The sequence below is a fragment of the Panicum virgatum genome, chromosome 2N (genome assembly GCF_016808335.1).
Source record: "Panicum virgatum strain AP13 chromosome 2N, P.virgatum_v5, whole genome shotgun sequence".
NCBI classification, from domain to species: domain Eukaryota; kingdom Viridiplantae; phylum Streptophyta; class Magnoliopsida; order Poales; family Poaceae; genus Panicum; species Panicum virgatum.
In genome coordinates, this window is record NC_053146.1 from 59,675,907 (window position 1) to 59,739,884 (window position 63,978).

The 63,978-nt window shown below is 47.4% G+C and overlaps 2 protein-coding genes and 1 long non-coding RNA gene across 3 annotated transcripts; all 3 read left to right on the plus strand.

Annotated features, from left to right (window-relative positions):
- The first annotated feature begins 11,640 nt into the window (after nt 1–11,640).
- On the plus strand, nt 11,641–13,023 carry LOC120661472 (L-ascorbate oxidase homolog). Its single transcript, XM_039940354.1, has 2 exons — nt 11,641–12,333; nt 12,453–13,023. Exons 1-2 carry the CDS (start codon nt 12,181–12,183, stop codon nt 12,732–12,734), a joined length of 435 nt encoding a protein of 144 aa, XP_039796288.1. The 5' UTR covers nt 11,641–12,180; the 3' UTR covers nt 12,735–13,023.
- Nucleotides 13,024–27,216: 14,193 nt separating this feature from the next.
- Nucleotides 27,217–28,777, plus strand: LOC120661473. The gene is made up of 3 exons (XR_005669912.1): nt 27,217–28,288; nt 28,364–28,484; nt 28,564–28,777. It is a non-coding gene; the product is annotated as an uncharacterized LOC120661473 (long non-coding RNA).
- A 26,152-nt stretch (nt 28,778–54,929) lies between these two features.
- LOC120661471 (L-ascorbate oxidase homolog) lies at nt 54,930–56,331 on the plus strand. Its single transcript, XM_039940353.1, has 3 exons — nt 54,930–55,170; nt 55,311–55,413; nt 55,560–56,331. Exons 1-3 carry the CDS (start codon nt 54,940–54,942, stop codon nt 55,895–55,897), a joined length of 672 nt encoding a protein of 223 aa, XP_039796287.1. The 5' UTR covers nt 54,930–54,939; the 3' UTR covers nt 55,898–56,331.
- The last annotated feature ends 7,647 nt before the right edge of the window (nt 56,332–63,978 follow it).

The following is a 63,978-nucleotide window of genomic DNA, read 5'->3' on the forward strand; positions in this document are numbered from 1 at the left end:
ACTAATTAGGTCATTTTGGTTCGGGAGTAACTTACCGATGGGGCAGGAGGGGTGGTGAGCTTCAATGGTGCCCAGGCTACGAGGCTTGGTCTGCGTACCCCTCGAAGTGGGTACCATCGTTGCAGAGCCTGATTCCTTAGCGGTTACACCTTACCAACGTGTCCTTTGTAACGGCCTCGTAGTGAGTTTGCTAGTCATCTCACCTAAGGAAGTGTGATGAACAACTAGCATAGCTCACGACTTGTGGGTAAAGATGTGCAACCTCTGCAGAGTGTAAAACTGGTATACTAGCTGTGCTCACGGTCATGAGCGGCCCAGATCCTCCTTTTGATTAGTGGGGTTATCTCCTTCCGACGAGGGGGGTGCCTCTCGGGGTTTTGGTATGGTTGTGGTTTGGTTCTCAGTAGTTCATGGTTAATATTGATTAATTACTATGTAACTGGGTTTATGGTAATTCATCAACTTGTAGTAAATAGCTTTAATAAAATTTTGCCAAGATTAAAAGCTAATGCAGTTGAGTCAGCCGACCTTAGAGCCTCATAGTTTGTGTTATACTTGTTGAGTACAAGTGGTGTACTCACTCTTGCCTACTCTACTCTATTTCCTCTTGGGATACTCTACTACTGCTCAGTTCCTGCCGACGCGAGCGAGTTCACCCGGAGCTACCAGGAGTACGAGGACTTCTAGGCGTTTGTCTCCCAGTCGACGTCCCTGTGGCGCCCTGCTTCCGAGAGCTTCTCGTATATGTTCTTACGCTTCCACATACTCTGTACCAGACATTTTGTCATTAATGTAATAAATAATATTCGTACTCACTTTATTATATCTTTTTACGTGATATGTGCTGTGATATACTGTTCATTCTGTTGTATATACGTGTGACTTGATCCTGGCACGTATATGATTGCTCGGTTTATATCCTTTTATAAACCCGGTGTTACAGAGTGGTATCAAAGCCGTATCGACTATAGGACGAAAGCCTAGATAGAACTGGTCGAGTTTTAAGTCTCCTTCTCTCTCAGCTTTGTTTGCTGAAACAATTCTGCTATTATATTCCTTGAAATTCCAAGATTTTTTTTTGTCTTGCCTTGAATCTTCTCTATAGAATTAGTTTCCGTAGATCTCTGGCCTGAAGAAAGTCGTTTGACCATCATAGGTGTAAGCTAGATGACCCTTTATAATAATACAATAGCACATTCTGCGACGCATTGTGTTAGTCGAGTTGCGTGATAAACTCGACTAAAGTATGAACTTTTGAATGCTTGTTATTATGCTACATGTTTGATTTGGATTTTTGGTTGATTGCATAGTTTAGCCGTTGAACTTGTTCAAATGGAAATCAGTTTTAAGTTAAAGTTAATTAATTAATAAGGCTGAGTTAGATCGTTGGGGGTAAAACCATCCACTCTATCCTCTCTACCTTATCTTGCCTTGGGTTTCTTCAGTCTTGCTTGTTGAGAAGAAGGATAGCACGAAGAGGATGTGATATCCAGGGATTCACCGACAAGGATGTCACCGACGTGGACATCTGCTCCCAACTCGCCGACATCTGCGAGTCCGCGGATCTCGACGAGAAAAGAGTTCAACCCGAACTCGACTCGAACAACCCGGGAAACGTGACAACTCAAAACCGAACTCTTGGTTTGGTCAAGTTCGACACAAATTCTGATTCTAAAAAGGCTCACTTTTCCAAAACTCTTGGAAAATACCTAGCTCATCACAAGACGATCAAACACCCTAAGATCAAAAACTCAGAACTACTCGACAGAGTGGATCAATTTTCACGATCAATAGAGGGCTGCATCAAACTTGCAGAAACAGCTCTCAACCCATCTTCGCCATAGCAGAACCCTAAAGTACTAAACCCACCGTAGAAGAGGTCGGGTGATATGCTCTCAGGGATCGATCGGGTAAATTCGAAGCTTGCCGACTGCATTAAGGTGGCTGAAAGCACTCTGCAAAACAAAGAGTAGAAAATGGGAGGAGGAATCTACGGGGCAGCTGGTGAGACAAACCCCCGGCTTGTTCGGATGGGACCGTCTATCTCCAGGATACCTCAGAGCCCTGCACTAAAACCTGCTCACACTCGGACTTCGAAACTAGTCGAGTCCAAATTCGATCAGGACTTTGATCGCTTCATGAACGGTCTCGAGAACTTTGAACCATTCGACAATCTCGAAGAATGGTCAGACAACATCGAGTTGTTCATGGACGCTATGGCCAGCCCACCCAAACACGCCCACGCTCTTTGGGAACCGGCCAAGCTTAAAAAGGGAAAAGCCAAGGCTCTAGAACAATCCAGCAACTCAATCTATGACAAACCCTGGATTAAGGAGCCTGAGAGGCTAACTCCTGCTCAATCATGGCTACACTGGATGAACGAGAACGCCCTCCATATAGAGATGGGCATACCGCTTATCGCTCACCCAAAGCATACATACTAAAAAATTGGTGGGTTAACCGACTCCGAATCCAAGTACTCTTCCGATCCGGAGGAACAGCCGGATGACCTAATCCAGCACAGTAAACAAGTCGAGTCCAACTCGGCTAAGAATCTCAAGTCCGATCAGGACTCCCTCCCTAACTTGATTATATATGCAACGCCGCAAGAACGGACGGTGCATCTCAGGAAGGCACAAGATCCCAACGCCTCCTGCTCACAGCCAGCGGATCTGCCCTACCAACAGAGCACTCCTCTAGATCCATCTTCAAGCAAAGAAAGACCAGGAAGTTCAAGACCTCTACTGTGAAATCCTCATGGTTCGCATCTCCGAAGAAACTGAGGGTGATCCCACGGAGCGTCTCAACCTCGACGACTACAATTCTGATGATTTCGACAAGTACCTTTCTGACAACATGGAAATTACTCCTCCTACAATCACAGAAGCCCAAGCTACCACCAATGAGGGTCTACCTGATACTCCTCCTCCTCCTCCAGCGGTGACCGTCACCGTCCAACTGGACAAGCAAAATTCAATAGAAGACCTCTACGAACGTCATCGCCAGCTCAACCAGAAGAGGGCGTTCATGCATCAGCGCCTTGCTAACACCCTATAAGAACAACAAGGCGACAACTATGACTACTCCAACTGCGACCTCCGCAGTGTGATCAATGTTGGGTGTGATGCGCGCAACATCATCATCTCAAGGAGAAAGGAACGGCAGGAAGTTGAGGCGTACAACCCTTCTTCCAACTACCGCATCCCGCCAAAGGCTTCCACATCTTTCAAGAAGCACAAGCCGGCAACCATTAGTGCCCGTCCTCAGGGTAAACCACGCACCCAGCATCAAGGTGAATAATCTCAGAGCGGAAATAGGATCAACAAAGTACTGCTACGCAAGTGCTTCATCCACCCAAAGAGCTCTCACACGATCTTCTAGTGTGACTCACTCCGCAAGGCCCTTGGAGGACCTCTCCTGAAGGAGACCCTACCAATAACCTAGTCGACCTCTGCATCAACTAGTTCTACCTCGAATTTAGTCGACCATCACATCGACTAAGTTCCTTCTTCGAATAAGTTTTATTCAGTAATGTAAACCATTGCTCACGTCCAACGAGCAAGGGGTAGGTCTAAAAAGTCAGAGTCTGTCACTCTACAGTTATCGTAATTTTGACAAATCCAAATAAAGTTGATTTCTCATATATCGACTATTTGGCTCTCGCTCACACAACCAATACCCCATCTCGAAATCCTTGCTCAGCTTTAGAGCAACTATCGAGTAGTTCTTATGGTTCATACTCGAGTGCTTTTGGGGCATTTACGTCTTGGGCAACCCGACGGGGTTCGTACCTAACAGTTCTATCCTAAAAGACACTCTAGTCCTCTAGAAGGACAACCTACTTGCCCTGCCCGAGTAGGTCTTGGATACTCTTTCGGCACTTTCATCTTGGGAAACCCGACGGGATTAGTACCTAATAGACTTTCCTTAAGAGTTACTCCAGTCCTTGATTAAAAGGACACCTTACTCGTCTTGCTCGAGTAAGTTTTGGATATCCCTTCGACATTTACGTCTTGGGCAACCCGACGGGGTTCGTACCTAACAGTTCTGTCTTACGGATTACTCCAGTCCTTGGTCAAAAGGACACCTTACTCGCTCTGCTCGACTAAGTTTTGGATATCCCTTCAACATTTACGTCTTGGGCAACCCGACGGGGTTCTTACCTAACAGTTCTGTCTTACGGATTACTCCAGTCCTTTGTTAAAAGGACACCTTACTCGCCCTGCTCGAGTAAGTTTTGGATATCCCTTCGACATTTACGTCTTGGGCAACCCGACGGAGTTCGTACCTAACAGTTCTGTCTTACGGATTACTCCAGTCATTGGGTAAAAGACACCCTACTCGCTGGCTCGAGTAGGTCTTGGATACTCTTTCGGCATCTTCATCTTGGACAACTCGACGGGGTTAGTACCTAACAGACTTGCCTTAGAGCTACTCCAGTCCTCAAGAAATACATCTTACTCGCTCTGCTCGAGTAAGTTTGGGATGTTTCTAGAATATTCACATCTTGGTCAAACTCGACGGAGTTCAATCCTAACAATCCTATTGTAGAAATCAATCCAGTCTATTAATAAGACATACTACTCGATACGATCGTGTAGTTTGGGATATTCCCGCAAACAGTTGCATACTATCTGGGTAACCAAACAAGGTCTATCCTAACTGGTCAACCACGTAAACCCTTCAAGGAGTATAGATACGTTCTTGATACTCTAAAATAAGTCGACACAAGTTTCCCGCTTGCTTAGGTTACTATGGGAATCTTCGATACAGAATTTTTTTGCCTCGAGTACTTGACGGGTACTACTCGCTTGCTCGAGATACAAAGAGAATTCCTGTTCTCCCTTAGTACTCTGAGTAGTTGTCGAGAGCTGCCTGTATTTTTATCTATCAAGAAACTTCTTATACCACCTAAATACTCAATAAGAGTTCTTCCCCCATTTGGACAACAAAGTCCGTATTAGCTGTGTGCTAATTGAAAATTTTCCTCCAAAAAAAGAAATCTACTCTAAGCTACGGCTTCTTTCACCTTCTAAGTGCTATTCCCACTTGGTTAATCCTGAGGGATTCAATCCTAACCGGTTAGCACCACGGATTCATTCCAGAATCATAAAAACTCGACCCTAATCGAGAATGCCTTGCCTATTAAGGCACCTACGAATACAATTCCTTGTATCTGCTTTTATGACTGAGTGGGCCCGATGCTGCCTACACTCAGGACCCTCGAGTACAACTACTCGACACATCAAAGGATTCCATAATCCAAATACTAAACGAGTACTTAACTTTACAACAAATATCCAGTATTTGTTTCACAGTACTACCGGCCTACACAAGAAAAGATCAAGGAGACTCAGCCCTGCTCAAGGACTCTACTATCTGATCAACCACCCTGGAAGTTTCCGCCAAATACTAACAGGACTGATCCTCCGTACAGTCAGCTTTGGCTTCTCGTCCAAGGGCGTCCAGACGAGTGGTTGGCCAATAAGACTTTACCAGCCCAAGCATGTGACCTACGTACTGACGGGTAATGTGGGAGACAAACCTCTCGAAGGCTCCAGGCACCCTGCGAAGCCTCCCTGCCAGCGTGAGCGGTTCATCTCCATCCCTAACTGGGATATCCATGGCTTCGGCTACCTCCAGGGCAGCATCCTTGACTTCTCTCAGCTCCTCGAGCTCTCGGTGCATCGAATCTCGTGACTCCGACAAGGTCTTGAGCTGCTGGAGAGTCGATGCCACCTCCCGATCAGAGTCCTCCATGATCTTCTTGAGCTTCTCTATTTCATTTGCGTTGCGGTACATAAGTATCTTTAGATCTAGTACCAAGCTTTTCTGAATCTCCAAAGATTTGGCACAAGCTGTGTACTCGATTAAAAAGAAGAAAAACTTATAAACACTAAGCAGACCTACTAGTCGAATGCATATCAAGTGCTAAAGACTAACCTTTCTTAGATTGGGAGAGCTTCTTCAGCTTTCCCTCAAGAGCAGTCTTCTCAGACGAGAGCGTCTTAACCCTCTCTTTCAGGGCATTCAGCTCTGCCTCATCTTGGGACTGGCCAGCCTTCCGTCCCAATGCTTCCTGCAAAAACAAAAAGAGCAGTATACCACTCGATCTACTACAAAAAAGTACTCGAGGTATTTGACTACTTACTTCCAGCAGCTTGAAAGCAAGCTCCACCTTCTCTCGTGGCAAGACACTTCCCGATATGACCTGGGAAGTACTTGCCAGCACCTCAGCTACGGCCCTTTTTGGCACTTCTTCAATTCTTCCTACAGTATTCCCTGTGACTTGGGAATCTACAGGAAGAACATGCTACTTAATCACACTAAGGGCAAATAAAAGGATATCTTTCTACAAGGCACTACAAGCTTACATGCAGGGGTCTCTGCAGGCTGTTTATCATCGCCTCCCTCAGAAAGCTTCTTGCCTTCTCCTTCTCCTAGAAGCCTGCAGCTTCCGCCATCTTCTGGGATTTCCTCATTGGCCCTCTCAGGATCGAGCAGTGGAGAATCCAGAAGCATAGCGTTGGCCATCACCTCCGCATCATGAGCACTCATCTCAGGAGTACTTGGGGGCTTCCCCAGCCCCAGCTGAGAAGCCGAGTGGCTCTCAGCCCCCACGTCCTCTCCCAGGACCGCATCTCTGCAAAGACAAAGTAGTTACAAACTACTAGATTCAAAACAGATCCTACACATACAAGTTCTAAAGAACTTACGTAGGAGCTCTTATTAGGGCAAACCCCTTGATGCCAAATTTGCGGGCAGGCTTTGTGATCACGGCCAGCTTACCCGCATCAACGGTCTTATCCATATCGGAACTACTCGCTGAAGGAGTAGCTCCGATCCCACTTGATGGGTCCACTATGGTGGAGGAGACAGTTTGTCCCACCGCAATATCATCCCCAGATGATGAGGTCCGTGGCATCTTAGCCACCGGACTTGGAAAAGCAAAAACACAAATCAAAACTTGCAAATCGACAACTAGAAAGTACTCGATTGCAAAATCACTAGCTACTTACCTATCGCTAGTAGTGTGGGAGGAGCTGCTACGCTTCCTCGCCACTGACCGAGTACTCCTTAGGCGCTCGGTCTGGGCATCAGCATTTGGTGTGGGGCTGTGCTCCCCATCACTCCTTTCCCCAGACGCTGCCTCATCTGCACAATCAAGTCTGGACATCAGTCCTGTTTATATGAAACCTCATATGACCATATTAAGATTTGATTAACACATCGAGGAAATTGGAAGAACAAAAGGGCGAATAAATGTCTGGTAGCGAAGGACTACTCTTAAAGCGACCCACGTCCTCCTACAGAAAGCAAATCCTATCACATTTACACTATGGTAAAGTACTCGATTTCTACGTATCGACTACTCTTATTAAGTACCTGCTTCGGCGGATTCGCAGTAGAAAATGTACCAGGAACAACTGGGATTTTCTTTACATTCTTCAGAAGTCGTTGTACTCGACTAAAAATTACATCATCCGAGATCTCTTCCTTCGAGTATCTTGACGGATCAGTTGTTCCCTGATACTGGAATCCAAGCGATTCCCGAGCCTACAATGGTTGGATCCTTCTCTTCATCCAGTCAAATACGAACGCCTCTCCAGTTAACAAGTTTTGTCTCAAGATGGCAATCCGCTCGAGTAGTTTAGAGATCTGACTCTCGTCGACTGGTTTTTTATTCCACTCGAGCCATTGGATTGGAGGGCCGGGAGTAATGGATGGAAAACTTCTCGACTGGTTCTCGACATAGAACCACTTGGGTTTTCATTCGATTACTTTATTACTAAGGTTATAAGGGATATACACTCTATCCTTTCTTTGCCTAAGTTGGAGACCCGCACCCCCTACTACATCTAAGACGAATCTGTCGGGCTGCGTTTTCAAATGAAAAAGAAAGCGAAAGAGTTCGAAATGGGGCTCGATACCCAGAAAAACTTCGCATAAATGCACAAAGATGGAAATATGAACAAAGGAATTTGGGGTCAGATGATGCAATTGGATCCTATAATAGCGCAGGAGTCCAGAAAAAAAAGAAGAGCAAGGAAACCCCAATCCTTGTTCCAAGTATGAGGTAAAAGCAATGAATTCCCCCGTATTTTCATACGGATGATCTTTCCCCAAGGCAGGATGCCATTGGATAATAGATCTGGGAACCAAAAGACCCTGCGACACCAAAGAATCTAAGTCAGATTGAGAACACATACTTGTGTTCCAACCCTCATCACAGGTTGGCTCTGCAGCCACACCCTTCCCCTTGGTCGCTCTCTTGGGGGCCATCCGTAAATCTACTGATCGCTTCAGGGCATACAATGGTGGAAACCCTAGGGCAGAAGTGGGGAACAAAAGGAAACAAAAGCTTTGGATCTGGGAGCTTGAGAGCGAAGACAGATCTAAAACAAGTGGCGGCCGGTGGGGTAAAAGATAAGTTACCATTTCATTTTATAATGGTGGTGGCAACATGGTAAAAACACCCAACAGGCCAACATGCAGTTGCAAATTGCGGATAAAATGGGATTTTCTGAGACATTCATTTCTCCAAAAGATTACATTCTGGAAAAAGAAAACACTCACATCCCTAGTCAACTACTCGACTTTCCTTTCCATACCTGAGATTACATTCCAGAATAAGGAAAAGTACTTGACTCAATACAACTACTCGATATTACAACTCGTGTACTTCTTTCTACTTTTACAAACGACTCGGGCTTGCATGCATAACGCCTGGATCTCTTGAGAGCTTCTAGTCAACGCCTGCTGCAGCTAGATCGGCCCGAGGCCGTGACAAAGTACAAACTTGTTATTCCCATCTAGGGAATAATGATACTCGTATTCTGGGAGAAAAGTTTCAAGAGTATGGAGGAAGACTATAGTAATCACCTCACAAGTCCTCTTATAACATCTTCTGGAGAAACTTCTCCTTCTCCCAGAATACGTTGTGGCAAGATTAAGCTTCCCCGCCAGAGATGTCAGTTCTTGGGCACCCAGAAACAGGCAACCCTAAAAATGTGACACAACAAGACTCAACCCAGCAAACCCAAATCTGCCTCATTGGAAGATACAAGGATATGATGTCCAGCATGGATCCAATGAGAACATTGGGGATTTAGGAGGAGGCAGCAGAGACTTCTCTTGTCACTCACAAGTTCTCTTCTAGCATCTTTTGTTGGTAAGAACTACACAAATCTCAGGAGGGCGAGAGCAAGAACACCAAGGAAAAGCCATGGTTGCTGCACTTCGGTGCTTCTGCTAAGGGCCTCTCCCCTGCCTTTTATAGCCACAAGGGGGCTTACTAAGGAGAACCCGTGAATCAATAGTGCACATTTCACGGACACATTCATGGCAGCATTCACGGATGCAGTCAAAGTTGTAATAATACAGATTCTCCAAACAGTAACATCCCATGTGAGTACTGAATAAAGAGCCGTACATCCCGGGTTTTATTTCTGAAGTTATTTCGGGTGCAATCGGTGTGGCGGATCCAATTATATTATTTGTCTGGGATTTTACCCGAAAAAAGAGGTTTTTTCGGATTCCGGATATAATGAATCCCGCAAATAATCTGAAGGATAAAATCTGATGCCATGACTTAAATCCTTAATTCCAAATCTACGCTCGGGGGCTACTCGCAGCAAAAGGAATTTTGATTTAAGGCTCGGGGGCTGCTGGATATAGGCATCAGAGATTTATTTTTCAATTTTTTTAGAAAATAGACTGAAGTGGCCCTCAGCCTGATTCTGCGATTCAACCTAAGGCTCGGGGGCTACTCCATATGGAGCGCGAGTACTTCGCGCACCATATATGATCAAGATTTCGAGGCTTGAGCGCCTCACAGCCTCGAAGCAAACGGAAGTACTTGAAGGACTACTCGACGTATCTGAAGGAAGGACCAGAAGCAACCAGAAGGATGTTCTGACTACTTGAAGTACTCGAAGACGCCCAGCCAAGTACTCGACGCCTGCAGGACTAGGCTACGAAGAGTTCGGGGGCTTGTCAGACCCGGGATAGCGGGACTGCTTATAGACATAGAATGTTCTAGAGTAAGGGATAACTTATGGATGTACCTTACCTCTTTTGTAATTACCTGAATAGGTGTAGAACTAGCTGCAGTACAAAGAAAACTATCTGATTTTGTTGTAGTAGGACTCCAACTGTACTCGGCTAGTACTTTCCATGTAACTCTGTCCCCCCGGATATATAAGGGCGGGCAGGGACCCCCTCCAAACGATCATCAACACCTAAGGCAATACAAACCACACAGGACGTAGAGTATTACTTAAACTCGCGGCCCGAACCTGTCTAAATCTTTGTGTTCCTTGTAGCATCGAGTTCTAGAGCAGTCGATCCCTACCCACAAACCCTACTGCTAAGGGTATCCCTGAGCAGACTTGGCGATAAACACCGACACCGCCCGCCGAGCTTGCCGCGCCGCGCCCTCCGAGCTCTGCCCGCCGCCATCGCGCGCGCTCGCTCGCTGCCGCTGCCGCGTGCGCCCGCGCGCCGCCGCCGCCGCACGCTTGCTCCCGCCCCTGCCTCGCACCTGTCGTCGAAGCAGGCCGGAAGGCAGAGATGACCACCGCCGCCGGATGGGGCCCCGCCCGAGGCATGATGGGCCGGCACGACGGCGCCCTACGGGGCCGGTGGTGCGGCGACGCCCGCTCGCGAGCCGGCCGGAGGGAGGGAGTCCGCGGGCTCGCCGGCCGCACCGCGTCGCGCAGTCCGCCACGCGCCGGGGCCCCTGATCCGGCCGCTGCGCCGGGGACAGCCGGGCTTGAGGCCGCCGGAGGGAGGGAGTGGCGCGCCGGCCATAAGACGAGCGCCGCCGCGAGGCCCTGCGGATCCTCTGCTCCTCCCCAGCTCTAGCCCTTGGATCCAAACACGACCTATGTTTATTACTAGCGAGGAATGGCCAAAAGGCCGAAAACTAAAAAGAATGAGGCTGTTTTTCGTCAAGTGAGCAACAGACAGTGAGTCGCGTGGGTTTCCATTTATATTAAAAATATGGCTACAATAAACTAAAAGAAGTGCCTATACGTATGTTACCTTAAGAGCTTCAAATATAGCGATACCTCGATATAAAAAGATTTTTTAACGGCTTCCATTTTTTATCACTCATCAAACATGAAGATACTTAGAAGCGAGCACTTTTATTACCTTATATTGTGAAAGACATGCATAACCGCTTATATTTTTCACATCAACTAAGCTGGCACGAAATAAATCCTAACCTATTAATCATCCAATCACGTAGCAATTTTGTTAATTATCTGTACTATGCTAGGCTAACAATAAAATCCATCTTGATCCCCTTCATCAACATATAGTACTACTAAATTCAAACGAGCAAGTGGAATGCTAATGATTTTGCTCCTGGTCACATGGATTTCTGTTTATATTCAAAAGTATATTGGATAACAAATGAAAGAAGGTACGTTCTATACAACTTTAGCTTGCGTCCTTACAAATAAGTGACAAACATAGGAATGGCTCAACTTTACACTACTTTTCCCGTTACTTGATGCCTAGATATGTTTATATGTTTTCTTTAGAAGATTCGGGATGCACATATTGCCTCACATATTATGAAGATATACATAATGGATAACCCCCTTCGTAGCAACTAAGATAGTAAGAAATCACTCGTAGCTTATTAATTATCTACTCACATGCCACTCCAGTTGCAAAAATCAAGCCAGACAAACTATAAAAAACCCCATCTTTGATCTCTCCCATCACCGTCCTTCCAAGTTCCAATCCCTGCTGATCCTTGCGTCCTTGGTGCGCGTACCAATTCCGTGATCGCCATCGTTCTTGCTCTGCTTGACTGCTTCCCTCCAGAACCCGCTTACATAAGGGGAGGAGGTGCGCCCACCCCGACACCCCACGGGAGCAGCCCGCTGCGCGGCGCTGCGAAGGCCAAAACCCCGCACCACCTCCCTCTCCCTCCCCTGCTGCCCGCTGCGGCGCTGCCGCGCACTCCATTCCCATCGCACCACTCCCCTCCCCTTTCGATCTCCTCCACGAAACCCACTCGCTTTTTCGAGCAAATCCTCACTCGCGCTGACGTCCCCGCCGCTGCCCTCCAGCTAGCGCCCATCCAGCTCGCGGTCAGGCTCAGGCAGGCCTCGGCTCGTCAGCAACCTTGGAAGGCTCTCTGCAGCAGGCTCGCCCAGCGCAATGGCAGGCGGCAATGGCGCCGCCGCTCGTCTCGTCCTGTTCTTCGCCGGCCTGCTTATCGTGCCGCTGCTCGTGGCCGGCGACGACCCGTACCGGTTCTTCACGTGGACCGTGACCTACGGCGACATCTACCCGCTCGGCGTCAAGCAGCAGGTGCGGTTATCTGCAACTCTCCTTTGTGGCTTTGGCTGGCCATTGGCTAGTGCCGGTCGATTCGGGGCTTGCGGAGCTCGGTCGCTGAAGCAGTGGCGAATGGCCTGAAAATGTTGCAGGGGATCCTGATCAACAACCAGTTCCCGGGGCCGCAGATCGAGGCGGTCACCAACGACAACCTCATCATCAACGTCTTCAACAAGCTCAACGAGCCGTTCCTCCTGTCCTGGTACCGCCCCGTGACCCCCTTCCTGACCCATCTCCATTCTCCAGTGGTTTTCTCACCGCATCGATCGTCCCCTTGCCCGCATGCACCACCGCTGCTCCTTCGTAGACTGCACTTTATTCATCTGAAAATAACAAATGCAACCAAAGGTATCTATCTGAAGGCCACAACCTGAAACCAGTCCTAACCTTGTTATCTGGTCTGGCTTCAACCTTTTCGGTCTCATTGGTAGGAAACGCAAAGTCTGGCTGCGATCGATCTAGGAGCAGTACTCATCATTTTAACATTTTAACTAGTGCTGCTGCTGCTCTCTGATTCCAACAAGTGAATGGACGCACCAGTATTTTGGTCTGACGTTACTGAATGCACAATGCGGTCACCCATGTTGGGATCTCTGCTTTGTAAATGCCCAAATATGAAGCATGAACAGTAAGAAAGGTGGCAATGAAAGTAAGTGTCGAACTCTCTAATAATGATCAGAAAATTCAACCCTTTACACTATGGAGAGAGGGGGCTATTTATACCCCTAGTCCTCGGCCAGGTCTTCCTAAATTGCCCCCTCCCAACTCATTTACAGCTCACTCTCAGCCGGTTTCGGGGTAAAATTACAAGGTGAGAGGTTTACAAATCCGACATTCTCACGTATTCGGGAGGTGTACAAATCCGACCTTCTCACATATTCACGTTTTATTCACATGTCTTCAGCCGCCGGAGGTTGCAATAACCTTCGGGTACCTCCGGGAGTTCGGGCCATGAATGTTCCATCAACGATCGACCAGCCGTCTGTTGTCAGTCGAAACCCACCGGCGAGCAGCGACAGGCAACACGAAGAGCCGGGAGGTTGCTGGGGCGCTGGCAGGCACTGCTCCCTCGTCGACGGCCCGCAATTCCGTCACGCGCCCGGAGAATATGTGGAAAGCCGGGCGTGCCACCTGGCCTATACCCGATCAGGAGGGTGCGAATGTGCTCCAAACAGTTTTCTGCATACAAAGACACGTGTAGATATAAGTCTGAGCCGTGGTTGGCTCCCCGGGACGACTCTTGCATCGGCTTTAAAGAGCCGATCGAGTCCCGGTGTCAGATTGGATCTGATTGTATCCAGATATGATAAAATAAACAAATAACTGAAAAGCTGCTTCAATTAAATCTAGTTAATCTAATCCACGATGGCAAAAGCTTCACTGCTAGATCGGAACATCCTACACGTGACTGGGCCTAATGAACGTAACAGATAACTAAACCAGAACCCAAACCATAGGTCTAAGAACTAGCAAAAGCCGATTCCCGGAACAATCCCTATCAAGGCTAAGATAAAGCATCTACTACACCACCGGATCATCCAATCCGTTTGCAAGGCCTAACCTAGCAGATATTACACAAACTCTTAAGATAAGAGCAAACCATAATAGATCAGATCTATTAAACTTAAAAGAAGTAGGGTGTTGCCTCTGTGCAACTAATTCTATGTGACAAGAACTAGCATAAGATTGAAACGTGACTGCACATCAGGATAACTAAAAACCATGCTACGAACATCAGGATAACTACCATTACTCGCCATCAAAAATGCTTCAGTACGAGTAATACCAAGTTAAAAGTAAGAACAACGCTGCCCTGATCGCAAGACACGATCAGGGCAGCATGGCGCTTACTTGGATGAAAACCCTAAGATTAGGGGTGGCGGTGCGCCGAGAGTTATTGTTTGCGAGACGTGATGACGCTCTCCCTTTACGAATAACAAAGGGTACATATTTAGTCCGGAGACTTGGGAAACAATCTAAACTAATCTTGTCCCGATTGGACTCTATCTCTAATCTTAAACTAAATTTAAGATACATGGCCCATGTGGCCCATATGCTCACGCAGGAGCCGATTTACAAGTCTTCTTCAATCTTCTGCTTTAAGCCCATCTTGCTTTCGGCCCATAAATTAATCCTGTTAATTTATGGCGATAACACATGCCCCCTGGTTTTGGCAATGATAGTTCCAAAACCAATCCGTCGCTTCATCTTCCCGTTAATGCTCTTTAAACACACTGCAACCACCGAGGAAGACGCAACGTCTCTGCAACTGGCTCCTCGTAGAACGTGAAAACTGCCGATCCATCTTCCATCTTTTCACTATTTAACCTCACCCCGAATCGGCTTTTCTTCACAGCGAACTCCTTCTTCCTTCCAAAGCCAATAGCGCAGAAAACCAATCCTTCACCAGCCATTGCCATCTCTTCTTCCTCCGACTCCAACTCTTTTGGAGATTCCTCTTCTTCCTCCTCCTCTCCTCCTTCTTCTTCTTCCCTCTCGGCCTCCTCCATCGACTCTATCCCAGAGAGCCGAGAGCCGACCCCCGAATGGGACCCGATAGCAGCGTACGAGGCGCTGGCTCCTCTGCACTGGGATGCAGAGGAGTTCGACTTTGGGGTTGCCTCCGAGGAGGACGAGCCCATGACTGAAGGAGAAGACCTCCGGCTCCTGTTCCAGGAGGAGTCGGAGAACAACGAAGAGGAAGACCCTTCTTCGGACGAAGTCGATTCCACCTCGAAAGAGGAAATCGACTCCCCCTCCGACGACAACGAGCCAATGGGCGGAAAGCCCTTTCGGTTCCTCAGGTCCTCCGAGGAGGACAGCGAGGAGGAGAAGAGCGGCGGCGGCGACGGCTGGAGCGACTTCGGGTCCCGAAGGCAGTAGCAGCGCCTTCAGCAGCGACGACGACGACGACGATGACAGCGACGACGGCGACTGCGGGGGTGCGCCGGCCCGAAGCCCCAAGCGTCGTAGGTACTAGGTACCTACGAGCAGTAGCAGTAGTATCGTAGGGGTAGAATCTCAAAGCCGAAGGATTAATTCCTTTGTAAAAATCGGCTTTCTTTGTAATGAACTTTCCTTTGATTCTGAGCATTTGTTTACTTTCCAAAAAGCCGATGGCAACGCATCAGGCTTCTATAAACATCCAAGAGCCGACGAAATTCAAACTAGAAGTAACCCGCACAAGAGTAGAGTAACACTTCCACCTTGAACCAAACTCTTGAATCCGAGCATAATTCGAAAACTAAGCTCCACAAATTCGAGCAAGAACTCTCCGAGCTGCCGGAATTCGAATCAGAGCCTACAGCAATCAAACCCTAAGTCAACAGATCTGAACCATGGCAGATTCTGCAGCTCAGACGACAAGCTCTGCAATCGATGATGCGGCAATTTGCGGCCTGAAGGTAATATCTGGCCTAATCCTTTAGTTTTCTTCAGCTTACCAAGCTTCTGAAACTAAAACTCTGAAACATGACACCATAGGCATACTTCTGAATTTCTGAACTTCAGGTGTCAGACATCCTTCTACCGCATCCCTCCAATCCAAAATCTTTCTGTCTTGGCCCACAAACCCATGAAAACCCCATAGATTTGATCTCTTGTGAAGCAAATAGGATCCCTTTTGTGAGTCAAAACATCGATCTGAACCTCTGGGCCGACTGCTTAAGAGCCTGGCCCGACCCTCCTGAGAGCTGGATTACATGGTACAGCAGAGTAGCAAAAGCTCACATGTCCTTATGGCAGGATTTGAACATAGCCGATGCACTTAGTTTATCACTGTCACCCCTTGACAAAGATGAAAATCTTCTGAAAACCATCGGCTATTTCTGGTCTGATACTCTGAATTGTTTTCTCTTTGGTCATGGACCCATGACCCCTACTCTGCTGGATGTCACCATGATCACTGGCCTAGACATTAGCTCTCCTAATCCTGCTGCTCACAAAATGGCAGAAAGTCCCCTTCAAACTTTCTTCCAAGGTTAACTGCACAAACTGGGGCACTTTCATGAGTCAGCACATGAAAACAAAAGGTCCAGTGACTGAGAAGGAACACACAGCCTTCTTAAATCTTTGGCTAGAGCATTTCATCTTCTGTGGCCCTTTTTTAGCTCCAACTAAGAACTATCTCCCCTTGGGCTATCACCTGGCCCATGGTAATCACACCGGCCTAGGCAAACTCTTCCTTGGAGAAACCTACAGATATCTCCATTTAATGACATCTAACCTGCTTAACCACAAGAAACTGAGAACTGGAGGCCCTTGGTGGTTTATTCAGTTGTGGGCACAACTGTACTTCCAACAGCATATTCCCAACTTCCAAGGCCTGACCAAGAACTCCTTCCCTGATGAAAGTGGCAAACCAATTAGATGCACTAGTTTTGGCCAAGCTTTATTTAGTCTCCCTGGCAGTAAACTAAATTCAGCAGATGCAGCAAACTGGTTCAGAGTCTTCCACAAAGGACTAGATCATCCCCTTTATTTCCCATTTACTGAATCTGAATCCTTTGAAAACCCAACTGCCTTCAGATTAGATAACTTTGCCGATGACGACAGCACTCGGCATCTGTATTCTTTGATGATTCGACCTGGCTTCCTCCCCGTTAGCATCAGCACCTCTAATAGAATTATCAAGCCAGGTTATGAATCTTACCAGCCAGTCATAGCAGCTCGGCAATTTGGCCTAGGACAAGTCCCTCCCCACTTCCATATTCACCACTTGGTGGAGAGCAGAGCCGATCTGCCTGATGGTCTCACCAGCTCGAGATGCTACAGCATGTTTGATAATCTCCACATTCCAATACCAGCCGATTTGTCCTTCATCTCTTCATCAATCGGCTTTGATACTTGGTGGAATATGTGGAAAACTCATGCCTTCAGAAAAGCTCTAGGTCCTCGACTGCAGCAAATCGATCTTGAACATGTAATCCCCGAGGAAGAGGTACTGAATTTATGCACTTTATTCCTTCCAAACCCTCCATTCCTTTCTCTTGGCTAATCCTGCTCTCCTTGTTAGCAGCAACAAGATGGTCCAGAACCTACGACCAGCACTGGGGAGCCATTCCACTTTCTTCCAACTGCTCCTGATGTACTCTTCTGCAAAGGGTCACCACCAATGAAGAAAGTGATAATGACTGTTCAGCCAGACTTACTTCAGTCTGCTTCCAAGCGAAGACAAACTTCTGCAAGCGTTGCCCCCCCCGAGTCTTGACCAAGAAAAGGAAGATGATCACGAGGCGAGTGATCAAGAAACCAGCACCAGCTTCCCCAAGTCCATCAGAGTCCAACACCAACCAGGTAACTCATCATACAAAAACTTTTTCTTTATTTCATACATATGTACCCTGGTTGACTGTAATTTTATTCCCAGGACGCAGCCGAAGACATCCCCAATGTAGAAAGCCTGGAATAACATGAGATGGCTGCAACTCCTGATGCACTTATGGATGCTGTAACACCCGGTTTATAAAAGGACATAAACCGAGCAATCATATACGTGCCAGGATCAAGTCACACGTATATACAACAGAATGAACAGTATATCATAGCACATATCACGTAAAAAGACATAATAAAGTGAATACGAATGTTATTTATTACATTAATGACAAAAATGTCTGATACAGCGGAAGCGAAGTACAAAATACGGTAAAAACTCTCCGAGCTGAGCAGGGCGCCACAGGGACGTCGACTGGGAGACGAACACCTAGAAGTCCTCGTAGTCCTGGTAGCGCTGGACGAACTCCCTCGTGTCGGCAGGAACTGAGCAGCAGTAGCGTAGCCAAGAGGAAAAAGTAGAGAAGAGGCAAGAGTGAGTACACAACTTGTACTCAACAAGTATAACACAAACTATGAGGCTCTAGGCTGGCTGACTGACTGCATTAGCTTTTAAGTCTTGGCAAAATTTTATTTAAAACTATTTACTACGAGTTGATGAATTACCATTAACCCAGTTACATAGTAATTAATCAAGATTAAACATGTCACTACTGAGAACCAAACCGAAACCAAGCCACCAAGGTAACCCCGAGAGGCACCTCCCTCGTCGGAAGGAGACAACCCCACTAATCAAAAGGAGGATCTGGGCCGCTCATAACCGTGAGCACGGCTAGTATACCAGTTTTACACTCTGCAGAGGTTGCACATCTTTACCCACAAGTCGTGAGCTACGCCAGTTGTTCATCACACTTCCTTAGGTGAGATGGCTAGCGACTCACTACGAGGCCTTTACAAAGAATCTCGTTGGTAGGGAGTAACCGCGAGGGTGGATCGACGACTATGGAGCAGGTCTAGTGGGCGTCAAGACACGAAGCACAGACGAGGCCACTCAGCACGAGGGCCATAGAAGCTTACCACCCTTGCCCCGCAGGTAAGTTACTCCAAACCAAAAAGACCTAATTATTATGCCAAGACCGTCCCATTCCAGTCTTGTGGTAGCGCTGTTGTCCCAGGTTGTCGCTCTATGAACCGGTCCTTATGGAGAGTGGCCAACCAGGCAGTAAGCACCGTGCTGGCCCCCTAAACCATGTTGTTTGAATTAGAAATAGAAGAGAAGAAGAAATAGAAAAGAAACCCAAACCCAAAACAACCCAACCCAAACCCCATCCCGGAAGCCCACCAACTCAACCCAGGCCCAGCTCTCTTTTCCCCTCTCCCCGCGGCCCAGTTTGTTTCCCCCTCGGGCCGACCCAGCCTCTCCCCGCGGCCCACTTCCCCGCAGCCCGACGCCTCCACCCGTTCAGCGGCCCACTCCCCCGCTCGCTCAACTCAGACGGCCCAGTGCTCCCCTCTCCGCTCCAGGCCGCGTCGCCGCACGCCGTTGTACCTCTGACACCACGGCCCCAGTAGTCAGCGCCTTCCCCTTCCTTCCGCTCGCCCGGTTTCCTCTCTGTTTTGCTCCGCTCGAGCACCTCACCGCGCTGTGGGCCCTTCCGCCCGAGTCCGACCTCCGAGAGCCCACCTGCAGGAATCCCCCTCACCGCGCTTCGCACGCGCATCCCGGAATACCGATCAGTCCCGCGTTGATTTCGGATCGAGAACGGACCCAATCAAGTGCGCAACGGCCGCGCCTTGATTTCCGCTAGCCCGCACGCCGAGGATCGCTCCCAGCCCTATTTGAGCACAGTACGCACCTCTCCTCAACCCCTGGATCCACCAACAGCCCCATCCCTAACCCTAGCCGCGCGTCAGCCATCGGAGCTTTGCACGAATCATCGCCGCAGGTGAACTGGCGCTGCCACTTTTCCTCGCCGCTAGCACGATTCAACCCATGCTGACCCTTCTGGATCCTTCGCATGGGCTCCGCAAGCACACCCGTAGGGCCCAGACGACCGGACGAGCATGCCGTCACCTCCATCACCGGGCTCTGCTCGTACGCCGCCGCTCGATCCCGGCGCCGACGTCACTGCACGGCTACGCAACTCAAATTTGAGCTTCGGTAAGCACCCATAAGCCCTTCCCGTCCTACTGCGCTAGGAAGCTAGTCCCGTAGCTCACACCCGAGGCCTGAAGCGGCACTCCGGTGTTCCGCCGCCGCTCGCACTGCGGTCTCGCCGTGGCGAGACCCCTGCAGGGTTACGCCACCGTGCACAAGCCTTGTTTTGGCTCCGCACCCGCACGCAGACGCAGCCCGGCCCCATCCTGAGCCCAATAGAGCGCGAACACTAGTTCGCCGGCGAACCCCACAGTTCAGCGCCGCCCCCCGCCGTGGCAAGCTCCTACCAGGCCCCAATCCATTGTTTTGTGGCCTCAGGTGGCTTGCGCATGCCTCCTAGATGCCTCTAGACCCCAGCCCCGCTCGAATCCTCCACGGGAAGGCCGAGTTGGCTTGCGCCGGCGATCCCCGGCCGCGGAGGCACTGTCCCCGGCGACCAGCACCGCCGCCCCCTTGCAAACGCGCCCTGACCACCCGATCTTGAACCGACGGGTAAGATTAGATCCAAAAGCCCAACCCCGCTGAGCCGTCGGATCGAGATCCGACGATCTGGATCCAAAGATACCGGTTCGGCTAGTACCTTTTGCTAAAGAGACCCTGCCCTTTTTGGAATTCAACCCGCAGTCCAGACTTAGTCAAAAATAATCCCACTTAGGTCCTGTTTTTAACGTTTTGGCCCCCGAGCTTTTCCCTATTAGAACCCGCCGTCCAGGCCTGCCATTTTTGCACGTTAGGCCCTGGGACTAAGGTTTATTTGCATTTAGGCCCTCGGTTTTGGCAGAAAAGTCCCTGGAACCCTGTTTTTATTACAAATAAGCCCCTAGAACTTGTTTTTAGCCTAGAATATGCGTTTTAGCTCCGTTTTAGGCGTTCTTTATATCCACGCGATCGTTGTAACGTGTAGAATAGTTTTAGATTAGTTTAGTGTGCTGTTTTTATGTATTGATGTACTGTTTCTTAGTTTTTGTTAGTGTTTGCTTGTATGCTTATTATTGTGCATTGTTTTGGCCATGTGTTCGTGAGTAGACGTTGATCCATCTGAGGAGCCCCAGTACTAGTACCAGGAGCAGCCGTCTTCCGAGCACTTTGAGCAGTAGCAGGAGCAGTACGAGGAAGGCAAGTGTAACATGAACAACCTATCACCTTTAATTACAATTTCATACTGCATTTTAATACCGTATGCCTATAAGGATTTCCTAGCCACTTTATATTCTTTATATATATCCCTTGGGTTGCATTTCGGTTAGTTGTGCTAGGTGCCGCGCTATAACACATAATGGTCCTTTTTAATTAATTTGATTAATGGTATATGCAACTTAATTCTGAGAGTGGCCCTCTGTGTGGCTTGAGTGGCTCACTTCTCGTTAAAATTGGTTTTGTTAGAAACATGATTTAGGGGGCCAGCACGGTGCTTACTGCCTGGTTGGCCACTCTCCATAAGGACCGGTTCATAGAGCGACAACCTGGGACAACAGCGCTACCACAAGACTGGAATGGGACGGTCTTGGCGTAATAATTAGGTCTTTTTGGTTTGGAGTAACTTACCTGCGGGGCAAGGGTGGTAAGCTTCTATGTCCCTCGTACTGAGTGGCCTCGTCTGTGGTATTCTTGACGCCCACTAGACCTGCTACATGGTCGCCGATCCAACCCTCGCGGTTACTCCCTACCAACGAGATTCTTTGTAAAGGCCTCGTAGTGAGTTTGCCAGCTATCTCACCAAAGGAAGTGTGATGAACAACTGGCGTAGCTCACGACTTGTGGGTAAAGATGTGCAACCTCTGCAGAGTGTAAAACTGGTATACTAGCCGTGCTCACGGTTATGAGCGGCCCAGATCCTCCTTTTGATTAGTGGGGTTGTCTCCTTCCGACGAGGGAGGTGCCTCTCGGGGTTACCTTGGTGGTTTTGGTATGGTTCTCAGTAATTACATAATTAATTCTGATTAATTACTATGAAACTGGGTTAAAGGTAATTCATCAACTTGTAGTAAATAGCTTTAATAAAATTTTGCCAACACTTAAAAGCTAATGCAGTCGAGTCAGCCAACCTAGAGCCTCATAGTTTGTGTTATACTTGTTGAGTACAAGTTGTGTACTCACTCTTGCCTCTTCTCTACTTTTTCCTCTTGGCTACGCTACTGCTGCTCAGTTCCTGCCGACGCGAGGGAGTTCGCTCAGCGCTACCAGGACTACGAGGACTTCTAGGCGTTCGTCTCCCAGTCGACGTCCCTGTGGCGCCCTGCTTCAGCTTCGGAGAGCTTTTATCGTATTTGTACTTCGCTTCCGCTGTATTTTATGTCATTATTGTAATAAATAACATTCGTATTCGCTTTATTATATCCTTTTTATGTGATATGTACTATGGTATACTGTTCATTCTGTTGTATATACGTGTGACTTGATCCTGGCATGTATATGATTGCTCGGTTTATGTTCTTTTATAAACCGGGTGTTACAGATGCAAACGAGGAACAAACCGATACAGTTGATGTTCTCGATGTCAACACAAGCTCTAACAGGACAATTGCTCCTGAACCGCCCAACACTTCTTCAGAACAGGTAACATTACAAAACCAATTCTGAATCAGCCGATAGCTCCATAAATGCATCTTGCTCTAACTCCAGATATGTTCATAGGACGTTGACATTTCAGGTTTACTTTCCTTTGACCCGGCATCAATGGGTCTAACTATCCCTGGAGCAGAAACACCACATTCGCAGTAATCGGCTAATTTGGCACATCAGCTTCAACTCATCAAGAATCTTCTATCTGCTCCGATCACTACTCTAGTTGATGATTCCAGCAAGATAAAGAACATCTTCGAGCAAATAGAATCCCAACTCCCAGAGCCATTGCAAATCAAGCTCTGGCCAGCCAGCAATCTTCCATTCTTTCGGATAGAAGTGAGTAAAGCACAACAAAAGATGGAAGCGCGTCGCTCTCAAGCTTCTCTGAAAGCTGACATTACCCAAAAGTGCAAGGCCCTCAACCAGAAGAAGGCAACTCTAGATATCAAAGCTGACGTGTCTGCCAACATGAACCGACTCGACCTCCTGAAGAACACTACACCAGCTGCAATTTTCTACGAGAGCCAAAGTAATATGCAAGAGTGCTATCACGTAAAAAAAATAGTAGGCAACAGGCCTCTCACTTATAATACCATCGACAGTACTGTTGTAGTTGATGTTAACACGTGTGACTGTCCTGTCGGGTTTGTTTTCCTTGACCGCACACCTCCCCCCATGAATCATGCTGTGACAATGCTGTTGCGTATTCTGTTCTTACAATTGACAGGCCTGTTGTCGTTGCCCTTGACACCCTTCTTCAAGGTTAATTAATTTCATATTATCTATGGCCTCGACACCCTTTTGTGGATAAAGATTATATATGGCCACATTGTCTGGAATTGCAATTGAGTTACGGAAGCTACAGAAACCTTTGATTCAATCTTACAAAATAAAAATCGGCTGCATGTGCTTCCGGAGGGGATCGAACAAGCAACCTATCGCTGGAGCCCGATACCCTCACCACGACGCTATCATAATGTCGGTGACCTCGACATAGAAATTATTTTATTTTAACAAGTTGAACAGGCATTCCAATTAGTCAGGCCAAAGCAAAGAGGATTTACTCTTAGATTATCTAAGCATTAAAATTTTTATTATTTATTTACATCTGTGTCTTAATTAGTAAAGCTGAAATTCTAAATATGCTATATTAGACCTAATTTGAACCTATTAGAATATTTTTGTGAATTTAATGTTGCTTTTATAAATCTACTTTGTATGTTTAGATGTTTTAAGTGAAAAGTTGAACCATGATATTTATATATTTTTTAAATCTTTTAAAATTCTCATGTGACGAAGAACTCTTAACTTTCATTTTTTTTTGTTAATTTTGAACATTTTAGAATTTGGTTTGGCGGTCTATGGACCCAGTCTGAAACTGCTCGATGTTAGCCTGTCCACACCTGCTATAGGGCTGAGCCTAGTAAGAGGAAACTAGATTCGAAATAATTTCAGGCCAGCCCCAGCCCGATCCGACTATTTATTATTTGAATTATTTTCAACTAAAATAGAGTGAAACCTCTAGGGTGTGGTGTCGTTATTTTTACCGCCAACTTACCTAGGGATACTTCAAAGTAGGAGATTGTTTGGTGAGGAATTGCCGTATCTGGAAATTGAACGTAAAACGTAATATCCTACGTTATATTTGCAATGTTGTATATTGCACTCTACGCTTGGGTGTTGAGTTGCCCTACTTTAGGCTTGAGCTGATTCTGCCGATTTAAGTACCCCTGCCATCCTTTATATACTCTAAGGGTGGGATACTAGTCGATTACATGCTAGTAGTTAGGGTAGAGTTTTTGTAGGATTATATATGAATCCTAATTGGAGTCTGACTTTCTATCTTCCTTGCAGATAGTTTCATTGTGATACTCGGAGATCTATCTCTAGCAGGTGGTCCAGCATGAAAAATAACGCTCATGTCTATGTGTGAGTGAGTGCGTGTGTGAGATGCGTGCGCGTGTGTGAAGGTTTAGTATGTTTGAAAAATGATTGAATTATTGAATTGAAATTATCATTGCAAGATTCACAAACTATTTGTAACGCATGAATTTAACATGAATTTTTGGTTAAATTTACTTGAGCGATACAAATCCTATCGCACTAGACAATATAATATTTTTTTTGCATTAAACTGTTTCACCTATATGTTTATGCAGCCATGTATCCTTCTAGAAAATTATTAATAGCTGTATAGACAGGAAAGATAGATCCGACTCCAATGTCCCTGGCAACATATTATTAAACTTGGACTCCAACTCACAGATCCAGGGTGAAAAAAACTTTAGCAAAAGCAGAGACACGGGAGAAACCGCACCCATATCCTTGTGGATGGCGCCAATTGCTAGCGATACAGGGCAATGGAGCACCAATTTCCTCTATTCCCCGCCAAAATAAATCTCGTTTCCATCCCTAAGAGTTGTGCTCCGAGGGTTTAGGGATACTAACCGCTGTTCCCCGTATATGTGAAGGAAATTTTCGTTTCCCTCCCTGAGCCGCCCCCCAGAAGTCCTCGAGGTAAGGGACATAAGGGTTTCTTAGAATCGCAACTCCCACCATCGCACCCTTTGATTCTGCCCTGACTCGCATTGGTGGCGCCTGCGAGGAGATCATCTTCAGTTTTTTTAGTCCCGATTGGGTTGATTGCAGGGAGGCGCTGCTTTTTTCCCTCGCTTGGGTTGATTGCAAGGAGGCACTTTCCTTCCATTGTCCGTCATAGCCACATACAGATTGGAGTTTAGGTGCGTTCCTGAAGTAATTGTTTGATCGAATCCTTTTCTTCTTGGGCATTTGGTGAATTCTTGTAGCGAGGTATTATTAGATCCTTGTGAATATACAAAATCTCCATTAATTAGATTTCTTTTTCTTAACAGTGATGAATTAAATCTGTGCATCAACATATCTAAGTTTTGATAGTTTGTTTGTGTGTAACTTTTACTCTTAAATACAGGCAGATATCAACTGCACATACTTGTTGACCCCATCTCTGAATTTGATCACTCGAAGGTCGCTGGGCATCATGTGAGTAAATCTGCCACACAATTGTGTTTTTTTACTAGTACAAATTTGGCATATGCCTTCAGATTCTAGTGGCATTTTGACTAGCTGGGATAGAGTTTGGGTTTTCTTCCCCACCATAATGCAGTTGTATTGGACTTAAGCTTACTGCTACCTTTGAATTATTTTTATTAATTAAGATATTCCAATGCTGTGATTAATTAGTTGCGTATTAGATTTTGGAAATTTTACAATTTATGCACATAGAGCAACATTGGACATTTGTTATTATTAATTTCATCCAAATGTTAGATTTGCAAATAACAGAAGCACCTATGAGCAGGGATCGTAGGTGGATGTATGATGATTGGAGTGTTAGTGGTCCTAATTCAAATTGGTGCAAAAAAGCACAAGAATTTGTCAATCTAGCATTTTCTCGTCCAAGTGCTAATAGTGAAGGAGTGCATTGTCCATGCAGCAAGTGTGGTAACTTTAAGAAGCAGAATGAATACAACCTTTCACATCACTTAGTAAAGAATGGTTTTGTGCAAAATTATTTTGTCTGGACATATCATGGGGAGACTGCCCCAGCAGATGAAGAGTTTGATGATAGGGACCACCTAAATGATATGCTACATGATTTTGCTGATGCTAACCATGCTCAAGAAGCTATGGATGAAGCTGAAGAATTTTACAACTTGTTGGAAGCCTCTGAAAAACCAGTCCATGATCACACTAAAGAAACAACCCTCTCTGCAGTAACCCGTTTGATAAATTTCAAGTCTCAATTTAATGTTTCTGCAGCTGGTTACAATACACTTATGAAGTTGATATGTGATCTCCTTCCAGAAAATTCAGTGATTCCAAAAAACTTTAATGAATCAAAGAAAATGCTAAGTAGTTTGGGCATGCCGTATGAAAAGATAGATGCATGCTACAATGGATGTATGTTGTTTCGTAAGGAACACAAGGATAAAACAATATGTGACAAATGCAAAGAACCTAGATACCATCAGAGAGATTCTAGTGGTTTAAACAAACATTTGAAGCCAGTTGCACGCAAGGTATTAAGATACTTGTCAATTATTCCAAGGTTGAAAAGATTATTCATGTCAGAGGAGATTGCAAAGTACATGGGATCACACAAGGAAACTCATAGCGATAAACCAGGAGTTATGATGCATCCATCAGATGGCGAGGCCTGGAAACACTTTGATAAGGAGTTTCCTGAATTTGCAAAAGAGCCTAGAAATGTTCGGTTGGGTCTTTGTACAGATGGTTTTACTCCTTTTAGCTTTAGTGCTGCACCTTACTCGTGCTGGCCGGTGTTTCTTGTACCCTACAACCTTCCTCCATCAATGTGCATGAAAAAAGAGAATATATTTTTGACACTTGTCATACCTGGTCCACAACATCCAGGAAAAAACTAGGACGTCTACATGGAACCCTTGTATGATGATTTGAAATTACTATGGGATGATGGTGTGCAAGTTTACGATAGATCTGTTCGGACTACTTTTAATCTTAGAGCATGCTACTTTTACTCTATAAATGATTTGCCTGCACTAGGTATGATCTCTGGACATAGTACTCATGGAAAGTTTGCATGTCCTGTGTGCTTAGGCACAGTCAGTGCTTTTTGGCTAGTTAATGGCAACAAATATTGCTGGTTTGATTGCCATAGGCAGTTTCTTCCTATGGACCATTCTTTTAGAAAAAGTTTGAAAGCTTTTCGCAAGCGAACTCAAGTGCGCTCTCCTGCACCAAATCGCTTGTCTGGGGAACAGATCCACCAGCAGGTGAAGGCTCTGGTTCCTAATAAAGGTAAAGGGAGTAATGCATTTGAAGGGTTTGGGAAGACACACAATTGGACACACATCTCGGGATTGTGGCAATTACCATATTATGAGAAACTTCTCATTCGCCATAACATTGATGTTATGCATAATGAGAAAAACATGGGTGAAGCAGTAATGGTCACATGCATGGACATGTCTGATAGAACAAAGGATAATGTCAAGGCAAGGTTAGATCTAGCTTCGATTTGTGATAGACCACTGTATCACATGCGTGAGAAGTCAAATGGTGGTTGGGAAAGACCAAGGGCATTGTTTTGCCTTAGTCGACAGCAGAAAGTTCTAGTTTTAGAGTGGCTAAAGGGTTTGAAATTTCCAGACATGTTTGCTGCAAACATTAGGAGGGGTGTAAATTTGTCTGATTTAAAGATCACAGGATTGAAAAGTCATGACTACCATATTTTCATGGAACGCCTGCTACCTGTAGCTTTCCGTGGCTTTCTTGATAACAATGTGTGGCTTGCACTAGCAGAACTCAGTTTCTTTTATAGACAACTTTGCTCCAAGGAGTTAGAAATAGAGAAAGTAAAAAAGTTGGAAGAGAATATTGCTATCCTTATATGCAAACTGGAGAAGATCTTCCCACCAGGTTTTTTTAATTCAATGCAACATCTCATGATACATTTACCATATGAGGCAAGACTTGGCGGGCCTGTACAGTATAGATGGATGTATCCATTTGAAAGGTACGTTAACAACAGCTTAGAAAGTATTTATATCAATCATAAATTATGTTTGAACATTATTTGGACTGATCTCACAGGCTAATGAAATATCTTAAGAAGATGGTTAAAAATAAAGCACGAGTTGAAGGATGCATTGTCGAGGCTTATATAGTGGAGGAAATTTCAAATATCGTTAGCTTATATTTCAAACGTGACGCACCATCGAGTCGAAGTAAAAGGTCTAGGTATGATGATGGGTATGAGACTCATAACAGTAATTGTAGTCTCAGCACATTTCAAGTACCAGGTCGTGTTCATGGTAAGCGTGGGACAAAAGTGCTTGCAAGAGATGAGTATCATGCAATTCTGATTTACATTTACACCAACACTCTGGAGATGGATGATTTTGTGATGTGAGTAGCCTTTCTTGCACAATTTAGAATGCTCTACACCTTTTCAAACTCTGAAATAAATTGTATACTGCTTAGGAGATTTGACAAAGCAGAATGTAGGAATTTCCATCGAGCAACTCAGCAACAAATTGATAAAACTCGAAAGTCTGGTGCTGGTAGAGGCCGTCTAAACTTATTTGAATGGTTTAGAGATTTGGTAAGTTCTGATGGAATTGAGGAAAAAATAATATTTATTTTCATGGTAATCTAATTAGTTATACATTTGATGTATGTAGTGCTTAAAGGAAGGAGGTATCCACAAGGATTTGGTTCAAATATCTCATGGTTGCCGTACTCGTGTGTCTTGTTTAACTGGATATGATGTTAATAACTTTAGGTTTCGTTCTGAGAAGTATGAAAAATCACGCCCCAATCTATCAACAATAAATAGTGGTATATTCCTCTCTTGCACTGAAGATAATAGCACTACAGACTATTATGGGGTTATTGAAGATATTATCAAGATTACTTTTGAGGGTTCCGAGCACTTTAAACTAGTTTTATTCGAGTGCCGATGATTTCATCCAATAAATGGGATTCGGAAATCTCCTAATATTGGATTAATTGAGGTGAACCCAAACACAAAGCTCCCTGGCTATGAGCCTTTTGTTCTTCCTCACCAATGCAAACAAGTATACTACACTCCATATCCATGTCAAACTGGTGATTTGAGAAATTGGTGGGTTGTACACCATGTTCCAAAGCGTGGTGATCTGGAAGCACCCATAGTTGGTCAGATTAGTGATGATGATCATGAAGCACCTAGTTCTATATTTTATCAAGAGGATATTAGCAATGGGAATCTTGTCATAGATCTTGCCACTGATTTTGATCTAAATGCTGCAGTTACAGATGCTGATTTAGTGCAAGATAAATCTGATATTGACCTTCTGAACAAACAGCACACCACTGATGCAATTGAGTCAAATGAGCCTCCTCCAAATGATATGTATTATGAGATGGACCGCGTACCAGATGATTCTGATCAAGAGGATTTATATGATGATCCTGATGATTTCTGATTTACTGTACTGTGATAGAAATATTTATTTTTGGCAATGAATGACCTTTTCCATGGTTACCGTCCTTGTACAGCAATAATGAAATTTGTATGGCTTCATGTTTCTCATAATAACTGACATTTGCCATGTGCCATTTCTAATTCTTTATATGCAGGGCACGTGACAGAGATATCAGGGAGGCAATCCGAGCTTCTCGCAAGAGGCGAGGTGTTGCAGAGCAGGTACCTGGTGATGAAGATGGAAATGAATCCACGCAGATAGGCTCCAATGCCCAGAACACTGCTGGACACAATAGGACACCCCGTGGTTCAAACACGATCCCGCCAGCACCAACGACACATGCTGCCAAGATTGTTCTCATACCTTCTGGTGATAGGTAATCATGTAGAGCAGACGAACTCATTTTTTTGTCATTTAAATTATTTGGGATGAAGCTGTTGATGTTTTAAGCTTTCCATAAGTTGGAATAATATGACATTTTCCCATAATGTAGAAATTGGCGTATGCAAAATTTCAACAAGAAAGATCGTGTTCCAAACACTATAATAGGTGCCTTGCTGAAGCATCACTACCCACAGATTGTGTATGACACCACTGAAAGACCACCTAAGTATGTTGCTGCCACAAAATGGCGGCACTGGTGTATGAAAGGACCACAAGATAACACCTGTGCTGATAGGGTTAGGTCTGATTTCCTGGTAATCTTTCATGAGCTCTGAACTTGTGTTTTTGTTAAGTGTGTACCATATTAACCATCAGATTTAACAAATGTCAAGTTTTACTTTAATATTAGGCACGATACAGATGGCCGGATGACGCTAGTCCTGAACAGAAGGAAAAATTCATGAAGACCCTCGATGCTTGTTGTGCAAAGTTGACTACCCAAGAAATATATGATTTGAGGATTTATGCAGTTGTGGCGTACAAAACAGAGATCATGAAAGAAATCACAGAATTTGAAGATGCAAAATTGATCCATTTGGATGCACATGAGTACCGTGAAGTACCTTTTAGTTGGATTAACATTGATGCTTGGAATGAACTGAGTATTTGGTGGGGATCAGAGGAGTTCAAAGCAATGAGTGCTTTGAAGAGGGCTGCACGCCTATCTAGACCTGAAAGTGTTAACTGTGGAGGATCAAGCTCTGTCACACGCACACAACAATGCTTGGTACCCTTCAACTTTAGTTGTAGTGCAGATTTTATTTAAACATATGTCAATCTTTTTGTAATATAATATCCATGTATTTTATAGGAGAAGACATATGGAAGGCCTTTTAGCTTAATTGAGGGTTTTGCTGTCCACATGGGAGCATCTAAACAAGCAGTGGCACAAGGCGAAGGCAATGAACTTCCTCCACTTGCAAATGATCGTGCCCAAGAACATTTGGTATTGAAAAATTTGACTGTTCAAACTGTTTTCCACTTTATATATATAAATATAGCATTTGTCACTACCATATCTAGCAATTTTCATTGTGTTTAGACCTTATCTTCTTTTTATAAAAATTGAATATTTCCCATGTGTTAGGATAAATATCGCGATGGAATGAAGGAGGCTCATGGTGAAAATATTCCATGGGTGAAGGTTCCTCTGGACCCACAAGTTATGTATAAGTGCACTGGACGGAAGCCACATGGGAAGTTTGCAATAGCAGATGGTGCCATTGACAGCTCACAAGTGCAATTCTCCCCTGATGTACGTCCTTCTACATGCTACAGTTCCAGTAGTCAAAGAGAAAGGGAGCTGGAGCAGGAGGTTCGAGATCTCAAAAGATCTTTTTGCAATGCATTTACCAAGTTCAATGAAGATTTGACCCAGGTTATTGTTCCTTCCATATCACTAATACATGGCTGTATAGATTGTATGAACTACTTATTATGTGCATGTATAATAACTGATTATTACAATATTTATTAGTATATGAGGCAAGGTTGCCGAGATGCTCCTCCACCTCAGATCGATCTGGCCTCATTGTTCCAAAACCCTGTACCTCCAACTTCTGAGCCGGTAATAATCAATTTATTTAGTTGAATATGTTACTACTTTGAACTGTTACATGGTATATGACAATTAGCATCTTACAACTTACATGTCTGTCTAAGTATCTCCTAACTTTTCATGTCTCGGTGTAGTTACTAATTTTTACATTGTTCATTAGCATACAAGACCAGGCTGTGAAAGTGCTTCTATGCCTCCGATCAATTTGGCCTCGTTTTCCCCTAGCTCTGTACCAGCACGGCCTCCACCAGTAAAATTATTAAAACGAATACTATATATGAATTCAATAGTACTTTGTACGGTTGTATGTATATGTATCTCACAACTCATACCCTTGTCTTATATATTTTAAGGGCATCATGGACAACAATTCTGTAAATGCAACGATACGACACATGAGTGGAACTCCATCTGGACATGTTGGCCAACAATCTCCTCCTAACATCTATAGACGGCAGGTAGTAATATTCGATACTATCTTTTACTGACCCTAAAATATCTTGAGTGTCACCTATCATAAATCTGAAAGATCTTGCACCACTATCTAAATATTGTCTGAAGGGCGGCATGGATATCAACTCTGTAAATGTTGTGCCACATCAAATGAATGGAAATTCATATGGACATGTTACTGGACAAGCTTTTCCAATGCCTTATCAACAGGTTACAATGTGCTATTGTTATGTTTTTACTACACTTCATTATCGTCCCACATATGTACTGGTAAGAAATTGCACCAATGCATTTTCTTTTTGGTGAAGGATGGTAGTGGAAACAATTCTGCTAGTGTAGATTTACAGAGAATGGATGGAAGTACCTTCCGATATTCAGCACGACAGAACACTTTTCAGCCGGTAATAATAACAAATCTTTGTCAAGTCATTTGAATTTTTTCATTCATCAGTGCACAAGATTGAATGATTTCACAGCTCTTGGCTTTTCTTTTTGCAGGAATCAATGCAACGAAGTTCTACAAACGTACTGGACAGAATGTGGGGACCTTCCATCAGAGACCAAGGGACTCCTACAAGAAACTATCACAGCAGCCACATGAGGGACAGGGATACCACTGACAATGGAGGAGACGATTTTTTCTAATAGGATTCAGTAACATTTTCGTCATATTGGAACTTATCCGTAGATAATATTAGTCGTTTATCTATCACTTGTTTTAAATGTTAGATTTCTAATTCTTTATTTACTTGTGAAAGACTACAAACATAACTTTGCTTTTATTCTCTAATGATGCAAGGACATGATATCTCTATACTGCTTGATATCTGCAATGTTACATGAACATGTATGATTATTATGATATGTTCTGTGTTAGGTGTCCATTAGCTGATAGTTCAATTTGATACAAATATCTGGATATTTTGGAAATATAAAAAGTTCAATGATACAAAACCATTTTATGGCAGTGCTGTCATAGTTTTTTTTATACGGGGGCCTTGCTATAATTGTATGGGCAACAATGCTGTCAGAGGACAATAAACAATTCCATGACAGGGGCCCTGTCAGGGAATAGATATCCAACATTGCTCTCGTTGTTTGTTTCAACCAAAATGGTGTGATGGCTATCGGGAAAGAGGGCATTATTATCCGACAGTGCAGTCATGGAACAGTCTCTGCCGACACCCATCCTGGTCAATCTGACAAACTGCTTCTCCGACAGTCCTCACTGTTGGAAAAACTCAGCACCGACAAGGCTGTTAGAGTTTAATTTCTATTCCCGGCAGAGCAACCCTGACAGGTAATCTCCGACAGCTAGCTGTCAAGAAATAATAGTCCCGACAGTTTCCCTATATTTTCCGACAGTGCTCGGCTATTGGGGTTGCTGTGATTCGTTGTAGTGGAAAGAACTGGCGGAACTCGAAGAAAAGGTCCGCACCACCAAGGAACTCATCTAGGCCGAGGAAGCTTCCATTGCAAACTCCAAACAAGAAACCCAGAAAATAGCCGAGCAGATACAAGCAGAGTTTGCAGAGATCAGCACCTTGAGTCGGCAGATAGTTACAGGCGATGACAAGGATGACGAAGCGATTGTAGCACGACCAGACGCCGTCCGTACTGAAGCCATCCATGCCATAGAAGAATTCCTGAACGAGTAGATAGGCTCAAGAGATAATTAGTACTGCCTGTTAACCTGAAACTTGTACTTGTTTAATAACATCTTAAGTCGATGGTTACACATCGACTATCTTACTTCTCATATACATTTTTTTTACCGGCCAACTCAACGTGTTGGCCTGTCATTCATCATTTCTTTTTTTTACTGGCCAACTCAACGTGTTGGCCTGTCATGATTTTTTTTTCTCTCTGGCCAACTCAACGTGTTGGCCTATCATGATTTTTTTTTGCGGCCAACTCAACGTGTTGGCCTATTACACTGCACCCAGATGGATCTCATCGGCTTTTGTCACTCACTCTCCCACATGCTCGGGAAATACTTCTTGAGATGTTGGACATTGACAGCAACAGGAAACTTGACGCCGTCCAATTCCTCGAGCATGTATGCATTCCCAGGCAAGACCTGATCAACCTTGTACGGCCCATGCCAAGTTGGAGACCACTTGCCATACTTTTTATCTTTAGTTCCTAATGGCAATACTGCCTCCCAAACCAAGTCTCCAACCTGAAAATTCTTTGGCTTGACCTTCTTGTTGTACGCACGGACAACTTTAGCCTTATTTTCCTTGATCTTCTCCAACGACCAAAGTCTTAGCTCTGTCAGGTCCTCCACATTATCATTCATCAAGGCTGCATACTGTTCAGCAGATAAATCATTCTGAAATTCAACACGCCTTGATCCTGCCGTGATCTCCCATGGTAGCACAGCGTCTTGGCCGTAAACTAAATGGTACGGCGATGTCTTGGTGGACCCATGACATGAAATACGATACGCCCACAAAGCTTCTGACAACACCTCATGCCAGCGCCTAGGATATTCATCGATCTTTCTCTTTATGAGCTTGATGAGGCTCTGGTTAGATGCTTCAGCTTGTCCATTAGCTTGGGCATAATACGGAGATGATCTGATCAGCTTAATCCCCATGTCATCGGCAAACTTTCTGAACTCCTCCGATATAAAGACCGATCCTCCATCGGTCGTAATAGTCTGAGGGATCCCAAACTTGTGGATGATGTGCTCTTTGACAAAGTTGATCACATCTCTTGACGCTACTCTCATGGGCACTGCCTCTACCCACTTTGTGAAATAATCTGTAGCAGCTAAGACCCATTGGTGACCCTTGCTAGACGACGGGTTGATCTATCCAATCATATCCATGCCCCAACCTCTGAATGGCCACGGTTTGATGATAGGATTCATTACTGATGCTGGCACTATCTGAATCTTGCCAAATCTTTGACATGCTTGACATCCCTTGTAAAATTTAAAACAATCTTCAAGCATAGTGGGCCAGTAATAACCCGATCGCCTAATCAGCCACTTCATCTTATGAGCCGATTGATGAGTATCGCAGGCTCCTTCATGAACCTCATGCAAAAGCCGATTTGACTCTGAAGGTCCCAGACATTTAAGCAGTAGTCCTTCCAAGATCCTGTAAAATATGCCATCCCCTATCAGAACATACTTCATGGCCTTGAGTCTTATCCTTCTGGGTGCCACCCGAGCCGAATCCTTCAAGTAATTGAAGATATCGGCTCTCCAGTCTCCGGGTTCTAGAAATTGAACCTCCACGTCGACTCCATCGGCTGTCTCCCTGTAGCCAGAAGCCATCTGTGCCAAATCATTGGCTTCATTGTTCAGAGTCCTGCATATCCAGTGGAAATTGATGTACCTGAATTGTGACATCAACTCACGGCACTGCATCCATATCGGAAATAGAGCCTCGCTCTCACATCTATATTCTTCCGTGAGTTGAGAAATCACCAACTTTGAATCTCCAAAAATTTCCACCGCTTCTGCACCAGCTTCGAGGAGCAGTTCCATCCCTTTGCGAATGGCTTCATATTCCACCAAATTATTGGTGCATGGGGCAGTCATTCTGATGGAAAAAGAATAAGTCGCTCCACGAGGCGAGACCAACAGAATTCCCACACCGCACCCATCATCACAAGCCGATCCGTCAAAAAACATAGCCCAAGCACGAATAAATAATGCAGCAATATCAGTGCTGATCCTGTCTGCGACAAGATCCGCCAGTGCTTGTCCTTTGACCGCTTTTGCAGGCTGGTATCGGATATTGAACTCTGACAATGCAAACATCTATTTTCCAAGTCGGCCTTTCAGGACAGGAGCCGATAGCATGTGCTTTATGACATCCGATTTGCATATGACAATTATTTCCGCCGAGAGCAAAATATGACGAAGCTTTGTACATGTAAAGTATAAGCAAAGGCAAAGCTTCTCGATTTCAGGATACCTGGTCTCGGCGTCTAACATGCGTCTGCTGAGGTAGAAGACCACCCTCTCTTGGCCGTCGTGCTTCTGAACCAATACTGAAGCGATAGAAGTGTCATCCACGGATAGGTACACGTAAAACGGCCTATCTTGCTGAGGAGGAACCAACACTGGAGGCTTTGACAAATATTCCTTGATTTCATCGAAAGCTTGCTGCTGTTCTGCCCCCAGCGAAACTCATCATCGGATTTGATCTTCACTAAACCCATGAACGGCTCAATGCGTCCAGACAGATTAGAAATAAATCGTCTGACAAAGTTAATTTTACTGATGAGCTTCTGTAATTCTTTCTTTGTAGTAGGTGGCTTCATCGTTTTCACAGCTTCTTGACTCTTTAGGCCGATCTCGATTCCCCGTTCATGCACCAGGAATCCCAGAAATTGACCGGCCGATACACCGAAAGCGCACTTATTTGGGTTCATTTTGAGCCCAAACCTTCGAGTCCGCTCCAAAACTTGACGCAGATCTTCTAGATGCCCCCCAGCTGATTTGGACTTGACCACAACATCATCAATGTAGATTTCTACCAATTTGCCGATGAGATCATGAAAAATATAATTCATGGCACGTTGGTACGTTGCACCGGCATTTTTCAGTCCAAAGGTCATCACCAGGTACTCGAACAAGCCGACCGCGCCTGGTACTCTGAACGCGGTCTTGTTCACGTCTTCCGGGGCCATGAAGATCTGGTTGTAACCGGCATTGCCGTCCATGAAACTCATCATTTTGTGGCCAGCAGCTGCATTGATCAATGTCTCTGCAACAGGCATCGGGTATTCGTCCTTTGGCGTGGCTCTATTGAGATCTCTAAAGTCGACGCAGACGCGCCATCGGCCATCCTTCTTTTGTACTGGTACCACACTGGAGATCCATTCTGCATATCGGCACGGCCTGATGAACCCAGCATCGAGCATCTTCTCCACCTCTTTCTTGACTTCTTCTAGGACTTCGGCCTTCATCTGACGTGCTCATTGCTGAAACGGCCGAAACCCTTTCTTGAGCGGGAGCCGATGTTCGACGATGCTTCTATCCAGACCGGGCATCTCGGTGTAGTCCCATGCAAAGCAATCCCGGTACTCTTTCAGCAGTGCAATCATCTCCTCTCGCAAGGCCGGATCCAACTTTTTGCTGATAAATGTCGGTCGTGGCTTATCCCAGGACCGATATCAACCTCTTCCAAATCATCAGCTGATGTGAACCCGTATCCAAGCTTGCCGTCGTCTGAAAAACCAGCTGCGAACGCAGGCGAGTCTTCGTTATCCACAAGATCAGCGGCAAACACAGGGAGATGACAAGAAAAATCATTTGGCCAACCGCGTGGGCTGGCCGCTTCTACACTTCCATTATCATTCGAAACCAAATAGTCGATGAGTGGCCAACTTCCAGAGCAGGCCATCACATGTACATGATGTAACAATTTCGAACCCAAACAGGATTTTTCTATTTTTTGGGGCCGGTCGCTGGGACCGGCCTCTCTATCTTTATTACATCCCGTGGCATGCCAGAATGCGTCTACTCTATGAGGCCAGTGGATAAGACCAGCCTCAGTCTGTTTTTTATCGCCTCGATCCGATCACAGTCTTCCAGGGCGATCCCTGAGATCGGCTCTTGTCCATCTGCATCCCAGGCGTTCATGTCTGCGAGCGATACTTCACTGGAATCGTCTGCAGGGACCACTTCTACTTCATCGCCGTCCCATTGGACGAGATACTGATGCATTGTGGAAGGGATACAACAGTTGGCGTGGATCCAATCCCTCCCAAGCAATACCGTGTATGTACTGTTGCTATTGACGATGAAGAACGAAGTCGGGATCATCTTGCGGCCAACTGTCAGCTCCACATTAAGAACCCCCATTGCCTCTGATGGTTGTCCGTTGAAGTCATTGAGCATCACATTGGTCTTGATCAGGTCAGCAGAAGAACGACCCAATCGGCGCAGCACAGAGTATGGCATCAAGTTGACTGCAGCGCCAGTGTCGACCAACATCCTATTCACAGGCTTGCCATTGATGAAGCCCTTGAGATACAATCCCTTCAAGTGCTTGTAGCTTTTCTCCTTGGGCTTCTCGAAGATGACTGGCCGTGGGCCGAGATCCAGCTGCGCGATGGCCAATTCCTCCGGTTGGGGTGCCCGAAACTCCGATGGGAGCACGAACACCATGTTCACATCAGCCGATGGCTTCTCATCGGCTTTTGTCTGCTTGGGGCGCCACTCCTTTCTTGGAGGGCGCCTCTCCTCCCTTCACGGTCGCCTGACTTGTTCCGCGAGATCCGGACGTGCCTTCCTCAGCACGTCGAGGTACTTTGCTTCCGCTTCTTCTAGATTGCGCAAGCGCTGCACTCTGCGCTTCTGCGAGCGATTAAGCCCGTCAGGACACCACCGTGGGCAATGGTACCTGTCTTCTTCTCCTGGCTCGGAATCACTCCTGGATGGGCGCCTCACATGGTTATCTTGACGTGTTCTGGGCATTAAGCGCCGGAACACCGATGACTCATCCTGCTGGTGTCCTCGAGGCCTGCACTCCAAGCAATCATCTATAGTAGGCAATCGGCTCATGCCGGAATTCCAGTAGTACCTGAAGAACGGGCAGTGCCAGTGGTTGCGTATAGCCTGGCGTCTCCCCAGTGTCCTCCCTGTGCGGTGCTCATACCCATCTTCTTCCGATTCGTACCGGCGGCGCAACTTGTACTGGTACTGGTACTTTTCTAGAAGCCGATTAGAAGCTGGAAGCTGATTGCGGATGTGACGCACCTGCTCTTCAGTCACACGTTGCTGTTCCAACTTGCGTTCATCCTGCGGCCGTTTGCCAGAAGTGGCCTCTCTCCTCTGATTGTCATCGCGGCGCATGGGTCCCACCATGTTGATCTGGAATGCCAAATTCTGGCCCTTGGATCCGAAATCTGACAACTCTACCATGTTAGCTTGTGGGAAGGGCTTTGTGTCAACCTTCATCATGTGTTGAGCCAGGATCAATCGGCCTTGCTCGATAGCCGATTGGATCTGACGACGTAGCTCCTTGCATTCACCCGTGGCATGGGTGAACGAGTGGTGCCATTTGCAATACAGCCTCCCCTGCAGCTCTTGTGCCATCGGTAGCTTGTGATTCTCTGGGAGCTTCAGCTATTTTTCTTTGAGGAGCAGATCAAATATCTGCTCTGCTTTGGTCACGTCGAAGTCAAAGCCCTTCACAAGCCCCTGCTGCTTGATCCATTTCCACAGGACGGGGTTTGCCCCCCGAGTCCACTCTGCTACGTCCACCTCTTGCTCTTCGCCAGAGTCATCAGATTCTTTCGTCTGGGCCATGTTCACATGGCGCTTGAACTTGTCCTGGTAGAGCTCAGGATGGTAATGCTCATATGTTGTAAGCTTCTGTACCAAATGCGCCAGAGATGTGAACTCCAACTGAAAAGCCGCATCCTTGATCGGCTTAGCGAGTCCCAGGACAGCCAGATCGACTACCTCCTTCTCTGTGATGCACGACGAGTAGCATCGGTTCTTGACCTCCCTGAAGCGCTGTATGTATTCTGACACAGTCTCTCCTCGATTCTGCCTGACTTAGGCGAGGTTGGCAATTCCAGCTTCAGCAGCCTCTGAGTGGTACTGGGTATGGAATAGATCTTCGAGCTGCCTCCAAGTTCGAATCGAATCCGGAGCCAACGACGCGTACCATCCAAAAGCTGGGCCTGTAAGGGACTGGCCGAAGAACCGGACCCTCAGAGGATCCGATACTGAGATCATCCCAAGCTGTGTTAGGTATCGACTCACATACTCGATGGAGCTGGCTCCTTCTGACCCGTTGAACTTGGTGAACTCAGGAAGCCGATACTTGGGTGGCAGTGGGATCAAGTCATAGTCACTTGGATACGGCTTGGAATAGCCGATCGCTTTCCTCTTGGGCAGAATGCCGAACAGGTCTCTCAGTATTGCACTGACCTGCTCCACACTAAGAACTCTTGGGGCCGATGGCTCAGTACTCGGCCCAGTAGCGTACTTTATCAGCCACGCTTGTTTCTCCGCGTCTGCTATAGAAGCTCCTGGGTTTACCATCTGCACCGAGCATGTTGGATTGACGCTGTCAGGGATGTAGGCGCACGTGTAGCCGTGCGGGATCTCCTTGGGTGGCTCGGTGAGGAATTGGCCTTCTCCAGGATCACCGCCGATCTTGTGGACGACATAGATCGGTGAATTTTGTGGTCTTGGGGCCGCAAATGAGAACGGCAATTGTGGCCTAGAATGCAGTGCGGCTTCCTCTGTGTGACTCCCCAGGGTTGGTCCCGATGGAGAGTACTGATTCTTGATTATCTCCTGGATGACACGGTGCGCGATGCGCTCAAGCTCGTTCATCAGGCTCTGAGAGTGCCGATGAAGCGAATGGGCCACCATGTAGTTCATCTCCTGACGCAGGGCCCTGGTGCGCTCCTCTGATGGTACAGACAAATCCACATTGTCGAGAGCGCCTTCAGGCGAGAACCCCTTCCACCTGATGCCATGGTTGCGGGTCCTCTCAAAAGAGCCGATGAGATCGGCTTCCAGTAGAGCTTTGATCTCATCAGACTTCTTGTGTTCAGGAGAGAGCTCTTCATACGTGACGGGCTTGGGAGCGGGTTCTTGATCTTGAGCTCCAGTCATTGTTGCAGTGGACGTTGTTGGCGAGAAGGGTCCCACTGGGCGTGCCAGAATGTGTTGTCGGTCGAAACCCACCGGCGAGCAGCGACAGGCAACACGAAGAGCCGGGAGGTTGCTGGGACGCTGGCAGGCACTGCTCCCTCGTCGACGGCCCGCAATTCCGTCACGCGCCCGGAGAATATGTGGAAAGTCGGGCGTGCCACCTGACCTATACCCGATCAGTAAGGTGCGAACGTGCTCCAAACAGTTTCCTGCATACAAAGACACGTGTAGATATAAGTCCGAGCCGTGGTCGGCTCCCCGGAACGACTCTTGCATCGGCTTTAAAGAGCTGATCGAGTCCTGGTGTCAGATTGGATCTGATTGTATCCAGATATGATAAAATAAACAAATAACTGAAAAGCTGCTTCAATTAAATCTAGTTAATCTAATCCACGATGGTAAAAGCTTCACTGCTAGATCGGAACATCCTACACATGACTGGGCCTAATGAACGTAACCGATAACTAAACCAGAACCCAAAACAGAGGCCTAAGAACTAGCAAAAGCCGATTCCTGAAACAATCCCTATCAAGGCTAAGATAAAGCATCTACTACACCACCGGATCATCCAATCCGTTTGCAAGGCCTAACCTAACAGATATTACACAAACTCTTAAGATAAGAGCAAACCATAACAGATCAGATCTATTAAACTTAAAAGAAGCAGGGTGTTGCCTCTGTGCAACTAATTCTATGTGACAAGAACTAGCATAAAATTGAAATGTGACTGCATAGAGACAACATGATATTCGTAGATGGAAAGCAACAAAACACGATGGATCTACTAAAAGCCATGCTACGAACATCAGGATAACTAGCATTACTCGCCATCAAAAACGCTTCAGTACGAGTAATACCAAGGTAAAAGCTAGAACAACGCTGCCCTGATCGCAAGACACGATCAGAGCAGCATGGCGCTTACTTGGATGAAAACCCTAAGATTAGGGGTGGCGGTGCGACGAGAGTTGTTGTTTGCGAGACGTGATGACACTCTCCCTTTACGAATAACAAAGGGTACATATTTATAGTCCGGAGACTTGGGAAACAATCTAAACTAATCTTAAACTAAATCTAAGATACATGGCCCATGTGGCCCATATGCTCACGCAGGAGCCGATTTACAAGTCTTCTTCAATCTTCTGCTTTAAGCCCATCTTGCTTTCGGCCCATAAATTAATCCTGTTAATTTATGGCGATAACACCGTCATCCTCATTCCAGGTCGTGGGCTCTTTTCCCGAAAGTCTTGATCTTCGAGTTTATACTTCTGGGTGGTCGTTTGTCACCTTCGGCGCGGCGCAAGCGGTACCCTTCGGACCGAAGGCATTGATGTTTGCGCTTGCGCTCCTGGGCAGCCATCTGTTACCTTCGGCCTTCAGAAGGTGACATCCTTCGGCCCGAAGGTCATGGTTTTTGAGCTTGCGCTTCTTAGTGTTCGTCCGATACCTTCGGGTATGCTTGGCTCCATTTCATAGCGGCCCTGCAAACAGGTTAGGGAGCATTTCTGAGGGAGAGGGCTTGACCCGAAGGTCCAATCCCCAACAGTAGCCCCTCGAGGGCGAGGTCCGAAGCCGATGGTCCGAACCCTTGTTATTAAAGAAGATTGCGTGTAACCTTCGGGAAGCTCCCGAGGAAAAACGTCTCCCGAACCGTCGCCTGCAACGGTCGGTTTTTGTTTTATACGTGTCGTTCTCCGATTGCACCGCTTGGGCTGCCGTCTCCTCGGTTTTACCGCTGGAACTGTTCCTTTTCACCGCCTATATAAGCGGAGGGGGGGGGGGTAAAACATGTGCCCTCTCGAGCTTTGCTTTCCTTCGTCGCTTTTTGCTATAAAGTGCTTTGTCCGAAGGTTCTGGTTTCGTGCGCGGTGTAGCTGCTCGTTTTCTTCGGTGTAAGTAACTTTGCGGCTCATGGCTCGCGCTAAACAGACAGCGAGGTTGATCGAAGGTTCGTTTGAGCCTTTGTTTCTAATTTGACTTTGTTTTTTATTTATTTTTGTAGTTATGGCATTCATTAAGAGGGCGGTTCTCCGTACAGACTCTGGTCCAGCTCCCGAAGGAGAGGCGGGTGGTTCGTAGCCTTCTCAGCAACAGCAGTCCAGCGAGAGCCTTTCTGCTGTGTCTGCGGACGTGTCGGAACTGATGGCTCCGGAGAAACGTAAGACTCTGCTTTTCGAGCCATCTGTCGTATCTCAGAGCATGATAGACTTCTACGTTACGAAGGGCTATTTCGCCGAGGGGGTTTTTCGCCCTCCGGGGGTAGAATTGATTCTTGTACTTGAGACTGGCGAGGTTGTGGTCTTTAAGGATTTTTTTCAGCGGGACTTAGACTTCCAATGGATCCAATTGTGCCGAAGCTTTTGGAGCCATTCAACGCAAAGCTACATCATTTTACTCCGAACGGGATTGTTACATTGGCCAAATTTCTGTGGGTAGTATGGAGCTTCGGAGGGGAAGTGACTGTGGATGCGTTTTGCAAGCTTTTTCAGCTGCACTGCCAACCTCGTAAGGTCTATGTAGATGATGATGCCGAGCTTAGCGAGGTTCAGAACGGCTGCTGCACCTTCGTTCCTCGTAAGCCGAACAAAAGGACTGGCCTATTTAAGGTTATGCTCTCGACAGCTTACAAGAACAAGTGGGAGGGGAACTGGTTAGGATACTGGTTTTACGCGATAATTGGCTTCCCCGATCCCGAAGGTTCTAGCGAGGAGAAGTATCTTCTTGCTTCGGACATTGAGATGTTCGATCACGTTTATCAGCCTGCCTTCAGTAAACGAGGGCCAGGTTTCAAGTCATGTCTGGAAGCTTTCATGACAGCTTGCCAAGTTTGTGGTGGCCAGGATGCTGTCGAGGAATTTCTGGCTGCCAAGGTTTGGCCACTGGCTGCTGGCTGGTCTCCGTTGAGGTTCGAGCGCAAGCGCTTTGTTGGCTTGAAGTTCGATGTGATTTCTCCGATTTTTGGACTTCGGAGACCCGAAGGTGCCAGTGACGAAGTTATTGTTGATGAGCTAGAGCATCGGGCTGCGGAGATACTGGGGTCATGGAACAAAAAGGAGTACCATTCTTTGGTGGAGGTGTGCGGAGGGAACCTTCGGTTGAACTGTTGCCTAGCTGAGATGGGCGTCGCTTACGAGTCTCGGCCGGTCCCGGCTAACGCCGTTCCAAGGATGAAGCCGCCGGGGAACGTAGGTTCAGAGGTTCCTGAGGCGAAGTCCAGAGGGAAGACTAAGGTGGAGGTGGCGGGGAGCTCCGGGGCTACCGGTACGCGGGGGCGCGGTCGCGGTCGGAAACCCTCGAGCACGAAGGTTTCAGTTGCGCGGGCTGAGAGCGCCAAGAGAAAGGCGCAGGATGAGGAGGTTTCTTCGGGCGACAGCGGTACGCCCTCATTTATGGAAGAGCTCATGGGGACGGTGGGCGGGGAGATTATAGTTCCCGAAGGGAGGCTTTTTAGATCCCGTTATGATCTTAGCGATGAGTAGGGGACCATGCTTTTCGGTTCCGGCCGTCGGGTTGAGGTGGCGAAAGCGTTGATTAATCTTCATTGTTCATCCGAAGGTACGACAAAATGCCGGAGGATTCAGAGCCTCGTCAAGACTGGGGCCAAGCCTGCGGACCTTCCGAAGCCGCCCGTGCCGAAGGGGGCTGACTCGACGGCCGATGTTTTGAAGGACTCGGCTCCGGCGCCGAAGGACGCGCAGCCTGTTCTTGCTGTGAACATCGAGAAGGGGGAGATTTTGGTAGGTGAGACGCTGATGGTGCTCAGGGGTGGAGAGGCTCGTGTAGGTTCCTCTGCTCCACCTTCGGACAAAGAGGTGGAGGCTTTGAAGGGGATGACCTTCGATGAGTCTGGTAAGTTTCACCTACTTGGCTTTTCCTGATTTCCTAGCTCGTTCGCCGCTTCCGAGGGGGTTTTTACTTATGTTATTTTCTACAGTTGTATCGGCGTCGATGCAGCAGCTCTTGGCCGTGATGCATGGGCCTGGCGCGACTGGGATTCTCCCTCCCGAGAAAGGTTTGGGGTCTTGTTTTATTTTTGTCTCTTGATCAATTTTTAGTGTTCCCGAAGGTGATTTTGATTTTGTTTCAGGGTTTAGAGCGGCGGTGGCGGAAGCGTCTACCTCCGACGCTGCTTTCATTGTTGCTGAGCTGAGCAAGAAGCTTGCCCACGCCAGCCGTTCTTTGATGCAGAAGGCCAAGGCGGACGCGGACCTTCGGGTGGCGAGTGCCACCGAGAGACTGAGTTTGGCTGACAGGCTCCGGCAGGCTGAGGCGGAGATTCTCGTTTTGAAGGACGAGAACCAGCAACTGAAGGCCAGGTGTTTGAGGCTGGAGTCTTCTGCTTCGGATAACGAGAAGGTTCTTGAGAGCCTTCGGAGGACCGTTGAGGGGGATGCGAACGAGAAGGCTGCCCTCAAGGACAGGATTACTGAGCTGGAGTGGGTTCAGGCGAAAGTGACTGAGCTTGAGCGGGTCTTACCCGAGGTCGCCAGACGGGCCGATGGGGTGTACCAAGGGTACAAGAAGGCTCTTGCTGCCCTTGGAGCGGAGCCTTTGCCTTTGCCTGAGTCGGTCGAAGGTCCCCAAGTTTTCTTCCTGCTTTTGGATTGGTTGCTGTCGGAGTTCGAGGGCCTCGGTGAAGTGATGAGTATTGCAAATGACAACGCGGCCTCTGTCTCCTTCGAGGGGCTTGATGGAAATCTTCTTCGTGCCGGCGTAGTTGATCTTGCCCGACTCGATGATTTTCAGTACGTACCCTACGAAGGCTTGGCAGCGGAGGTGGGAAGAATTCAAGAGGTGAAGGCTGCATTTTTTGAGCGGTTCTGGGAATCTTCTGGCAAAGTTGCAGTTCGGACTCTGGCTGCCGCGGCTGCTGGGGTAGGGTCGGTTCCAGCAACCTTTTTTTGTTTTTCCTTTTGTTTTGCTATTAATTGATTTCGTCTCTTTGGTGCAGGAGGCGACCCCTGATCGGCCTTGGGGGATCGACGGGACGCCCGAGGACAGCAGGACTCCTTCGGGACGCGATGGGAACATATCGCCGAGGGCTCAGGTCTAAAGATTAGCTTGTGGGGATTTGTTTTCAGGACTTGGAATTTTTTGTAAATATTCGCGTACTACAGGACGCAAACAGTGCTAGGGTATTGATGAGCTGGGAGGCTTTCAGCCTTGCTCATCCTGGATGCAGCATTGCGGAGTACTTATGCTGGTCCGGTCGTGATTCGTTGTAACTTTTGTTTTGTTGTCTGAACGCTACCTTCGCGAAGCTTTTCAAAGTGTATAATATTCTTTCTAGGCCTATTATTGCGCTTTTCGGGTTGGCTTTCTGTGCGTATCCTTCGATTTGTCCTTCTTGATGCAACCTTTGAGATGCTTTCTTCTCATCCTTCGAGATGCTCTGAAATGCGCTTCCTTCGAGATGCTTTGATCTGTGCATCCTTCGAGATGATTTGATGTGTGCATCCTTCGAGATGCTTTGTTCGCATCCTTCGGGGTGTTTTGATATGTGCATCCTTCGAGATGCTTTGATGTGTGCATCCTTCGAGATGCTTTGTTCGCATCCTTCAGGGTGTTCTGATATGTGCATCCTTCGAGATGCTTTGATGTGTGCATCCTTCGAGATGCTTTGAAGTGTGCATCCTTCGAGATGCTTTGATGTGTGCATCCTTCGAGATGCTTTGATGAGTGCATCCCTCGAGATGTTTTGTTCTCATCCTTCGGGGTGTTCTAATATGTGCATCCTTCGAGGTGCTTTGTTACACTTGGTAAAAACGCTTCCTGTATTCTTCGGCTTCGTTAGTGGTGTTAGGACCCGAGGAGTTAAGTGCGAGAGGAATTTTAAGAAAAACGTCTCCCCCCTTTCTCGCACTTGGTTCGTTGGTGTCCCTATTTCGAAGGTTGGGGGTTTGTGCTTTTGGTGCGTTAGTGCTTTGCTGGTCGTGATTAGTTCGGGTAACAATTTGTTGCCATAAGAGGCAATGCGCACAAATTTTGTTCTTGGAAAAACGTCTCCCCCCTTACCTGCGCGGCGTTGTCTCATTGGATTGTCGAATGATGGATGCCGAGGGTTCGGAAAGAAAAAAACATCTCCCCCCTTTCTGGCATCCGTCTTTCGATTCTTTCGAGTTGCTTTTTGCCGTAGGTTTTTTGGTTCGGATCACTTGTAAGGTCGAAGCCCCTGCGTTTTTGCACTTATTGTGCGTTTGCTTTTTTGCCGAAGGTTTTTTGGTTCGGATTATTTGTAAGGTCGAAGCCCCTTGGCGTTTCTGCACTTATTGTGCGTTTGCTTTTTTGCCGAAGGTTTTTTGGTTCGGACCTTTTGTAAGGTCGAAGCCCCTTGGTGTTTCTGCACTTGTTGTGCGTTTGCTTTTTTGCCGAAGATTTTTTGGTTCGGACCATTTGTAAGGTCGAAGCCCCTTTGCGTTTCTGCACTTATTGTGCGTTTGCTTTTTTGCCGAAGGTTTTTTGGTTCGGACCATTTGTGAGGTCGAAGCCCCTTGGCGTTTCTGCACTTTTTGTGCGTTTTCTTTTTTGCCGAAGGTTTTTTGGTTCGGACCATTTGTAAGGTCGAAGCCCCTTGGTGTTTCTGCACTTATTGTGCGTTTGCTTTTTTGCCGAAGGTTTTTTGGTTCGGACCATTTGTAAGGTTGAAGCCCCTTGGCATTTCTGCACTTGTCGTGCGTTTGCTTTTTTGCCGAAGGTTTTTTGGTTCGGACCATTTGTAAGGTCGAAGCCCCTTGGCATTTCTGCACTTGTTGTGCGTTTGTATTGATAAGTATGCAAAGTTTACGGATTCTGCATACTTTGCTAACTTACTATTTTGTTTGGCATGCAGATGTTTGCCGAAGCTTGCCATTTTGGCTGCTTAGGCGAGAGTGACACTGTTTGGGGAAAATTCATTGTATTGAGATAGTTTACACTGGGTCCGCCTCGTCAAAAACCTCACCTCCTGTGCGGAGTTTCCCCTTGTGAGGAAAAGAGTACGGCCCGTTTACATTGTATGAAATAACTGAAAATAAGTGCGAAGGTCCGCGATCGCTTATAGTTTCGCGATGCATCCTTTTTATAAACTTAAATGTAGTATTTTTTGAGGCTGTCGGCATTCCACGGATGCTGCAGCTCATTGCCTTCGGCGTCGGACAAGTGATATGACCCTGGCCTGTCGCTTTTGATTACAAGGAATGGTCCTTCCCACTTGGGTTGTAGTTTGCCGGAGGTTTCGGCATTTGGCTTCCTTTTTAGGACCCAGTCTCCGACTGCGATGTCCTTTTTTACTATTTTCTTGTCTCTCCACTTCGTTGTTTCTTGTTGATACTTTTCTAGATTTTCCGAAGCTTGCAGGATGTCTAGCTCTAAGAGGTCTTTCTCCTCAGAGGGTGTGCCCTCGACTTGATGGGTCACCCTTAGGCTTCGATTCTTAAGCTCTTCTGGTGTCATTGCTTCGGCACCATATAGTAGCCTGAATGGAGTGAACTTGGTGGTTCTTGATTCTGATGTGTTGTGGGACCAGATGACCTTCGGGAGTTCATCTACCCACTTGCCCTTTTTCTGATCGAACAAGCACTTCTTAATGATGCCGAAGACGATGCCGTTGGCCCTTTCGACAGCTCCGTTGGATTGCGGGTGGTACACCGAGGCAAAGATTACCTTCGTGCCCACACTGTAACAGAATTCTCTGAAAAGCTGAGAATCAAACTATTTGCCGTTATCAACGGTGATCTCTCTTGGGACCCCGAACCTGCAGATGATGTTCTGCCAAAAGAATTTTTTGATTGTTTCTGAAGCTATATTGATTAGTGGCTTGGCTTCGATCCACTTTGTAAAGTACTCAACAGCAACTGCTGCGTACTTGTAATTGCCCTGAGCTGTGGGTAGGGGGCCCACTAGATCAATTCCCCATCTTTGAAGAGGCCAGGTGAGGGGTATCAGCTGAATTGGCTCCGAAGGATTTGTGGACTTCGGGCCCATCATTTGGCATGCTTGGCATGTTTTCACTATGTGTTGAGCATTCTTCAGGGCTGTTGGCCAGAAGAATCCTTGCCTGAACGCTTTGGAGACAAGTTGTCTGAAGCCAATGTGAGATCCGCAAGACCCGGAGTGAATTTCCTTGAGGAGCTCGATTCCTTCGGTCGCAAGACTTGAATAATTCTCCTTCGGAGATGACGTAGCCCCTCGCTCTTTGGAACATTTTCTTTTCCTCTTTCTCATTTGGCAGCTCAATGTTTCCCCGAAGGTACTCCATTATAGGTGTTCTCCAATCTTCGGCTGAGATGACTGAGATTTGTTTTTCTTTCTTCGGCTTGGCCGAAGGTTCTTTGATTTCTTCGAAAAATACATCTGGTGGTAACTGCTCTTTTCTTGATGCTGCCTTTGCCAGTTTGTCTGCTTCGTCGTTCATGTGCCTCGGGATATGAACGATGTCGAAGCCTTTGAAATATTTCTCCATAGATCTAACTGCATCAAGGTACTCGATAAGCACGGGTTTTCTTGCCTCTGAGTCCTTCTCGACGTGATCTCTGACAACCTTCGAGTCTGTTTTGACTATGAAGTTTTGGTGCCCAAGGGCTTTCATTTTGCGAAGTCCCAGGAGCAAGGCTTCGTACTCGGTTGTGTTGGTGGTTGATGATTCTAGTTTGCCGAAGGTAAGTCGTGCTGCGTATCTTGTTTTTGCTCCCGAAGGAGACTCTATGATTGCATCAATGCCCGCTCCGTCGTTACACCAGTCCCCATCGCAGTGCACGATCCAAGTTTCAGTCGAAGGTTCTTCCTTGAGTGTTGGGGATGTCCAATCGGCAATGAAATCTGCTAATACTTGTGATTTAATGGTTGTTCTTCTTTCGAAGTCTATATAGAACTCCGATAGCTCCGAAGCCCATTTTGCAATTCTGATTGAGGCCTCTCTGTTGCTGAACAAGTCATGTAAGGGTTGATCTGTTACCACGATTATCTTGTGAGCTTCGAAATAGTGTCGAAGCTTCCGGACAGACATGACTACTGCATATGCGATTTTTTCTAGCTCTGAGTACAGGAGCTTCGAGCCTGCAAGAGCTTCGGATACGAAATAAACATGTAGTTGCTTCTTTTTTCCTTCGCTCTCTCTCTCGAGCACGAGCGCTGCGCTGACGACAGAGTAGGATGCTGCGATGTATAGGAGCAACACATCCTTCGGGTCAGGTGAGGTCATTTTGACCATGTTCTGTAGGTGGTTTTTGAGCGCCTTGAGGGCTTCTCTTTGCTCAGGGCCCCACTCAAATTTGTTTGCGTTGCGAAGGACCTTGAAGAATGGTAGGCTTCGGTCTGCAGAGCGTGGGATGAATCTGTTTAGGGCTGCAATCCGCCCTGTAAGTTTCTGTACGTCCCTGATGGACTTTGGCTCCTCCATGTTCCAAAGAGCTTTTACTTTGTCAGGGTTTGCTTCGATGCCTTTGGTGGACACAAGGCATCCTAGCACCTTTCCTTTGTGAACTCCAAAAATGCACTTGTTGGGATTTAAGGACAGTCCTGCTTTTCTTAAGCTTGCGAAGGTTTCGGCCAGGTCTACCACATGGTTGCTTCTTATTGAACTGGTTACAACAATGTCATCAACGTAAGCCAGGACATTCCTTCTAAGTTGATGCTCTAAGGCTACAGAAGACATTCTTGAAAAAGACTGTCCTGCATTCTTTAGTCCTTCGGGCATCCTCACGAAGCAGTAGGTACCGAAGGGAGTTATGAAACTTGTTTTTTCTTCATCCTCTTTCCTCATCCAGATCTGATGGTATCCGGAGAAACAGTCCAGTAGAGACATCAGTTGACTGTTTGCCGCATCATCGACGACTCTGTCGATTCTTGGCAATGGGAAATCATCCTTCAGACAGGCTTTATTGAGGTCAGTGAAGTCAATGCACATGCGCCATTTGCCATTCTTCTTTTTGACCGGCATAGTATTTGCCAACCATGTTGGGTACTTGACTTCTCTAATGACATTTGCATCTAGCAGTCTTTGGACTTCGGCCCTGACTGCTGCGACTTTTTCATCTGCCATTTTGCGAAGCTTTTGCTTCTTCGGCTTGTTGTTTGGGTTGGTGTCCAGGCGATGCTCGATGATGTCTCTGCTGACTCCCTGAAGGTCGTTGGCGGACCATGCAAAAACATCTTGATTCTTGCGGAGAAACTCAAGAAGTTCTTTCTCCTCTTCAGGCTCTAGTGTTGCATTGATAGTCACCATTTTGTCTGGGAGGTGTTCATCGAGGGGGACCTTCTTGACTTCACAGTCTTCTTCGAAGGTTGTTTTCTCGCTGTTCCCTTGGTGCTTTTCGACTGTAACTGGCTTGGATTCGGTCCGAAGATTGTGCACATTTTTCTGTCCTGGGGTGTATCCCCGTTCAATGTCCCGCGCAAGTTGCTGGTCCCCGCGAACGGTGATGACCCCTGCGGGAGCTGGCATTTTCATGCACAAGTATAGTTGATGGACGATAGCTTCGAACTTGTTAATTGTTCCTCTTCCTAAGATTGCGCGGTATGGGTACGGCATTTCTACCACATCGAAGGTGATGTGCTCTGTTCTTGCGTTGGCCGTATCTCCGAAGGACACGGGGAGTGACAGTTTGCCGATTGCATTCACTCTCTTTCCTCTGAATCCCATTAAAGGGATTTCCAAAGGTTGAAGCAGGCTTCGGTCGATACCTATTTTATCGAAGGTATCGGAGAAGATGATGTCTGCAGAACTGCCGGTGTCAACTAGTATCTTGCCAATCCTCCAGCCCTGAATGTTTGCCTCGATGACAAGAGCGTCTGTGTGTGGGTAGCTGATGAGGTTGGCATCTTCTTCAGAGAAGGTGATCGGAGAGTGTGACCACTGGGTTCTCTTGGTTGGACCTTCGGAGACGATGCAATGGACTTGCCTGAAGTAGTCCCTGCGTTGCCTCTTGTTTTCGAAGTCCAGGGTAGAACCTCCGGAGATGGGCATGATCATGCCGAAGGATGGTAGTGCCGCGGGTTGGCTATTTGTGGTTTGGTTTTCTTGTTTTAGTGGGTGAGCTGGGGTGGCGGTAGCTGCTCCTGAGTGGGTTGAGCTTGAGCTGTTGGTTGGATGGTTTACGTTGGAGGGTTTGGCTGCGGCTGCCAGCTGTGATTGTAGTTGTAGTTAAACATGGGTGGGCGGTATGCTTGTGTAAATGGTTGAGGTGGAACGAACGAAGGTTGTGTGTACTGTATTTGTTGAGGTTGTTGGGTTTGTGGCCATGTAGTGTGCCCAACTAGCTTGGCCTTTTTCTCAGCCTCCATTCTGTCAAGGGTCTTCTTCTTCTCCGAGCACTGGTTTGTTCTGTGGTCGGAGTTAGATCCATGGAAGTGACAGAAGAATTTTTTGGGATCACGCGAAGGTCCACGACCTCGGCCCCTTCCTCTGCCGCGACCTCTGCCTCGTGCCCTGGACGAAGGCTGCTTGTCGTTTGAGCGTTGGGGCTCTGGCTCTGGTGGTGTCATGAAGGGATCAAAGGTTATCTGATCCTCATCTTCATGCGAAGTTTCCAGAGGTAAGATTAGCTGGTGAGCTGGCTGCTTCTCTTGCTGCCATGTTTGCTGGTTGTACTTTTCAGCCTGACGCATGATTCTTCTTTGCTCGACCCTTCTGCGGTGGTCGGCGTCTGACTTCGCGTACTTTTTTGCTTCTTAATAAAGCTCCTCTAGAGTCCTCGGAGGCTCTCTTATGAGGTGGGAGGCAAGCTGACCAGGCAGGAGTCCATCAATGCATTTTTCTATCGCATCTTTCTCTGGGAAGTTTGGAATTTGAGCCTTCTTTTGGACGAACCTCCGGAAGTAGTCATAGAGAGGCTCGCGGTCATGCTGGGGGCACTTGAAATCTTTGACAGTGTTGATAGTGAGCCTTCTGAAGCCCTGGAAGTCCTGGAGGAGCCTTCCTTTCAGCTGATACCAGTTGTTGATTGATTGCGGAGGCAGGTACGAATACCAGTTAGCCACAGAACCTTCGCAAGCCATGACGAAGGACTTGGCCATGGTGGAGTCGTCACCTCCGGTCGAAGCAATGGTTGCTTCGTAGGCCATGAGGAACTGAGTTGGGTCTGTTGTGGCATTGTACTTGGGGAGTTGAGTTGGCTTGTAGCCGAGCGGCCATGAAGTTCGCTGCAGAGCGACTGAGAGTGGCGAGGTCGGGTCAAATGGGAGGTTGACTGGCGGTGGCCTTTGGTTCTCATTATGAGCGAAGGCTGTCTATAGGATGACACGGTTTTCTTGCTGGGAGGAACCTTCGGGCATTTCTTGGTATGCCCTCTGTAAGCTCTCAACTTCTGCTTCCATCTCTGCTAGCCTGCGCCTTGCCTCGGCTAACTTGTTGGCTTGGTCCATTGCCCTCTTTTTAGTTGCAAGCTGGGCTTCGATGTTCTTTTTCTTCATTTCGAGGGTTTTGAGCTTGAGTGCTTCTTCTGTAAGTTGATGAGCTTTGGTGTTTTCAGTGTTATCAGACAGGTCTCCATGAGGGGCAGTTTCGTTGTTGATGTCTTCCATTTGTGGGTTGACTCCTTCGTGCTGCGGTTGGTGGCCGTCGAGGTTGCGGCCAGGCTCAGTGGAGGTGCTTGTGGTGCCGGCGATGGCTTTCTTCTTCACTGGGCCCATCGAGGGTTGTCTTACGTGCTGGAACCGTGGGCGCCGCTGTTGGGATCTCTGCTTTGTAAATGCCCAAACAGGGAGCATGAACAGTAAGAAAGATGGCAATGAAAGTAAGTGTCGAACTCTCTAATAATGATCAGAAAATTCAACCCTTTACACTGTGGAGAGAGGGGGCTATTTATACCCCTAGCCCTCGGCCAGGTCTTCCTAAATTGCCCCCTCCCAACTCATTTACAGCTCACTCTCAGCCGGTTCCGAGGTAAAATTACAAGGTGAGAGGTTTACAAATCCGACCTTCTCACGTATTCGGGAGGTGTACAAATCCGACCTTCTCACATATTCACGTTTTATTCACATGTCTTCAGCCGCCGGAGATTGCAATAACCTTCGGGTAACTCCGGGAGTTCGGGCCATGAAGGTTCCATCAACGATCGACCAGCCGTCATCCTCGTTCCCGGTCGTGGGATCTTTTCCCGAAAGTCTTGATCTTCGAGTTTATGCTTCCGGGTGGTTGTTTGTCACCTTCGGCGCGGCGCAAGCGGTACCCTTTGGACTGAAGGCCTTGATGTTTGCGCTTGCGCTTCCGGGTGGCCAGGCATGTTTGATGTCTTGGCTTCGCCGAGGACGAATATGCCCCGCCGGGTGCAGAGCGCCACGTACTGTAGCAGAGTCAAATTGTTTTCCTTTTTTTTGGGCGAAAGAAGAGTCAAATTGTGGTAGCGAAGCCAGCACCAAAATTGGTACGGCCACATTCGCCGCTCGTGTTTTTTTCTTTTTTTAGACAAAACACACAGGACAGGACAGAGCAGCCGCGACGAAAAGGTCCATGCACGCACGCGGCGGTGCAGTGCAGGCGTGCAGAGGATGCGAGGCGTTCCGATCGGATCATAGTAGTAGGAGGTCCAATCTGCACAAATCTATTTCCCGCCATTCTTTTTCTGGGGGCGGCTCCTGCCCGGGACGGCATAGCAGAGCAAGCAGCAGCAGCAGCTGGCAAGTACAACGGCGGCGTCTCGTGATCTGCCGCCGTGGGCTTTTACTCCTTGCTACACGCCCCCGCGTGTCCCGTCCCGCGCGAGACATGTGCGCATCCCTCGCGCGGCGCGGGCACGGGCGCGCTCTCGCGTCGCGTACTACTCGCGTGGGATGGTGGCCTGTGGCCTGAGGACAAGCCATGCCGCCGCCGCCCGCCGAGCCGCTGCAGATTCGGCGCAGCCGCGTCCGTTTCCGCGGAAAGTTATGACGCCCTCACGGGCCCCTACTGTTGCCTATTCACCCCGCTCTGGTTCTTCCCCCGTCGGAAACGGCGCGGCCGGGAATATTTACCTCCCCGTAGTAAAAAAAAGAGTCTCTCTGTCAAACACAGTGCATGCGTGGGGAACGCATTTTACCCTGTCGGGTACGTGCTGGGAGTGTCGGTGGACCGGCCGGGTTCGACCGGGTCAGGCCAGCCTCGAGCCCGCCACGGCACAGGGAGCACGGGCCGGTCCGGCGGCCCCGGTCGAGCTGGGGCTGGGGCTGGGCGCCATTACGTCGTACCGTTGAGTTTGTTTTATGATGATGAGAGCGACGCGCGCGAGTTGCGGCACGTTGGATACGTACCTACAGTATAATGCAGGTGCGTCGCTGCATGTGGGCGTGTTGCCGTTGCGTCAACGCGCGACGGCGACACGACACGACGGGCCGGGTGCACGCGTAGCGGGAGGCGATGGACCAGCAGACCACGACGAATTTTTGAAAATAAAAACTTTCCAGTGCGCGCGGCTGTGATCGATCGGTCGATCAGCAAACGACCGATCGAACCAGTTCCTGTGTTAGTTTCTGACAACCAGATCGATGCGTGTGATGATGCAGGAGCGGGCTCCAGCAGCGGCGGAACTCGTTCGAGGATGGCATGGCCGGCACGACGTGCCCGATCCCGCCGGGCGCCAACTTCACCTACATCATGCAGGCCAAGGACCAGATCGGCACCTACTACTACTTCCCCTTGCTCGCCTTCCACAAGGCTGCCGGCGGCTTCGGCGGCATCCGCGTCCTCGGCCGCCCCCAGATCCCCGTCCCCTTCCCGCCGCCCGCCGCCGACTACACCGCCCTCATCGGCGACTGGTACAGGGCCAACCACACCGTACGTCGTCGCCTCTGCAGCATGCCATGCCATCTTTTCTTCAGCTTCAGAAATTACTGCATTTCATTTTCACATACACAGGATCTCTTCTATTAGAGAGTTCTGACAGAGAATCTGTTCTTCTTGGACTGCCATAGCAGGACCTGAGGTACGTTCTTGACAGCGGCAAGGCGATCGGCTTCCCTGACGGCCTGCTCATCAACGGCCGGGGCCCCAACGGCTACACCTTCACCGTCCAGCCTGGTAAGCCTTAGCCACCTTCATCGATCGGGGCATGGGTTTATTTTCTCGTTCCCTAGCAAAACTCTGAATTTTGCTGTCGGAGTTGGAACCGACCGGCCGAAGGGCACTGGAATTCAGTCTGAATCCCGGAACACTGACCGCTGCAGACAAGACGTACCGCTTCCGGATCACCAACGTGGGCCTGGCCGCCTCCCTCAACATCCGGTTCCAGGGCCACACCATGAAGCTCGTCGAGGTGGAGGGCTCCCACACCATGCAGACCACCTACTCGTCCCTCGACGTGCACCTCGGCCAGTCCTACTCCGTGCTCCTCACCGCTGACCAGCCCGCCTTCGACTACGCCGTCGTCGTCTCCACGCGCTTCACCACCAAGATTGTTGGGGATTGGACCTTCGGGTCAACCCCTCACCCTCGGAAATGCTCCCTAACATATTTGCAGGGTCCCAACGAGATGGAGCCAAGCATACCCAAAGGTATCGGATGAACACTAAGAAGCGCAAGCGCAAAGACCATGACCTTCGATACGAAGAATATCACCTTCCGTGGACTGAAGGTGACGGATGGCTGCCCAGAAGCGCAAGCATAAACACAGGAACCTTCGGCTACGAAGGATATCGCCTCCTTTCGGCCGAAGGTGACGAAGGGTTGCTCAGAGGCACATGTTCGAAGACCAGGACCTTCGGGTAAAGGGATCAACTTCGGGAACGAAGGTGGCGGCTGATTGCTCGTTGATAGAACCTTCACGGCTCCGATCCCCAGAGGTCCCCGAAGGTTGTCAAAACCTTCGTCAGCTGTAGATATGTGTGTAAAACATGAACACGTGAGAATGTCGGATTTGTACACCTCTCGGTTACGTGAGAAGGTCGGATTTGTAAACCTCTCACCTTGTAATTTTACCCCGAAGACGGCTAGAAGTGAGCTGTAAATGAGTTGGGAGGGGGCAATTTGGAAAAATCTGGCCGAGGGTTAGAGGTATAAATAGCCCCCCTCCCCACAGTGTAGGGGGTTGAATTTTCTAATCGCTGTTGGAGAGTTCGACACCTAATTTTTTTGTCATCTTTCTTACTGTTCATGCTCCATGTTTGGGCATCCAAGAAGCAAAGATCCCAACAGCGGCACCCACCGTTCCAGCACGAAAGACAACCCTTGATGGCCCCAGCGAAGAAGAAAGCCACCGCCGGCACCACAAGCACCTCCACTGAGCCTGGCCGCATTCTCGACGGCCCTCAACCGCAGCACAAAGGAGCCAACCCACAAATGGAAGACATCACCAACGAAGCTGCTGCTCATGGAGACCTGATCGATAACACAGAAAACACCGAAGCTCATCAACTCACAGAAGCAGCACTCAAGCTAAAAGCACTTGAAGCGAAGAAAAAGAACATCCAAGCCCAGCTTGCCACCAAAAAGAGGGCACTGGACCAAGCAAACAAGCTAGCCGAGGCCAGGCGCAGGCTAGCAGAGATGGAGGCAGAAGTTGAGAGCTTGCAGAGGGCATACCAAGAAATGCCCGAAGGTTCCTCCCAGCAAGAAAACCGCGTCATCCTCCAGACATCCTTCGCCCATAATGAGAATCAAAGGACACCGCCGATCAACCTCCCATTTGACCCGACCTTCCCACTCTCAGTCGCTCTGCAGCGAACTTCATGGCCGCTCGGCTACAAGCCAACACAGCTCCCCAAGTACAACGCTACAACAGATCCAACTCAGTTCCTCATGGCCTACGAAGCAACCATCGCTTCGGCCGGAGGTGACGAATCCACCATGGCCAAGTCCTTCGTCGTGGCCTGCGAAGGTTCTGTGGCCAACTGGTACTCATACTTGCCTCCGCAATCAATCAACAACTGGTATCAGCTGAAAGGAAGGCTCCTACAGGACTTCCAAGGCTTTAGAAGGCTCAACGCCAACACTGTAAAAGACTTCAAATGCCCCCAACAAGACCGTGAGCCTCTCTATGACTACTTCCGGAGGTTCGTCCAAAAGAAGGCTCAAATCCCAAACTTCCCAGAGAAAGATGCGATAGAGAAATGCATCAAGGGTCTCTTGCCTGGCCAGCTTGCTTCCCACCTCATAAGAGAACCTGCGAGGACTCTAGAGGAGCTTTATTCAAAAGCAGAAAAGTATGCGAAGTCAGACGCAGACCACTGCAGAAGGGTCGAGCAAAGAAGAATCATGCGTCAGGCAGAGAAATACAACCAACAAACATGACAGCAAGAAAAGCAGCCAGCTCACCAGCTCATCTTACCTCTGGAACCTTCACATGAAGATGAGGATCAGATAACCTTCGATCCCTTCATGACACCACCAGAGTCGGAACCCCAACGCTCAAACGACAAGCAACCTTCGTCCGGGGCACGGGGCAGAGGTCGCGGCAGAGGAAGGGGCCGGGGTCGTGGACCTTCGCGTGATCCCAAAAAATTCTTCTGTCATTTCCATGGGTCTGACTCTGACCACAGAACAAACCAGTGCCCGGAGAAGAAGAAGACCCTTGACAGAATGGAGGCCGAGAAAAAAGCCAAGCTAGTTGGGCACACTACATGGCCATAGACCCAACCACCTCAACAAATACAGTACACGCAACCTTCGTTCGTTCCACCACCATCATTTACACAAGCATACCGCACACCCATGTTTAACTACAACTACAATCAAAATTGGCAGCCGCAGCCAAACCCTCAAACGCAAACCATTCAACCCACAACCCAAGCTCAACCCACCCAGGAGCAGCTACCACCACCCCCAGCTCACCCACCAAAACAAGAAAACCAAACAACAAATAGCCAACCCGCGGCACTCCCATCCTTCGGCATGATCATGCCCATCTCCAGAGGTTCCACCCTGGACTTCGAAAACAAGACGCAGCGCAGGGACTACTTCAGGCAAGTCCATTGCATCATCTCCGAAGGTCCAACCAAGAGAACCCAGTGGTCACACTCTCCGATCACCTTCTCCGAAGAAGATGTCAACCTCATCAGCTACCCACACACAGATGCTCTTGTCATCGAGGTAAACATTCAAGGCTGGAGGATTGGCAAGATACTGGTTGACACTGGCAGCTCTACAGATATCATATTTTCCGACACATTCGATAAGATGGGTATCGACCGAAGCCTGCTTCATTCTTCGGACATCCCCCTAATGGGATTCGGAGGAAAAAGAGTGAACGCAATCAGCAAACTATAATTACCCTTGTCCTTCGGAGACACAGCAAATGCAAGAACAGAGCACATCACCTTTGATGTGGTAGAAATGCCCTACCCATACCGAGCAATCCTAGGAAGGGGGACAATCAACAAGTTCGAAGCTGTAGTTCACCAGCTGTACTTGTGCATGAAGATTCCGGCTCCTGCGGGGGTCATCACCATCCGCGGAGACCAGCAACTTGCACGGGACATTGAGTAGGGATACACCCCAGGACAGAAAAATGTCCATAACCTTCGGACTGAGTCAAAGCCTGATACCTTAAAAGAACAGCAAAGAGACATCGAGAAAACAACATTCGAAGAAGACTGCGAAGTCAAGAAGGTTCCCCTTGACGTGCATCTACCCGACAAGATGGTAACCATCAACGCAACCCTCAAGCCCGAGGAGGAAAAAGAGCTTCTTGAATTCCTCCGCAAGAACCAAGATGTTTTTGCATGGTCCGCCAGTCACCTACGGGGTGTCAGTAGAGATATCATTGAGCACCACTAGGACATCAACCCAAATATCAAGCCAAAGAAGCAAAAGCTTCGCAAAATGTCAGACGAAAAAGTCGTTGCGGTAAAGGCCGAAGTCCAGAGACTGCTTGATGCAAATGTCATTCGAGAGGTCAAATACCCAACGTGGCTGGCAAACACTGTACCAGTCAAAAAGAAGAATGGCAAGTGGCGCATGTGCATAGATTTTACTGACCTCAATAAAGCCTGCCCGAAGGATGATTTCCCACTGCCAAGAATCGACAGAGTTGTTGATGATGCGGCAAACAGTCAACTGATGTCTCTGCTGGATTGTTTCTCCGGTTATCATCAAATTTGGATGAGGAAAGAGGACGAAGAAAAAACAAGTTTCATAACTCCCTTCGGCACCTACTGCTTCGTAAGGATGCCCGAAGGATTAAAGAATGCAGGACAGTCTTTTTCAAGAATGTCTTCTGTGGTCTTGGAGCATCAACTCAGAAGGAATGTCCTAGCTTATGTCGATGACATTGTTGTAACAAGTTCAATAAGAAGCAAACATGTGGCAGACCTGGCCGAGACCTTCGCAAGCTTGAGAAAAGCAAGACTGTCGTTGAACCCCAATAAGTGCATCTTCGGGGTCCACAAAGGAAAGGTGCTAGGATGCCTGGTATCCACCAAAGGTATCGAAGCAAATCCAGACAAGGTAAAAGCTCTTTGGAACATGGAGGAGCCAAAGTCCATCAGGGACGTACAAAAACTCACAGGGTGGATAGCAGCCGTAAACAGATTCATTCCCCGCTCTGCAGACCGAAGCCTACCATTCTTCAAGGTCCTTCGCAACGCAAACAAATTTGAGTGGGGCCACGAGCAAAGCAAAGCCCTTCAGGAACTCAAAAAACATCTTCAGAACATGACCAAAATGACCTCACCTGACCCGAAGGACGTATTACTCCTGTACATCGCAGCATCCTACTATGTTGTCAGTGCAGCACTCGTCCTCGAGAGAGAAGTCGGAGGAAAGAAGCAACAGCTACCTGTCTACTTCGTATCTGAAGCTCTTGCAGGCTCAAAGCTCCTATACTCAGAGCTAGAGAAAATTGCATACGCAGTGGTCATGTCTGCTCGGAAGCTTCGACACTATTTCGAAGCTCACAAGATAATCGTGGTCACAGATCAACCTTTGCATGACTTGTTCAGCAACATAGAGGCCTCAGTTAGAATCGCCAAATGGGCTTCGGAACTCTCGGAGTTCTACATAGACTTCGAAAGAAGAACAACCATAAAATCGCAAGTACTGGCAGATTTCATCGCTGATTGGACATCCCCAACCTTCAAAGAGGAGCCTTTGACTGAAACTGGATCGTGCACTGTGACGGAGCATGGTGCAACGACGGAGCGGGCATTGCTGCAATCATAGAGTCTCCTTCGGGAGCAAAAACAAGATACGCAGCAAGATTAACCTTCGGCAACCTCGAATCATCAACAAACAACGCCACTGAATACGAAGCCTTGCTCCTGGGTCTTTGCAAAATGAAAGCCCTTGGCCATTAAAATTTCATAGTCAGAACAGATTCGAAGGTTGTCAGAGACCACATTGAAAAGGACTCAGAGGCAAGAAAACCAGAGCTCATCGAGTACCTCGATGCAGTCAGATCCATGGAGAAGTATTTCAAGGGCTTCGACATCGTTCACAACCCGAGGCACATGAACGACGAAGCCGACAAGCTGGCAAAGGCAGCATCAAGAAAAGAGCAACTACCTTCGGATGTATTCTTCGAAGAAATCACAAGACCTTCGGTCAAAACGAAAAAAGAAAAATAAGTTTCAATCATCTCAGCTGAAGATTGGAGAAAACCCATAATGGAGTACCTTCGGGGAAACATCGAGCTACCAAATGAGAAAGAGGAGAAGAAAATGTTCCAAAGAGCAAGGGGCTATGTTATCTCCGAGGGAGAGTTGTTCAAGTCCGGTGTAACCAGCCCATGGCTAAAGTGCATCTCGACAACCGAAGGAATCGAGCTACAAAAGGAAATTCACTCCGGGTTTTGCGGATCTCACATCGGCTTCAGACAACTTGTCTCCAAAGCCTTCAGGCAAGGGTTCTTCTGGCCAACAGCGCTGAAGGACGCTCAGCACATAGTAAAAACATGCCAAGCATGCCAAATGTTGGGTCCGAAGTCCTCAAAATCGTCGGAGCCAACTCAGCTGATACCTCCGACCTGGCCTCTTCAAAGATGGGGAATTGATCTAGTGGGACCTCTACCCACAGCTCAGGGCAACTACAAGTACGCAGCAGTTGCTGTTGAGTACTTTACAAAGTGGATCGAAGCCAAGCCACTAATCAATATAACTTCAGAAACAATCAAAAAATTCTTTTGGCAGAACATCATCTGCAGGTTCGGGGTCCCAAGAGAGATCACCGTTGATAACGGCAAACAGTTTGATTCACAGCTTTTCAGAGAATTCTGTTACAGTGTGGGCACGAAGGTAATCTTTGCCTCGGTGTACCACCCGCAATCCAACGGGGCCGTCAAAAGAGCCAATGGCATCATCTTCGACAGCATCAAAAAGTGCCTATTTGATCAGAAAAAGGGCAAATGGGCCGATGAACTACCGAAGGTTATATGGTCCCACAACACATCAGAATCAAGAACCACCAAGTTCACCCCGTTCAGGCTACTCTATGGTGCCGAAGCAATGACACCGGAGGAACTTAAAAACAGAAGCCTAAGAGTGACTCACCAAGTTGAGGCCATCCCATCGGATGACAAAGACCTCATGGAACTAGATATTCTACAAGCTTCGGAGAACCTAGAAAAATACCAAGAGGAAACCATGAAGTGGAGAGACAAGAAGATTGTAAAAAAGAACATAGCAGTCGGAGACTGGGTCCTAAAAAGGAAACCAAATGCTGAAACCTCTGGCAAACTTCAACCCAAGTGGGAAGGCCCATTCTTAGTAATCCAGAGCAACAGGCCAGGGTCATACCACCTGTCCGACGCCGAAGGAAATGAGCTGTAGCATCCTTGGAATATAGACAGCCTCAAAAAGTACTACATATAAGCTTGTAAAAAGGATGCATCGCGAAGTTATAAGCGATCGCGAACCTTCGCATTTATTTTCAGTTATTTTTTACATCGCAAACAGGTCGTACTCTTTTTCTCACAAGGGGAAACTCCGCACAGGAGGTGAGGTTTTTGACGAGGTGGACCCAGTGTAAATAATCTCAATACAATGAATTTTCCCCAAACAAAGTGTCACCTTCGCCGAAGCAGCCCGAAAGGCAAGCTTCGGCAAGCATCTACATACTGCACAAAAATAGTAAGTTAGCAAAGTACGTAGAAGCCGCAAACTTTGCATACTTATCAAAACGCACAATAAGTGCAGAAACGCCAAGGGGCTTCGACCTTACAAATGGTCCGAACCAAAAAACCTTCGGCAAAAAAGCAAACGCACAATAAGTGTAGAAACGCCAAGGGGCTTCGACCTTACAAGTGGTCCGAACCAAAAAACCTTTGGCAAAAAAACAAACGCACAATAAGTGTAGAAATGCCAAGGGGCTTCGACCTTACAAGTGGTCCGAACCAAAAAACCTTCGGCAAAAAAACAAACGCACAATAAGTGCAGAAACACCAAGGGGCTTCGACCTTACAAATGGTCCGAACCAAAAAACCTTCGGCAAAAAAGCAAACACACAATAAGTGCAGAAACGCCAAGGGGCTTCGACCTTACAAGTGGTCCGAACTAAAAAACCTTCGGCAAAAAAACAAACGCACAATAAGTGCAGAAACGCCAAGGGGCTTCGACCTTACAAGTGGTCCGAACCAAAAAACCTTCGGCAAAAAAACAAACGCATAATAAGTGCAGAAACGCCAAGGGGCTTCGACCTTACAAGTGGTCCGAACCAAAAAACCTTCGGCAAAAAAGCAAACGCACAATTAGTGCAGAAACGCCAAGGGGCTTCGACCTTACAAGCGGTCCGAACCAAAAAACCTTCGTCAAAAAAGCAAACGCACAATAAGTGCAAAAACGCAGGGACTTCGACCTTACAAGTGGTCCGAACCAAAAAACCTGCGGCAAAAAAGCAACTCGAAAGAATCGAAAGACGGATGCCAGAAAGGGGGGAGACGTTTTTTCTTTCCGAACCCTCGGCATCTATCATTCGACAATCCCATGAGACAACACCGCGCAGGTAAGGGGGGAGACGTTTTTCCAAGAACAAAATTTGCGCGTATTGCCTCTTATGGAAACAACTTGTTACCCGAAGGACACGACCAGCAAAGCACTAACGCACCAAAAGCACCAACCCGCAACCTTCGAAATAGGGACACCAACAAGCCAAGTGCGAGAAAGGGGGGAGACGTTTTTCTTAAAATTCCTCACACTTAACTCCTCGGGTCCTAACACCACTAACAAAGCCGAAGAATACAGGAAACATTTTTACCAAGTATAACAAAGCATCTCGAAGGATGCACACATCAAAGCATCTTGAAGGATGCACACATCAAAGCATCTCGAAGGATGCACATATCAGAGCACCTCGAAGGATGAGAACAAAGCAACTCAAAGGATGCATCCAGAAGGACAAATCGAAGGATACGCACAGTAAGGCAACCCAAAAGGTGCAATAATAGGCCTAGAAAGAATATTATACATTTTGAAAAGCTTCGCGAAGGTAGCGTTCGGACAACAAAACAAAAGTTACAACGAATCACGACCGGACCAGCATAAGTACTCTGCAACGCTGCATCCAGGATGAGCAAAGCTGAAAGCCTCCCAGCTCATCAATACCCTAGCATTGTTTGCGTCCTGCAGTATGGGAATATTTACAAAAAATTCCAAGTCCTCAAAACAAATCCCCACAAGCTAATCTTTAGACCTGAACCCTCGGCGATACGTTCCCATC

Excerpts from the sequence above, each read along its gene's own strand:
- LOC120661472 (XM_039940354.1), top strand. The coding sequence starts at position 12,181 with ATGGCAGGCGGCAATGGCGCCGCCGCTCGTCTCGTCCTGTTCTTCGCC. Across the intron at positions 12,334-12,452 it reads CGCTCGGCGTCAAGCAGCAG|GGGATCCTGATCAACAACCA; the intron begins GTGCGGTTATCT and ends AAAATGTTGCAG.
- LOC120661471 (XM_039940353.1), top strand. The coding sequence starts at position 54,940 with ATGGCCGGCACGACGTGCCCGATCCCGCCGGGCGCCAACTTCACCTAC. Across the intron at positions 55,171-55,310 it reads GGTACAGGGCCAACCACACC|GACCTGAGGTACGTTCTTGA; the intron begins GTACGTCGTCGC and ends CTGCCATAGCAG. Across the intron at positions 55,414-55,559 it reads CACCTTCACCGTCCAGCCTG|ACAAGACGTACCGCTTCCGG; the intron begins GTAAGCCTTAGC and ends TGACCGCTGCAG.